The 64,177-nt window shown below is 39.4% G+C and overlaps 4 protein-coding genes across 6 annotated transcripts; 2 read left to right on the plus strand and 2 right to left on the minus strand.

Moving 5' to 3' along the window:
* Positions 1-17,721: 17,721 nt before the first annotated feature.
* acp7 (acid phosphatase 7, tartrate resistant (putative)) lies at positions 17,722-30,599 on the minus strand. Of its 2 annotated transcripts, XM_053335487.1 has the most exons (15): positions 30,552-30,589; positions 29,427-29,579; positions 29,105-29,241; positions 28,267-28,467; positions 27,986-28,168; positions 26,468-26,493; positions 25,358-25,455; positions 21,316-21,378; positions 20,348-20,462; positions 19,992-20,105; positions 19,196-19,262; positions 18,694-18,761; positions 18,535-18,606; positions 18,045-18,182; positions 17,722-17,946 (listed from the first exon to the last, which is right to left on the minus strand). In XM_053335487.1, the coding sequence occupies exons 3-15, from the start codon at positions 29,211-29,213 to the stop codon at positions 17,881-17,883; spliced, it is 1,320 nt and encodes a 439-aa protein (XP_053191462.1). In that variant the 5' UTR covers positions 29,214-29,241; positions 29,427-29,579; positions 30,552-30,589; the 3' UTR covers positions 17,722-17,880. The 2 variants fall into 2 exon arrangements, with proteins under 2 accessions (XP_053191462.1, XP_053191463.1); XM_053335488.1 differs by lacking the exon at positions 29,427-29,579 and having other exon boundaries at positions 30,552-30,599.
* Positions 29,511-34,201, plus strand: LOC128375206 (KATNB1-like protein 1). Its single transcript, XM_053335496.1, has 10 exons — positions 29,511-30,190; positions 31,378-31,490; positions 31,575-31,612; positions 31,708-31,984; positions 32,100-32,215; positions 32,298-32,348; positions 32,431-32,520; positions 32,650-32,754; positions 33,048-33,141; positions 33,846-34,201. Exons 2-10 carry the CDS (start codon positions 31,383-31,385, stop codon positions 33,876-33,878), a joined length of 912 nt encoding a protein of 303 aa, XP_053191471.1. The 5' UTR covers positions 29,511-30,190; positions 31,378-31,382; the 3' UTR covers positions 33,879-34,201.
* Positions 34,202-34,413: 212 nt separating this feature from the next.
* zgc:194887 (uncharacterized protein LOC571819 homolog) lies at positions 34,414-38,023 on the plus strand. 2 transcript variants are annotated; one of them, XM_053335793.1, is made up of 3 exons: positions 34,414-34,668; positions 34,808-34,968; positions 35,910-38,023. In XM_053335793.1, exons 2-3 carry the CDS (start codon positions 34,824-34,826, stop codon positions 36,602-36,604), a joined length of 840 nt encoding a protein of 279 aa, XP_053191768.1. In that variant the 5' UTR covers positions 34,414-34,668; positions 34,808-34,823; the 3' UTR covers positions 36,605-38,023. The 2 variants fall into 2 exon arrangements, with proteins under 2 accessions (XP_053191768.1, XP_053191767.1); XM_053335792.1 differs by having other exon boundaries at positions 34,811-34,968; positions 35,910-38,020.
* Positions 38,024-38,132: 109 nt separating this feature from the next.
* Positions 38,133-40,544, minus strand: LOC128375441 (muscarinic acetylcholine receptor M5-like). The gene has a single exon (XM_053335791.1). It carries the CDS (start codon positions 39,717-39,719, stop codon positions 38,142-38,144), a length of 1,578 nt encoding a protein of 525 aa, XP_053191766.1. The 5' UTR covers positions 39,720-40,544; the 3' UTR covers positions 38,133-38,141.
* Between the last annotated feature and the right edge of the window lie 23,633 nt (positions 40,545-64,177).

Here is a 64,177-nt window from a genome sequence, read left to right on the forward strand (position 1 = left end):
TGTCATGTTTTTCATAAGCTTCGGAGCTGCCGTAGTCTCTCCTACATGCTCAGCTGGTTGCAATCTGCAACGTCACTTCTAGACGCTATTAAATCCAACACATTGATTCTCAACAACCAGCAACTACTCAACAACTATTTAATGATAACCCCGTTAACACTTCTGCAGAAGAACACTTTGAACTCCACACAGAGGTTTCAGTAAGTGCCTGGATTAAAATAATGAAAAAAGGCAGGTTGCAACTTTTCATCAAACATTTTCACTTCCTTAGGCAAATTCCAAAAGAGTGACTTGTCCAATTAAAAGATAGAAGCTGTTTCCACTGAGACGTACTGTTGTGAAATGCTGCATCCTGGCTGGGAACACTGTCCAATGTTCTTTCAAAAAGTCAACCCACTGACTCTTGACTGCACACAACACATCTTAAAAGAATGATTACTGGTATCAGTGTCAGAACTCGAAGTTTGCTAAGTTCATTTATATTTACTTATATGGTTGTCTATTCATTTGATTTGGTTACACAACTGTATTAATTAACCTTGGACAACAACAAAGTCTTGTTTGTTCTTTGCTTAACAAAAAGCAGATTGTTCTATTTTGTATGCAGTTGGTACCACCAGCCATACCAGACATTCCAGCCACCTCCATTGACAAATCCTGCATGGCTCAAGGTCTAAGCATTTAGCATACACGCTCTGTTATGTAATTGAGGTCTGCTTTTTCTGGATTTTCACAGTGGCTTTCCCTGTCAGCAAGACGCAGTGAGAGGATAGCAGCTGCCATATAAGGGTAAGGCAACAGTGTCGTCGCATAATTTCCTAATTTCCCATAATCTTCAGAAAACACGCTCTGAGGCAGAAACGGTATGTACTTGGAAAAAATAATGACTCACACTTTTCAACTTTCTTTTATCCGAGGTGGTACATGTATCTGTATGCTATTTATCTCTTTTGCATTTGTTTGTCAGGACCTCAGTAGTTTTTGTCTGTGAGACAGCGAGGGCTGTGAGCCTGCAATTTGTTTATCTTAAGAGGTTCTTTCCAATGTGGTCATAGCTGATGTCATGAGATTTTTGCTCACTGAATGCATTGATTGATTGTTGTTCAAGCAGAGTCATATTCACTGTGGTAGCAGGAAACTGCTACTGAGCCACAGTGACATTTCAATGTAATGTCTAAAGATGATTAAGACAGGACGTTTCAGAAAGATAGTGGAAAGCTTTTAATCAGAAAATGACGTGTCTGTAATCAAAGCCTCACTTTATTTACGGTGGGCCAACTGTGCAGAGGGCCTCGAGATCAAGACTGTTATCATTTGGATTCATCTTCAGAGACACCCACACACTCACACACCTCCCACATTTTCTGTGGTGACTTATCATTAGATTTGTGAGACAAAACATCTGGGATAAAAACCATCATGACACTCCAACAGTCCGAAAACTCTTTTCCCGGATTCAGAAGAGAGAGAGATCTGTATCAAATTTGTGGCATTGAACAATGTGTGTTTGTGAGTGTGTGCGATCTTTCTGAGGTGTGCCAGGGTCATGAATCAGATTTGGTTTAGCTGTTGTCAACAATTCCCCCTCACAAGTATTTTTGAAAAGAGTTTTCTAAAGAATTAACTTGTGTTATCATCTAGTCAGGACAGACTTTTGGCATATCAAAGCAGGAAATGCATGCATGCATTACTTATTGAGATACAACATAGAACTGACCCACCATTAATTTGATTTGTTACACATGTTGTCTTCTGCCTACAAATCTACATGTCTGCCCAGAGATATGTACTGACAGCTAACTTTGACCCATAGTGTTTCTGACTTTACACCACAGGGGTGATAATGAGTCACTGCAGTGTCCAGATTGAAAGAAGTAGCGCTGCCATCATAATGGTAGAGCCAGACTAAATGCTGCTGAAATTTTCAGTGTAGGACTGTTAATATGTCTCTTTATTAAGTTGTAATATTTTTTTCAGGAGAGAAAGTAACCATATAGATTCCTAATATGTGGTCAGTTTATCCAAATGACACCTACTTTGAATGCTGCACTGACATTGTCAGAACAGCTGTTGCTGCAGATGGGTGAGGCAACAGCTGGTCATTTTAGCTCGTCTGACAGACTGGGCTGGGTTGCACCAGCTATATGAAAGCCGGCCATTTGGCATCATAGCACATAAAATAGATCGATATTTAAATATTAAATTCATAAATTAGGTTTATACTGGATTACTGTGTTGTAGAATGACATGCAATTATTTTAAAAAATGATACTATGTGGCAGAAAAAGTGTTGTTTTACCATTAGTGAGTTCCTAGGAATGTTATGATTTACGTACATCTGCTCCCTGTTTGTTTAGGAATACAAATATTTTGGGAAAATACAGCATGTTCATTGGTATTCTGTTCCTATGACGAGAATTGCAGCAGATTTGAAAACTGAGACTTGCTGTTTCCAGTTTAGTACAAAGACTGGAAACAGCAAGCGTGGCTCTTTCTAGCACTAACAAAATCCTCCTACAGTACCAGCAGATGTAAATCTCACTAATTAATTCAACTTCATTTGTTTAATCCGTACAACAAAACAAAGTGTTAAAAGAACAGAAAGAAAGTGTTGTGAGGGATTACACAGGGGTTATGTAACTTCCTGAAGTCTTGACATTTCACCGTTGTTAGGCAACTGTCTTTGAACACACAGACCCCAGAAATCTTCTCATCTAACTCTCAGCAAGAAAGTAACCACTTGTATTTCCCAAAATGTCGAACTATAGCCTTCCTTTAAATCAACTAACTTGAACACACAAGATTTTCAAATGGCAACAGTGACAATTATACACTGCAAGTTTAGTGGGGTAATATCTTGGGTTCCAGGTAGTCAGGGGAGCTGCACCTCTAGTGGAAAGTTATATTAAAGCAGTACAACATATATTTCTTGATTGTTTCTGGTGTTCTTTATTGTCATGAGCCACCGGCAGTACAAGCCAAGCTGCTATAGAGGAAGTTAATTTGCCTATTTGTTACTTAAGGTCTACACTCTCACTGCCCCAGTTAAGTTTAAGGCCATGTTATAAAATATAAAATGCCTGGTTCATATACACTTAACCAACTAGCTGGATTTGCTACAATGTGTAACTCTGGGTAATTATTATTCAGACAAGTCTTCTAAATATATAAAATAATAATATACTTTTGCTTGAACAGTTCCTTAATACAAATGTTCCCTCTACTTAAGTACAATTTAAATCAAATAATGCACTTCTACTTGAATACGTACCAGTTTCATCACTGAGTCTGCATGAGACTGTATGGAAGGACAACGAATGATCCCTTTTCATTTGTCAGAATATAAAATCATTGCTAATGCCAATCGCCAGACACAACACAGGCTTGCACACATCATTTTAGAGCGAAACAGGGACAAAGAACAAGAGAAACAGATATTTGGTGTGCTGTGTTTTAACCACAGAGATAAAGGCTACACGCAAAACTCTTTTACCAAGTTTCAACCCACACTTATTATACACTAATTACTGAAACATAACCAGGAGGAATATTTTTACAATGACTAGCTCATCATATCTTGTTTATAAACCAAATGATTGGATTGCAACATGATACAAAGGAAAAAGTATGGTACAAACTGATATAGCAGACTTTAAATTGTTTAGTGAAGTGTTGGCGGCTCTTCCTGCTGGAACTGGCCGTGTCTGTTCTTCGTCTGGGCGAGAGCTGCTGCCTTCCCATTTCCTTCTCTCCCTTTCTCCTTCTCCCTGCTGAGGTAAAAATGAGTCACTGAGTCAGCAGCTGGTCCCCGTCATCCACAATATCGCCGAGGATTCCACAGCAGACCAGCTGCCGAATCGCTACAATCTGACAACATTACTTCCCCCTAGCCATTTATGGACATATTCAATGCCTTTAAAAAGGCCTGTAATGATTAGATCTCTGATGATTAAATGTGTTCATGCAAGTTAATCAGTAATGTACATGGTGTGTTTTTTTGTTCAAACAAACCCTGTGTGTTTGAACCTGTAAAATAATTTTACTGCCTTCTTTCAAGAGTGTGTTTTCCCTATTGAAGCTGCTGAAGATGTACATTATTGAGATCAGTTGGAAACAGGCTCTAAATTCAGGCCAGGGGATTAAAATAACACTCTTAAGAAGCAGAAGCCTACATAACTCTTTGAGGACCTCCGTATGTTACAGCATCTTTACAGTGACTTCTTTCTCATCAGTTGTAATGTGTTATATTAAGCTATATTAATGTTGAAACAGGAGTCTACAGCATGCTAGCAGCCTCTTATGGGCACAGTGGTGTTTTAAGCTAAACAAACATGGTCACAACAACAATCACAGCACTTTTAACATTAACCATGTCCACTGCCTTAGTTGAGTGAGTCATCATGCCAACATTTACAACATAAGTGTAGCTTTGCAGGTTATTAACCAAAGCTTTGGACAAACTGAAATTAAGACATTTCAATAAAAACCCACAAACATCAACCTCATGGTGACACCAAAGTCATTAGTATACATCACATGAGGACAAAATTTCATGGCAATCCATCCAATATTGTTGAGATATTTCAGCCTGTACTAAAGCAAACTAAAGCAAACTGACTGATTGCCATGCCGAATACCACAGCATGACTGGCATTCACGAGGGAGCCGTACACTGGCTTGGAAAAGAGGAGGTGGACAACCTGTAACTGGTCAAGTTTGTTTGGCCATATTACCCTCATAGCTGGAACTATTTTTTACTGGATAGAACAAAAATGAATCATCAAAACAAAGGGAGGTCTCCACTTTTGTAAGGGCTGTTGATTACGGTTGAGTGGATTCCATTATTGAATGTTTAAACTGAGGTGTTTAGTTTTCCCATTCCACTGGCTGGAAGGACAGGCAGGTCTCTGTCTTGGTCCATCTCATCTTCCTTCCCATTTTCCTGTGAAGGGAGTCGTCGTGCTGTGTGCTGCTTATTTAAGGAGTCGCTATGGAATCTCCTGTCCCTTCTATTTTGACCATGCAGGCATGGAGGCGAAGATGAGAGCTGGACCTGTCACCACCCACTGACAGTTATGTCTCAGACAGGCCTCTCTACTTGATGTTTATGCATGGGGCTCAGTGGAAAATACAGCTTGATTTCAATGGATCTCTGTCCATTTTTCACCTGTTTTGTTTTCCAGGAAGAGTACCATTAGACTCCACTTCATCTTAGGCAGTTTACCGCTCCACCTCATCTGTCAAATTTTTCAATTTTTTTTAACAAATGTAAAGTCAGTGGAAAGAAACAAATGTGTGTTTTGCTTCCTGGAGATACAATCTCTAAATTGCTTATTAATTGTTGCTTGGGGCCTCTTCTCTAGTTTTAAAAGGTCTGCATTTATTGACTTTGGCAAGCTGAAGATGTTTTTGCATCAGAGCACAGGGCACCATTGTTTTTCAGCTCAATACTGGACCATTATGTCTGAAGCAAAGATACTCATTGATCCAAAACATTAACTTAGAGGATGACTGGACACAGTTTAATGCAACAAATGATTTACTTTTTCAGAGCAATTAGTCTCTAATGACCAAAAGATTTGCAGAAATTACCAATAGTGAGTGAATCACTAATTGAAGTAAAAGCATACTCTTTGAAATAGGTAGCTATTGTTACCATTGAAAACATTCAAATTACTTTAGCTTTTATGATAGTGACTGGTGAGCTAGTGAGTTTTAATCCTTAAGATTTTGTAAACTAAGTCAAACCCTGTTTTGGATTGTAATTTTGGCCAGTGTCTTTTCAGCAATAGCTATTCAATATATGTAATTATCTTTCTATATGGTTCTTTAAATTTTTAAGTCACCTATTTTATTGCAAATTATTCATATGAAACACAATATATTTGTCACCACAGTTAGCACTGAATACCAAAAATGCTTTGACCTAACAAGACATGGCCATTTTCAGCATCTTTTGGCAGCCATGTGAGATGTGAGTGGCAGGTGATAGTCCCTATAAAATGCTCTAATTAACACATTATGTCTTGTTTCTTTAATCTGTACAAAGCCAAATTGACAATTTGCTGTTTTACAGGAGGTGTCAATTTCTTGAATGGGATTTGCCAGGCAAAGTGCTCTTCTCATCTAACTCTCCTCCAGAAAGGAAATAAGTATCTTCCCCAAAATGTGGGACTATTGCTTTAATCAGCTGCTAAAAGTGATACTGATAGCTTACAATATGATTGAGAGAGAAAACATAATTCACTGATAATAAAGTTAGCAGACTCATGCAAGACTTATACTAAAGACCCCTTTTTGGGTTGCATTGGATATTGCATAAGCCTTGGAGAATTTGTGTTGGGTGTTACTTAATAATTCACCAGGGATAGCGATGTTAAACAACAATTTGACGTCAGCATGGATTTAATAATTATGGCGTCAGGGTTGATTTCAGAAGCTCTGCCATGCTCCGAGTGCATGCTGATTGCTCTCAACTGTAACTGCTCATCCATTAACACATAATGATCACTTAAGTGTAATTTTTGACTGTGGTTATTTGACTTTGTAGAGAACAGTTACTGATAATCAAGATAATATCTACAATAATATTATTATTGTTGGATGTTGACTAGTGTAACACAGAATGTCCTTATGTGGGTTATTGCATGTTTAAGGGGACTTTTCTGGTCTTTTGGGATACTCAGAGACTGGAGACCCCTCCCTGTGTGAGCTGCTATGTAGTGCTTGGCTCCGAGACCTATATGACACCATGCCTCTTTAAACTGGCCAGACTAACATTCCCTTCATTTGAGTTCAAAGGCTGCTTATTCTTTTTATTTTTAAAAAATATTTATATTCTATTCTGCATAGAACTGGTGAGAAAGTGAAGAAATTAGTTCAAAACTCACAAGGAAACAGGAAATGCTTTATACGACGTCCTCAAGAGAAAATGTGTCTCAAGAAAAGTTTTCTGAGTTCATTTCATTTAAACCTTGTCTAACCCTAAGTCTTTTCTGTCCAGAGAAAAACCTCACACCCTGTTTAAAATATCCCACAGTGGCAAGTCCAGCGAGATCGTAAATAAAGGAGCCGACAAAGGCTGAGCAGTGAAGCCACTTTTGCGTAATCACGCTCAAGAAGTGCTCAATATGAATTGGGACAAACACAAATAAGACCTCAGGGCTGCAGAACAAGCCTCAACATCTGCAGCTCTGCTCCTCTCTTCCCTTCTTCTCAGAAAATATGGCTATTGGAAGTCCCATAGCCGAAAACACCTTCACCCCATCATCTGGTCCTCTTTAACACCCGGCAGTGGACCCGCCCGTTTGGGCTCTGTCTTTGTGTAATACTTCAGCTGGACTTGGCAACTTGTAGATTTTTTTTCTTTATTGTTGGAACAATTTGAAGGAATTTCAATGAGTCCTTTTTTGACTGCCACCTCATGAAAGAGTCAATTCTTCACTTTCCAAAGGCAACAATCTGCACGTGTTGATTCTCATTAAAGCTGACAGCGTTGAGCCTTTATCATAATGATTTAGGAGCTTCCTTGGTTCAATATTGATTGGGGGTATTGGCTATCAATATGTAGAGAGTAGAAGGGCAAACAGTGATTTCATTTGGAAAAATGCTTTCTACTTCCTCAGCCATCTGTTTGTCATTTTTGCCTTGGAGTATGATCCCACAGCTGACCATTGGGGATTGTGTCCAAGCTGGCAGTGGGTCAAATGGCAAGCCAGTGTCCATGGAGGACAGTGGGAGTGAAAGAAGGACATGAGGAGGCAGGGAAGGGGCCTTTGAGTCAGGCAGCACAAAGGAGTGAATCACACCTCTCTGCAGAGTCGGGTGACTGACTGGTGTTTGGATCTGTCACAGCCGGAAATGGCTGGAATCTAAGCCATGACTGGAAAGACACTCCACATCTGCATGCTTGACAGGCGTGTGTGCTGATGAGCCCACACACTCATTAAGTCAAAAGTCACATATGTACATGCACACAAATAGGCAGACACATGCACATCAAAGGCCAATGTCTGGTTTATGATCTTTTTAAATTGTGCAGGAAAATTTGACAAATCAAATTTTAGATGTTGCTTCAAAATGCAATCAATAAATGTCTGGGATAGCTAAGGGTCAGTTGTCATTACGACTTAAATAATACTTTTCTATAGGCTCAAATATGTTTGTGAGTTTTCCTCAGCTTGGTTATATAAGTGTTTTCATGAAGGTTAAAAGTGCAAAAACCTTCTCAGCCTATGGCAGTTTACATATCACAGAGGAGACATATTGTGGACACACAGAGCACAGACAGGAAGTACTGTACTAAATCAAACACAAGAGGAATATGGCACCTTAATGCTAAACCCATAGCCGACCCCAATGCCAGTTTCAGGTTGGGAAAGAACAGCTAAAATTAGACACTGAGGGGATATGAGAGGACTGTGCTAGATGAAAAGATGAGCTGCTGACACTGTTTATCTCTCCCTCTACTTCCTGTAGACCTAGAAAAACCTGCTTTTAGATATATTGTGTTTCAGTTTAGCTGCGTAATGCTGTCTGTAGTAGTTTTTTCTTGCTTGCTGCCCATGGTTATGTCTAGTCCATCATGTGCATCCCACATGATGTATCTTTGTTGCTTAAAGACAGCTGCAGAATCAACCTGTTTCTCTCTTCACAACAACCAGATGCTCAGAAGTCAAGACGAAGATCATATTATTAAACTTCTCATATAAAGGCATTCTTACTGAGGCGGGGGTCATACTGTTGCAGACTGTTGAGTCTGGGACAAACGCTGATTGACCTTTGAGATAAAGCGAAACAGATTTCCACAAGCATAGGGAAACAGTTTCATCACAATAACCGTTGTGACTTTCTTTTGAAGGCGATTGCAGATTGCACTAACCACAGCAGCCAGCATCCCCTCTCCAAAAGTATTTAATCTTGTTCTCTTATAGGCTGGAATGTGGAGGATAGCCATGGTTATTCAGTCTGGGAAGTCTTAAATCACCAACAGAAGCTCACTCTCTTTTCTGCAGACTCACGTTTTCTCCCTCCCGCCCTAAATGTTGGTGTTTGGCCATACACATCTGTCAGTGACTGTTTTTGATCTTAAGAGAGAATCAACTGACGCTCTCTAAAGTAAAAGGCTTCACTTGTAGTGATGAACCCATCAAGAATTATCACTCTCGTCTGCTGTGGCCTTTACCTTTGCAAACCCTTTGTCTCTCAGCTTATTGTTTTTGTTTACTCTCTGCTTCCATCAGCATCGTTTCCAGATGTAGCAGAAGGATGTTTTCAACGAAAAAAAAGCTGACTGTAGGCTTCCATAGTGCAAGAAACTTTCCTTCCCAGAAAAATAGCAGAGTTTGTTGTTTATTGGGCCCAAAAACATCTTTTTACATTCAAATGAAAAAGCCATATACTGTAGTGACCATAGTTATTATAGAGTGTGCAAAAGAGGAAATCAGGTGACATTACTATAGGCTGACCAAGTCTGTAGAGGTCAGGTCAGGGTAACGAAAACACCAGACTTGAACATGGATTATTACAAACTGATTTTAACCCAAACCATGATATTTGCCTAAACCTAACCATGTCATTTTTGTGCCTATGCCTAACTTAACCTTAAGTGTATATTTCAAGTGGCCGAATGATCATTTACTACAGGTTTAATTGTTTTATTTTCTCCCTGCAGTTTATGTAATATGTCCGCAGGAAGCAGTTACTGTTTTCACTGAAATTACATCAGACCAGCTGCCTGAGAATCAGTGATTAATGAGAAACAGCTAATTATTGGAAAATATATTGTATTTTAGCATTTTATGTTGAATCTTTTTCTGGAATTTCATTATTTTGGCACAAAGCACTCTAGAAAGCTGAGCATGGTAATAATTTTATTTGGTGAATCATTTTTTTGGTAACTTCTTCACATCTGGAAGTAGATGTGAAAAGGTTTTTATTGACTTAGTTGAATATTTTGTTTTAAAATCAAATTAAAGTCAATCTTATGTCTGTCCTGAGATTTGAAATATGCTCAAGACAAACACTGTTTATATTCAACAGAGATTTTGAAGAATACTACTTTGCTGATTAGTTACTTTTGTGATTATTTAATTTTTCCTTGTAGGGTCAGTATATACGTACATAAAGTCTACTGAATATGGTAGGGTACTTTTATGTAGAAATACATCAAATCAAATATTATATTGCATAACCATACACAGTGACACTATATATAAAGTGCGGAGTACAGATGAGAGGAGAGGATGTTGAGTGCTTTTAATAGTTGGATCATCTTCTTTGCTTTGGCCTGGTTGAAGTTAGAGGGCTCAAAATGTAGCAGCAGACCAAGTCTCTATCAGATAAAGACCTGAAGACTTTTCACGCACATGTGGTCCCCTCTGCAGAGTTAAAGCTGGGGAATGGTGGGAATGACGATAAGATTTACTCATAGAATCTTGCATCCAGAACTTTGAGATTATCAAACTACTCCAATCATTTTTTTAGGAATATCAGAAATTCATTTCATGATAGCAGTGTTGTCATTCATTTATTTTAAGAAATAAACCGCTCTTTTGCATCTTGAGATCACTTGAACAAAACGTCCAGAAGTCACTTATTTGTAACTGTGCCACATTCCCCTCTACTGTTTTCTCCACACATGCTCATCTTCTGCTGGTCAGCACATGTCAAGCACGTGTAAACAGCTCATGGGTTCTGGTGAATTGATCAAATCAGCAAAGTTTACTCCAAAACATGTGTGATTATATTTAGGATGCCATCCAAACTCATCACTACCTTACAAAAACACAAGCCTACTTTTAAGTCTGCACTGTTCTCCTTCCACACGCTCCTGTTAAATTGAGATGACATTGGAGAAAACAGCAGAACACGTTTGAGGTGGCAGGAAAAACAGCAAGCTGCCTCAGCACTGTATGTCCTGAATTCTATTGGTTTAGGTTTAGTGGGAGAATAAATATTGAAGTCAGATTTAGAATTAATCGTGTGCTCCTCGTTTCTCTGGGGCTTACATAAAGAGACGTCGACCACAACATCCCTCCCTTTCTCTGTGCAGCTGTAGGACTCTCTCCCTCTCAGCCACAGCACACCAGCCTCAATAGACATCTCGTATGACTGCTGTCAGCATGGTCATTAAGTCTTTCAGTCTGGGTCTGTTTAAACAAGCTGCTCCGGCGGCCAGTGGCCACACAAAACCAATTCCCAGCCACGGGATGGTTTGCCCAAATTCATGCCTTGGTCCATTTAATGGGTGGTCAAACATACTTATTGTAAGGTAGAACAAACACTCCAAGTCATGTTTTTGTTAGCTTTCCTGGCTGCTTGTGACGAAAGGGTAGAAAAACTACAACCACCTGCTTCTGTTATCAAAGAAAATGTTAATGCTGTCAGAATGCATCTTATATGTGTTTTTGTGTATCCACTCAGATATTACATAGGCATAGAGGTGTTTAGTAAAATGCTAATCAACATGCTAATGTTTACCATTTTTACCATCTTAGTTTTGTGTGTTAACATTTCACCATTTGCTAATTACAACAAAACAATAAACACAGCTAAGAGTGATGGGAAAGTAATTTGTTTATTTGGTCTTAAACTGGTAGTGAAAATGTTGACCAGTCCAGACAACATCAAAGTTGGTCAAATACATTGTCTGGGAACCTTGCATATCTGTACATAATGTTGTCTATCTATCCTTCAAATGTTGAGATATTTCACAGAATATGTGAAAAATTCTGACCTAATGGTGGCGCTAGAGGAAATTCAGGAGTTAACCATGGTCATTACGATTCACCCTCTGGGGACCATAAATATCTGTAAAGCATTTCATGGCAATCCATCAAATTTTTGTTGCGATTTTATAATCTGGACCAAATTGCTGAAACTGACACTGACACTCCTGGAGCCTTGCCACTAGCATGGCTAAAACATTTTTATTAACAAATGGTTGCATATTTCTAAGTTGAACTGAAAGGGAGTACCTATACTATTCTATTTTTGAGCAGAGAACAGTGCAATGTCTTGTTCTTTGGTTACATTTTAACCCACCCATGGCAAGTGTCACAAAAAGTGTCTATATATTCATCCAGATGGTCTACATATAGACGAAAGGTATCCTCATGGATCTAGACAGGGGACATACCTCTCTGTCTGAGTCCAATTGTAGCATTTCACAAAGCCAAGGACATTAATGTCCTCTAATGACAAAACCGCCTGCTATTGCTGGACAGATTCTCTGAATACTTTTTTATTTTTTACTTTTTTTAAGGTACATTGGAGATCTACATTGCCCATTCATTTGGATCTCTGAGCTCTCCGTAAACATTGAAAACCGACATACCGTCAGTGAGACAGTGTAGTATGATCGCTCTTTCAAAAACAACACTGGATACTGTCTCCCCAAGATGATTACCTTTACAGCCTGAAATGTGGCTTTGAGGACAGAGACAGCTTTCAATGCTGCCCCTCATCTCTCTTTATTTCACCTATTGCTCAGTTACAACCTTCCCTCCTCCCACACACACAAACCTAAGTTCTTGAACCCCTTTTGACCATTGTGTGAGCCAAAACCAGGGGCCACATAGGTCTCTACTGAGTGTTTGAGGCCATCTGAGTGTTCACTTTCGCCCTTAAAGCCAAGGGAGGTCTGACCCATTGAAACATGAACCTAAGGTGAGATGACTCTAATTCCTGAACTACTTCAGGTGAATAGTAAAAAAAGCAGTTTTGATTGCTTTCCCTGACATTGCAGAGTGCTGAAAGATCCATCACTGCTTGCTCTACCAGTGCTTTGGATAGAAAATGGAACTGCTAAAGCACGATCAACTCCCCATGGGAAATAAGGTGTTGATATATCATCTTATGTCTAGAGACAGGTTATGCCCTTGTCATAACATTCTTACAGAGCTAAATGATTTCCTTTGGGCATAGCTGGGACAGCTTACTACTGGTTGAGTGTCATGTCAAATAGTAGCAGCAGGCATGTGTTTAAAATGCTGAAGAGGGCTTGCGGTTCAACCCCCTTATTTGTTTCCCAATGTGAGGCGTGTGAAGTATGGTCTCTACACGTGCCTGGAAGGTTGAGAACACTCAAAGAGTCCTCAGGCTGTCTTTCAGACATTTTAAGGAGGTAAGAGTTTCAATTTTGAGTGCAAAATCCATTATAGCTGTTGATCACCTCATTCCTATCTGAATGGTTTTAAAACCAGAGCTTTAAAGGAGTTATTGTGTTACCATTCCTGTAAAACACAGTGACCTTTCCTTTGCTAGAGCTCAGATCTCAAATGCTGATAGAGTGATGGCTTTGTACCCAGAACTACAAAGGTGGGCTATTCAGTCAACATAGCCTGGGCTCTACAGCAATGCAGAGCTGACAACGGACAAGGATCAACAAGATGCTTACATTCTCAGCAAGAGTTCTAACAATGAAAGGCCTTACTGATATTTGGAGCCAAGTGTGAGAACATAACAGTAACCAAAGTTAAAGGCGGCAGACAGACTGCCTGGCATGTGCAACATTTAGGACACAGGATAGGCATAATGAGCCTGGCATTGTTCTCAAAAGCATGCTGTGAGAGCAGTTGGTCAGCAGTGCCAGCCTGTGAGGGAAGACAGCTCTGCTGTACAATTTGTCTTAACCAGGCAGGCATGACGGAGCTTCTCAGGCAGGCATATGCAGTAGTTAAATGAGTTGGATCGTTGTGTGCTGGCTTAGGTGACTTATGGACAGGGGTAAATGTCTTCAGCAGTGATTGCTATGCAGTAGCAACGCAGAACTCAAAAATAGGTTAGTAGTGATCGTAGAACAGGTTGTTGTTGTCACAGATGATAAAGAAGCCCACAAGATAGACAGATAAATCACTTTGGAAACCATCAGTAATTACCAAGAACTGGACATATTGTGTGTTGGAGACAACATCAGGCTGAGCAAGATGTCAGGCTGCTGAATGAAATTTTACAACTAAACAGACGTGACCATGGACTTCTTGAACTGAGTGACATTCCCAAGTGCTGCCTGCCAAAAGCAGCCAATTTGGTATTGTACCCGTGTTTTCGCTCAGCTCTCAAGACCCCTCAACTGAGGCTCAAAGTTAATGAGATGAATCTTTGCTCCCCTGGCACAAACCAGCACTTCCTGCAGACTGAGTAGTCTCAGTAGCATTCAAGAACAACCTTGCCTGTATGCAGAACAACATGACCCGTGTATCCTGAGGTTCTTCTGCTCAGTGGGGAAGATTGATGACTTTAAAATGAGAAGATAGGAGGAGAATTGCAGAAAGATGATGATGGGTTGTGCACTAAATAGAGTTCTTCTTGCTAAGCTTAAGAGTAGTTAACCTAATGTCTTCCTGATAAATTGCAGCATTACTAATCAGGATGAATCACTGCCACTGATGCTTGCAAACTCATTTTTTAGTTGCCTATTCTATGGTCAGAACTGCATGGAAACAATTCCATCTGTAAATAATCACACACAGTACTTTGTATTTATGGGGTGAAGGTTCAGTCATACTATTATACTGAGCCTTTGCATCATTCCCAGATGAAGCCAAAACTGTAGCATTCAGTGTACTGACACTCACACATGGTAACTTTATCTTTGAACAGCATCTGCTATATTGAGTCTTTCTTATGGTAACAACTTACAGTGTGTCAATGTGTCTGAGGTAATCAATCAAAACTGTGCACATTTTGAAAGTGGGCATGTCTCTTCTTGTTATATTGATGTGATTTACACCGCTGTGTGCTGTGTGGAGACAGGACATGTGCTGGACAATGCTGTTTCAGTCCCTATGGTGGTTTATCAGTGAAGATTCCTAGACTTCACATTCAGTATTATTTTGACCCAGGCAGTCTGCCCCCCCCCCCCCCCCCCCCATATCTCCAAAAATAATATACAGCTCAAACACCTCATCAAACACCCAGTCTGATATATTTTTCGGTTTATGTTTTTCTTATGAAGAAAATGTGTTTTGTATTTCACGCATTTTGTATATAAAAAAACAAAACTCTGTTTCAGTGTGGCGCACTGGTGTTTACCTCAGATTTACTGTGGCAATATAGTGAGTTCACAGCGCACATGCTGTGTTCCTGTTGATGCCGTGATCTGAAGCCCTGTTAGTCATTGTGGTGTTGATGTTGAGAGTGGAATTATGGCAAGAATGTGCAATGATGTGTCTGGGCAGACTGTGCTTGTTTGTCTTGGTGGTGGTCTGAGGCTGCTTAATAGTGGCGCTTTGGTACTGGAAGAACATTGAGAGCTTCTGGATTGATGATATATTCCCAAGATCCTGCATCTGAGAGCCTTGGATTCATTACACATGTCCTCAGTCTCCACAGTTCAACCATGTGATCATGTGCTGCCCTTTGATCACTCGTGGAGAGAAATACCACACAGAAGCCCACTTCTGTCTCCTCAAGGAGTTTGTTGTTGCGCGCAAGAGCTACTAGACACTCGGAACACAGACTTGAAAATGGATAAATAATGTTGGTAAGCCGCAGACTTAAACTGCAGATAATTCTGAGGTCTTATAGAGAGCGTTCATGGTTGTTTTGTGTAGAGAAAGACATCTGCTTCCCAGTCTCGCATACAGTCTCATTACATTTAGGGTTTAAATGTAATGAGCTTGAGAAAGGGGGCATTACCGTAGATGTTTCATTACAAATTAGCTGGTGGTGTTGAAGTTACTGATGGGAGAAGGCTATGTGGTCATGTCAAGATCTATGGAAGATTAGTAGTCTAATCTGACAAGATGCCATTAACTGGCAGTGAATTCCAATGTTAAACTAACCATATGAAGACTAACAAAGTGAATTTCAGTCAAATGTAGCAGAAAGCACTGTATTTTCTTGACCTCTTAAACCACAGCCACTTCACTGATCAGTAAGTAAGTGAGAAGCAGGATATTTTAAAGGATTGTTATCTTTATGCTTAATGTCTAAAACTGTTAAGACAGAATTTCTCAAAGGACAGCTCACTTCTGACCTGCCTAAGGCCATGGTGGTAGGAAATAAATTGGCTAACATGAAACAGACAAGGAAGTGCTAAAAAGTTCTTGCCCTCTGAAAGGCAAGAATCAATTTCTGTCAACAAAGGGCCTTTAACCACAGTACCACAATCCTGCTGTGCCTCTATCATAGGCGGTAATAAGCATATCATATTTCAGCAACAGACATGCGATCTGGAGTGACATGTTATTTTCTCCTTGCTCCTTTTTTTCCTGGATTGTGATCAATGTTTTCTTCTGCATTTTAGGAAATCACATGAAGCAAATGACAAGGAACGTGTGCGCCACGTGACGTGCTCATTATTTCAGGGGAGAACTCGCTATCCATTTTTGTATATAGATGACAAACTGGAAAAAAACAACTTTTATTGGACTATAAATGCAGTTGCTAACAATTATAAACAAATACAATGATTGAATCAAGCCCGCACTCTGGAAGCACATATTATATGTCCTCTCCAGCACCCCTGCTGGTCTATGCAGTCTGTACTCGGCGCCTCTTCCTTGTGTGTCTCTCACTCAGTGGGTGACAACAATATATTGAGTACAGCATGAGCAGGTCAAAGGGTAGGAACTCAGTGGTGTGAGGCCTTCTTTATAGAGATACTTTTACAGTCATGGAGCTGTGTGTAAGTGGCAGTTAGCAGTGGGTAGGCACACCAAGACCATGTGAGTATGAGGTGTGATCACTGTATGCTTGTGTCTCTTTCCTCTGCCAGACACCACTGCACTGTGGGGTGTCGACATCAGAGAAAAGTTCAACAAATCTGTGGTTGGATTTGCAGACATGTTATTGACGCCTGGCTACTTTTGTATTTTCAACCAAAACCCTCCTCTTCTTGACTTTTCTGACTTGAGTACTGTTGTGTCTTCTTAGTGTTTTTCTGGTTGGGTTTTTTTGGCATTTCTATTAGTGATTAACATGTATTATCTCATAGTATTGTATGTACTTTAGATACAAATGTCTGCCAAATGTCATGCTATATGTGTAGTGTTTGTATATATAGACTATGTTGGATCAACAGAATTATGCAGAGATGATTACACTCTGGCAATAACAGACAGCTTGTCAACCTAAAACACAGATGCACACAGAGCCGTACTGGTTGTTGCCAACATTAATCAGTGGCGGCGTGCTGCTATTAGGACTTAATACCACCGTTGTGGTGAGAGTCATGGCGTGAGCAACACTCCTCTGGGAAAAGCATCTTCTCTCACTCTGCATGTGCCCAAGCCACAAGCATCCCTGAGTTACATAATAACCCTTTGTGTAGGCGGAGACTTCTATGTGTCTTTTTGTGTCAGGTCTGGGCGGCAACACAGATGGACAAATTAAATGTGTTTCCAATATCCTGATAGGATTAGCCAAGGTAGACTCTGTCATCTTGATAGGATGATAGAAGAGAGACCTGATCTGTCTAAGTGTATTTCCAGATTTTAACATAAAAATATGCTCAGAAAGGACTGTGGCTGAGTGTACCAGACTCATGCTGTCTGGCTATTATCAATACATTACTTAGTTAGCACAGAAGGGAGCAACATCTACCTAAATTGAAGGTTAAATTGCAGTGATGAACAATAATTTATTGGAGGAAGAACTTTGCATCCATATAAAAATCAGGATTTATTAAAACATAAAACAGATTTTATTGCCATTTTTGCAAATCACATTTACATTATGTACATCTACAGTAAGTGGTCCTCAAGTAATGATAAAACACTGTGGACCAAGAAAGAAATGAAAAGATTCAAACCTGCTTAATTTGAATAGCTGATTGACCAGGAGTGAAAACTCCTCGTAATTTCTGTTATGATTTGGTGTGACAAAATGTGCTTGTTTCAATTTTTAAAGTGCATTTCCTCAGCAGAATTTTCTTCAGAACCAGGCAGACAGGCCATGCTTTTCCTTCACCACCCATATGCTGTCAATCACCTTGCCGTACTGGAACACACAGAAGAAAAGTCTTTGTTATTACCTTAAAATCCCTCCTTTCACCTTTGGTGTGTAGTGCTTGTGTTCGTGTTCTCTTGTGTGCTCACCTGGTCATCAGAGACCTGCTCCAAGTAAAGATGGGTGGCATTGACCACTTGCATGCGGGCGTAGCCGTAGTCAGTGCTGCGGAAAGCGCTCCAGTCTTTGGGGTTTGGATTGAAATTGTCATGCTTCTCTCTGCAGCCCTGCAAAAGAATCAACAGTGATTTAACCGAATCTCTCTCTCTCTCTCTCTCTACAAAGCCCTCTGTGACATTTACTGTGGCTGTGCCTTGGTGTGAATCTGTCTGCATTTTGATATGCCAATGACTAATCCTTCTGTGGTCAAATTATGAAGCATGCCCTGCGCTCCTCACCACCACATCAGAAAACACTCGACCAGTTGAACAGCTGTTGCTAAATTCATGTGGCCGAACAACTGCTGCACAGAAAGGACTGTGTACAATGCACCACATTGTTTTTGATGGTGCAGTCAATTCATACATTGATTCATCTGGATAATTGTTAACAGTGATACAGTGACATGAAATTACTCACAGCAGAGCCTGTAATAATGTGCACTGGAGCTTTGGGGTTCACATAAGGTTGCTCTTTGCTTCCATTGTACACCTAAAAAGAAAAACACAGGAAGTCTCTTTCGCTGATGCAAAACTAAAAGAAAGTAAGAATGTTGTAAATTAAGAATGTCAGACTGACTTTGTCACCGTAGACTGGCCAAAGCCTCTCATACGTGTGCTCATGTGCCCACAACTCCACATCTACGCCTGTGAAAGATATTTGATGATAGTCAGCAACCTCTCTTGTGTGCAAATATAGAAAAAATAACTCTCAAAAGAGCTCAATTAAACATATTTTGCTGTCTAATCTTCTGCTTCTCAGATCCACTGCCCATTTAATTTTGAGATTTCTCAGCGATCAACAAAAGCTTGAGATCAGAGCAACCAAAACTTTCAAGTTCCACCACAAGTTAAATAATGAAATGCAACAAACAAAAGTCTGAGAAATGTAGTACAGGAAAAACATTTGGAAACGGGTTGTTGGGATGTCAGCCAGACCAAATGCCTGCTTTTTTAATAAAGGATGTTTGGATTGCTCTGCTCTCTGCAACTGTTAGGACATTAGGCTGTCTGAGCGTGCAAATTTGTGATCCTAAACACCCATTAGTGGTACACAGCTGGTTGTGTAATAGAGACCATACCATAGCGGTAGAATAGATCCTCTAGACCAGGAGCTGGTGGTTTGATGTCTTTTCGTCCCAGCCGAACCTGAGATATAACAGAGAGAAGCAATGGCAGCATGAACTGGCATCCACATCCAAAACACTACCTGATACCTCATACACTACCTGATACAGCTCCATCATGCCCATGCCAGCCTCTCTCAAAACAGTACCAAGTGCTGACAGAGGTAAGTCTAAGTGGAAACTATTAGGTCCAAATTACAGTGATTATGACAGCATACCGTACTCGACGTACTTTTGGGTTTCACTGTGGACTGGCCAGCCTGCAACACGTGTGACACGTCTGCTACCAGAGGCATTTAAAGTGTCGGGGAACACAGCAGAAAATATATCCTACAAATACCTTTTATATAATCCAGTAAAGCCTTTAACGATACAATTGCATAACTAAGAAAACACTGCAGAAAAGCCTAGGCTGCTTTGTGGGTGGATTCTCTTGTTTGTCTAAATCAAATAAAATCAAGTCAGGTACATAGTCGAATTAACAAAAAGTGAATAATTATGCTTAGCTATAACATGTCTGCCATCAGGAATGCTGTTTAGTTATTATAAAATAAGTTTCCCCAATTGAGAACCAAGCAGGAGTGCAAGTGGCATTAGTCACAGTTTAAAGCATTTCTTAACTTCTTGTGCTATGTACATACTCATTCTACAGAATCTATAAAACTACATTTCTGCATGATTTTGATACAAGATCACAAGTAATCTTTACACCATTTCTCTGTGTACATTAAGTGGTCTGTGGTTTACATACATATGAGTCAAACTTGGTGCAGTCATCCTGGTCGTCATCAGAGCAGTACATGGGTCTGTGTCCCATGGTGATGATCCATGGACGCACTGCTCTGTTCTCGGGCTTGTTGGCCTCCTAAGTAAGTAGGGAAACAACACGCAATGTAAATTTGTATTAGATTTAGACAAGTAATGCAAAATGTATTTTTTTGGAACAGAGATGAGAAACCAGCAACATTTAAGTTACTTTGATTTAACAGATAGTACAGTATATAATATATTAAAATGGAGGAAAACAGTGCTACAAGGAGACAGAGAGGAGTGCAAAAGAGGACACTTAGCCATCATCAACAGATGGTAAGTGGTATGGTAATTAACCTCCAGGTCCTTCTTCAACCACTCATACTGCTTGAAGATAAGGTCCTTGCCAAATTCAAGATAGAAATAAACCTCAGTGGAGAGGGAGATGATGTGCGCTGAACCAAGATTCCAGCTGTGGACACACAACATTAAAGTGATACACATGACCATGAACCAGTAGAGGAAGCATGCTGAGAGTTGGATGATAAGCAAGAACAGGCCTCACTTTAACTACCAGATAGTGTGAAAAACACTCAGCATGGGAGGTAAGGTTGTATTTTTTACTTGATGTGAGAAGACAGAACAATTCTACTTTGGGTCTTCTCATAGGACCTTATTGCACTGTATGTATAGGGTTAATGGAAAAGCATGTGCACTGTACATGTGCACTTTTTGTTAAAAACTGAACACTTTCCAGTGTTGATCATGGGATTTCAGCTTGATTCTCTGGTGTTTCCCTCTGCCTCCCTTTGTTCCTAACCATGCACATGACCGAAGGGCTCTCTGCCAGTGGGCTTGTCTGCATCTGGGTGCAGGAACTGAAGAGTGGGCAGCTGGTCTGTGGTCTAGCAAGGTATTATCTTACTGTCTGAGAGAAAGAGGTCTGTAGTTTGCTATGAGTCATATGTATAGTTCCTTTGTATAGTCCCCGAGATAGGAGAGGCAAATTAAACTAAGAGGGGAGCTCTGCACTCCCCTGCTACCAATTCCCCTGAGCTGCCTCTTACAGCTCATTAATGGTTACTCAAATACAGTAGGAGGTTTGGCAAACTTTCACATGATACTCCACATGGGGCCCATGTTGGAAAAAATGATTCCCCTCTCTGTGCGGCTTGCAGCCAATTTTGATGTGTATCATTCTTTTACTGACCAAAACTGCTTGTGGTTCCTTCACCTGCTTAAAAATGTTACACTCCATCTTAACCAAAGCAACAACTCAAATATTCTGTTATTCCATAGTACTGAGATATTTCCATCTCCCTTACCTGTACCACAGGCTCTCAGTCTGGCCTGGCATGCTGAAGCGATTTCTATAGTTGGAGAAGTTGCTGTGAACAAAAGAGATGAGGACAAAGTAATTAAGATGGGCGGATCATACAATCTACATTTCTTGAATATATTTAACAAACAGCAATTTACACCACAGACTTCTCCTCTCTACTTTGTGGCAAGCCTGAAGAAAAGCTTAATTGCAATCTATCACAATACACTGAAGATTATTCTCAGCTTTTCTATAAAGAAAATGAACCACCAATTCCTACAATAACTCTCATTTTGGAGCAATTCTATTGTCATGGGTCTTTTAGCTTTCATTTAAACTTGGCAGAAAACTCAGGGAGGTATATCACCAGATAAAGATGACCATCAAACTGTGGTGGCAACATCTGCTTCAAACTTTGAAAAAAACAAAACACCAGCCTTTTCAGAAACAGCGTACACTGTGCTGAACCCATGCTATCACTGGCTGCTTCTACAAATTAAAAGGAGGAAAACATGGACATGGCTTTCATGACCTCACTCATATGTTTTTGAAGGGATGTTTTAAACTTCAGGATCTGTGTTTACTGCATTTGCCGACATTGCGGTCAGTTACTGGAGCCAGATAATCAAAATCTGGACAAAGTGGGGGAGCTCTGGGTGGAGCTGAGATGGTATGAGCCAGTGGAAGCCACCACAGTTGAGTTTCATACACTGACACACTTGTCAGTCAAGAAAACAAGCCTCTAAATATACCCTTTTGAAACCATGACATAAAAGAAATTTTTAGATCCAGTCGTCATTAGAGGTATCACTTCCACAGCGGTTTTAGCGTTAGGTCCATTTGGTTCCTGCTTGATCCACATGAGAAGGATACTTGCAGTGATCAGTCCACCCCTACACTTATCTATCAATGTGACCACGATGGCTACTACTAATTTCTCAACTCTTTTCACTGCACCAGACATGTCCTTTAAAATGAGATGAATGAAAGCCAAACCACAGGAGCAGCATATAAAAGAGCACTATTGTCCACATTAAACCAGTAATGTCCAAAAATTACAATGGGTGCACAACGCAAAAAGGGAAAAACTCTTGCATGGAAAACTCTCCCTGATGCCAATCCGCCAGTCTCTTTTCAAGGTTTTTATTTTCAGGATGAAAGCCGGAGCCAGTCTTTTCCACGGGCCATTTACTAAGCAAGGTGATGGGAATGATTGTTTTCCTATCTTATGTAAGGAGGAGAAAAAAGGGCAATATTCTGGACAGGCTAGGACTCTGGGTTAATGTAGGGTTAGGGGTAACTGGAGAACGGTGGGGTCAGAGGTCGGAGGACAAAGGAGGATCACAGAAAGCTTCACTAATGCTAAATAAGTCTACAGCTAATGAAACCTATAGTTTGTGTGGACACTGAGGTCAGGAATAAGTGGCCGAGGCCAGTTTGATAATCCAGCATAAATCTGTTTGTGAGCTGTGATCTTTCAGCACTGCCTTTGAAACACCACTCTCTCTCTCACACTATTATTACTCTACATCGTCATTATAACTGTAGGAAAAATATTTTAAAAGATGAAAACATCATTCACAACAATGCATCAATTGTAATTATTTATATTATAACCAAATGGAACCATACAACTTATTTGAGCTAAAATAGAGTAAGATGGTAAGAATTGCTCCTGTGATGATCTGCATTTCTCAGTGGCACAGGTTTTGACTATGGCCTTGAAACAGTCATATGATGGGTGTGTACTCCCATCTTGTGGCTAGGAAGGGTACCAGTAAACATTTAGAGGAAGCCACTGTCTGGTCAGTAGAAATAAATAACAGGCAGACATAATACATTTAAGTAAAATAATATACACTTTCTCTAGGAATCTAATGATATAACTGGTCATACTCAGACGCAAAATGGATATAAAGTCAACTGTAGGCTTTAGTTTCTTATTTCATGGCTCAGCTGTGGAAAATCTGATTGAGTACAAACATGATAAGCTTATAATTGTCTCATTAATCGGCACAATGGCAATCTGACACAGCATGTGAGTCATTCTCTGCAACCCATAGCAAGCTTATTTCCATGTGTGTTCGCTTTTCCATTAAAATGAGATCAAGATAGAAATCTGGTGGATGTCAAATTCAATGTGAATGATCTGACATTTAAACTGATCCAACACCATTTTCCCTGCTAATTTAATTTTTCTTTTCATCGTCTGATGAGTCGTAGAAATGCCTGCTTAATCCAAGAAGCTGCAGGGGTTGTCAGCATACCACTAACTCCCATCACAAGACATTGTTTCAAACAGTGAGTTATTTCCCTTTTCCTCCTACGGCCTGATTGACCATACATTGTGCTTGGTAAACAAAGACAGTCTTGATGGAGGTCTTAGCATCTTCTGTGGACCCCCTGTTCTCATCCTGCTGGAATGCTGACTGAAAACTTTTGTGGTCTGCTCTGTTTCAATTGCCTTTTAGCCGTTAGGTTTTGAGGTTGGAAAGAGGGAGGAACAGGAGAAGTATAGTGAGCGAGAGCACAACAGAGAGCAAGGAAGAAAAGCAGAGGTCGGCTGCTGGGAGTTTTTGGATTCTTCACAACACCACGGAACAAAACACACATTGAGGTATAGGAAAGGGAGATGGATTTCTGGTTATGTAATGCAGTGAGCTGGTTCTTGATATCAGGTTCTTATGTCAAGATGCAGCGCCAAGAAAAAGAGACTACTGTTAGCAGCTCCATAATAAAGACCAGGCAGTACAGACAGTCACATTACACATGGTGAGGCCAGGCGAGGACTGTCTCTAAGGGCAAGTAAATATTATAGTCCAGCATCAGGCACCTTGAAACCTTTTAAATCGCATAGATGTACACTAACATCGGCAGATGTGCTTGGAATTTAGGACACGTTAGCTGCTGATCCTCAGGATAAAGTGTGCTGAAGATTGGCTCTTTCTACTCTGTACATCATCTTTAATCATTTTAAACAAAACCATTGAACTGATCTTGCACATTTTTTCCAAAATGGAAAGAATGACTGAAAAAAAACTCAGACTAACAAGGTGGCATATCACAGTTATCTGAGGGCTAGATAATAGGCCAGAGGTAATGGACTGTGTTGCAATTTAGATCGGAATCAGGCTGATTCATTCTTTGCAACAGCTGCAAGCTAACTCAGATTCACTCAAATAATGGTCTAACCAGGCAGCATTTTAGAGACATAATTAAAAAGCTAGCAGGGACAATATGGATACAGCAAAATATAGACACTGAACTCACTGCATGTACAGTAGCACTGACTGTGAGAAAATTGTGAAAAATGTCTACCATCAATTCCCAAAGTGATTTTGTAAATTAGTCTTAAAATTGCTTGCAACACTCCAAAACCAAAAGATGTTCAGTTCACAATGATATAAGACAAAGAAGAGCAGCCAGTTGTAAGCAGCAAATGTTTGACTTAATTGACTTGATTATTCTATAATAAAATGTGCTGATCATTTTTAATCAACAATGTGATTAAATGTACTAATTGCTTAAACTCTAAATTTGAATTAAATGACACAGTTATGTTGCTGAAATGACTGATCTGTCTCTCAGCCCACAAAAGTTCCCAGACACATTCAGCACATTCAGTGATGATGAGTCAAAATGCTGAGTTCCCACCACCACAAGCCGTCTCTGGGAACTAAAAAAACAGATAGTGAGCTTATGATTCCCAGTCAGATAAATGTTTGTTTTGGAGAGCGTTGACTTGTTTAGATGCTAGTGGTTCCTGACGCTGCTCCAGCCTTTAAAGACCAAAATAGCTCCCATCTGTTCAAATGGTACAGTGAAGAGTTTTCAGCAGACCAAAGTGTTCTCTATGGCGGAAAAACTATTTCTTGGGGCTTCACACAAGCACACATTTCACATTTACAGTAGCCAGTTCTAAATACAATTTGTCAGGGGGCCGTCAGGCAAGTCTTTCAACATGTACTGCTGTTTTTGCCCAAAACCCATTAATTATACTGCTGTGGGAGAGGGAGAAGAAAGACATTAATTTGAGTTCCACCTACTATGCAGCTTCATGGTTGCCTGGACAGGTCATGTAGGGCACATAGGCTGCTATGGACTGGATCTGCCGCATAAACTCATCTCCAATCCTGGCATTATCCTGGAACAGTGTCATTCAGCCGTTAAACATGACGCAAAAAGATTTTCCCGTTACAAGACTGTTTCAGTTTTCTCCATTCATCCACATTCAGCCAAATTCGTTTTAAGAAACTGCGTAAGTCGATTTTCCAGACAGCTTCGGCAACATACCAGCATACCAAACAAACCTCATTGAAACCAGCAGTGTTTTCTTTTTTCTTAGATATCCTAATACTGGCTTCAGAGCTTTTAAAAACATACTGTGGTTCGTTGCTGGGCTGATGGCTTTTACCTGCCATAGCCATTAGCAACCTTTTAGACAAAATTCTCTGTCTCTGCTTTTATATTAATAATATCAGTGAAGCCGCAGAATGTACTTGCACATCCTGCGTCCCAGGATGTACAAGCAAAAATTCCCTTTCTCTGTTTTTCTATTTATAATATCAGTGCAGCCGCAGGATGTACTTGCACATTCCAGCTGAAGACACGGCTTGGATGTATTATGGTTATTAATTTTTGCAGAAGTCTGCTGATTGCATTTAGCATTCCCTCCATATTTGAAAAGATACATTAATAATTTCAGGAAAAATGATATTAGCATCCAAGACAAGTTATGTCTACTAAATATGGAAAATGACAGCTGGGAGCTTTTCAAATGAGCAAATATGTTATTGGGATTTAAGATTTGGGGTTATGAATGGTGCTACTTTATTCATGAAATAGTTGGGTGACATGACCCTAGCGCTCATCTTTCACCAGAGGCTTATGGCATTTCACAGTAATGCTACTTATAAACTGTGTGTCTAAACCACAGCTGAGGGCCTTTTTATGCACTGATAATAAACAGTGGTGTGGTTTAGGAAAGGTGGGCACTGGAGAAAGGTGAAGTGGCTTATCTCATCTGTCATTGTGGCATTAGTGGAATATCAGAGCGACTTTAAAAGTATAAGGTATTGAAAGAAATTTGCGGTCAGCGATCTCAGCTGGGCACAGGTTCAATCAGAATTCATGATATTAGAAGGACAGAAGAGTACCTCATGCATATCATAGGCAAAGTCCCCTGTAAAACAAAAAAATCACATAGGTTAGAATATATTAGCTGAAGTGTTTTAGGAGTTTTACTTGAAAATGACAACAATATGTATATATTTGGTCAACTGCAGAACAATTATTCCCCCAGATGCTGTGTTAACCTGAAAGTTTCCCTTAATTGCATCCTTGTTTTGTCATCAAACATGGACAGACTGAAAGGAATAGCTATATTATATTTGCTCTCCTGCAGAGAGTTCAATAAAATCTATACAACACTTATATCTTACACTCACTCAGTCCAGTACACTCAGCCTTGCGCTGTTCAAACGTAAATATATCTGCCTACCTCTAAACTAAACCTAATCTCTAGAGTCTAAACCTACCTCACAGCACACTAATTAACACATTAAATCTTGTTTGTAAGCCTTATTAGAATTGAGGTGAAAGAACTTTTAATGACAATTAGCATTTTTACAGAGATTTACGTACATGCTGGAACTGAATATTTTGTGAACTTTAGAAGTGCTTTACCTTTGGATAGAGTCAGGCTTTCCTCCTGTTTCCAGTTAGGCTAAACTAATCATATGCTGGCTCTAGATTCACCATATTTAGTCATGAGACGCAACCATCTTGTGATCTAACCCACAATAAAGTAATTAAGCATATCTTCCAAGATATCAAACTTTTCCTTCAATAGATCTTATGGACTGCTGTTAACCACAAACAAATGATCTCACTGTTTAAAGTATATTATATTCTGATTCTCTGTAAACTTGTAAAGTGGCAGTAAAATTGTGTCTCAGGCCTTCACAGAAAAAAAAACACTTTTCAGGCACTCAATAGGCAGAGCAAGAAGAGGTGTTATATTAAGTCTTTATCTTTATTTAGTTAGGCATATTCGTTAAAACCACCTGAGAGGGTTTTTGTTTCACTATTTCCGCCCTGATGAAGACCCTGTGAAGTGGAAACTGGTCAGCGTTTTAGCCAATATGTCCAACTATTGAGTGCTTAAGATTGTTTTCTTTTCTGTAGTCTTTTTTTTTTTCTTTTCCAAGGAGCACCACACAGTTTCCTGGACTTGCACATGAAACTGAGCTCTTGGCCTCTTCATTTCTCCTTATAACAGAAACATAACACTGTGCTTTTCCTTCCTGTTGTAACTTAAAGAGTCCAAAAGCTACAAAGCCAGAGAATCACCTTTTTGGGCAAACAAATGTTGGCACAATGCATTATGTTTGTAAGGGAAACTTTCTACTCCCTGGCATCCAACCCATATTGTTCAAAAGTAAAAATTACTAATGATAAATAGGTATTATTAGGCTGTTTACCATCATGCTATCTGTTGGCTCTTTGGTAGTAAACTTGATTTCAGCTATAATAACTGGAATCTGTTGTAAGTTGTGCCAAACACCTGTGGATGACTAATGCTATGAGCAGCATCTGATTTGACTTTGAGCCCCTTTAATCGTTAATACAGCATCAGCGCAATGTTGTAATATTTCTATCAGTGTGGAGCTTACCTATGTGTAGGATGGCATCATACATGTTGAGCTGCGTTTCCTTTTGCAGTCGAGCCAGAGATTGGGGGTTCTCATTGCCCAGGTCACCGTACACAGCAAACCTGGGACTGAAACTAGTGCTGTCATTCAAGGCAGTGAAGGTGAACAGGTCACTCCAGCCCACATCACTGCCACAGTGGTACACTGAAATAAAATATGTTGTTGTTATGTTATTTTGGTATGATGAGACATTCTGACAGGACAAAAAAAAAGAAAGTCAGCAGCATTAAAGTCATGCCCACCATAAGTAGCAGCAGGTTTGAGGCCTTTGACAATGACTCTGTGGATGTACAGCTTCCTCTTCTCTTCTCCAGAGTCCACAAATAGAGTAGCGTCACCTTTGGCCGTAAACTCAAAAAGGCGACCCCCAAGCAAGCCGTACTCCACTTTGCTCTCCGTCTTATTGAAAGTGGTCCAGGTCACCTCCATAGAACCTGGCTCTCCTGTGAAGAAAAGCTCAATTACTGAAAATGTGATGCAAATTGATTTGACAGAACGACTGGATTCACTTACCGATGCATTTATAATAGCCAAGAGATGTTTATGAAAATGCTGACCTTGCTCAAAAGTGGCGCCTTTGATCTTGCCTTTGGCGAGATATAACCGTCAGAAAGCTGAGTTAAGCTGATGATTGGCCAGGTGCTCATTTCATCGGTACATCTACTCATTAAATGATTACCACATGTTTCACCTTCATAAGGAATGACCACAGATTTATGCTGCACCAGCTGTGTGAACCAAGGTTAACATCGGCTACTGTATGTGTGTGGAAGCTCAGACAATTATCTGGTGCCTTTACTCTAAATGATTTATGCATAGGAGATTTATGCACAACTTCAGCAGGAAATTTTGCTTTATCAACCATCAAATTAGCTACTCATTACTTTTTTGATAACTGAAAGTGAAAATATACTTCTGAGAATTGCAATGTTTTAAGTTGTTGTATCAAATTAGTATTTTGCACAAAACATATATAAATATACAATCCACATGTCGTGGATATAGGTATGAATGACTAAAGGAAAATAGTGCCCTTAAATGAAAACACATGAGGCTGGTGGAGACAGTTCAAACACTTACCTGGATAGGAGAGGTGCACCTGCTCTGGCTGGATCCAAATGGGAGGAACACCGAGCACCAACAGGGGTGCAAGGCTCAACAAGGCATAGGCAGCATAAACAGGCACCATTTTAACACTTGACTGCAGGGATGCAAGCCTGGTGAAAGTAGTGCACACACAGCCAGAGAAATGAAACTGTTTTGTTACTGCAATCACATGATCTCCAAAGCTTGTGTGCAAAACATCATATGACACTAGCTATCAATAAAAATCAAAGTGGATTAGTGTACTATTTTTAAATCATATCATATATCTGTACAGCCTTCCAATAAAACACCTTACCTCAGTGCCACTTTGCATTGTGCCCCACACGCACGCACGCACACACACACACACACACACACACACACACACAGACAGAGAGAGAGAGAGAGAGAGAGAGAGAGACAGCGTCTCTGATGAGGAACTCCAAATCAGTCAACCTGAATGATGAAACTGCAGAATCAAAACAGCAGAGTCAGCAAGAACAGTACAGAAAGAGATGATGTGTCAATAAAAGCAGCTGATGTTGTTTTTCATTGACCTTTCAGCAAAACACCATGCCAAAGTAAACACAGGTACAACAGAGGTGAGCCCACAAGCTACAGTTTGCCTCAAATCAATGTCAAGTGTTACAGCAGTCAGCTGACACGCTCCTCTGATCAGGATAAAGGGCATCATCAGGGTCATGGGCTAGGTTTGAACTTAAGTTTCATTTGAGCCAAAACACCATAACAGCTGATCCCATTTATCAGACAGCTGTCTTTCCAGTTGATGATGCATGTACTAACAGTTTTTCATGAGTTAGATCAGATGAGTGGCTGGGAGCATGACTGAACTAGTCTGGACATCTGCGTTGATGAGTTGTTTGGTTTTGAATTTAGTATTCTTGCTTGTCTCAATATAGTCGTTAGGGGGCGCCAATTAAAGCAGCTGCGTAATGAATAGGATGCTTTATTCTCTTATAACTGGGTGGTATCATCGGTTGCTGGCTAGCTGGCAGTCGACTAAACTAATCAAAGGGAAGGTCTAACTCTATTATCTCTGTTTAAGGGAAGGAAAACAAGGTGAGTAAGTTACTACAGATATTTTTGGTACGTCATTTGTTTCGCTTTAAGTGTTGTAATCTAGTTATAAGTTGGCGCACTTTTACAATACTTTCGTAGACCGCGGGTTGTTACATTAAACCGTATTAAACCGTATTGACCAAGTTATTTTATATTAGCTAGTTACTGTGGCTGCCATTAGTTAATAACATATACGGTAGGTAGGTTAGCTCTAACGCTACACACAATAGAGCCGTTCATGTTGTGTTTGAACTACCCTGACAGTTTAACGATGATGAATGAGACTCTCATAAAGCACAGACACTCTCTGACCTCAATATGTTAGCTCAATGTTGAATTTGTAACTTAAAAAAACACTCACAACACAACTCAGCTGTTTGGCTCGAGTAGAGGTTCCTGATTACGTCAAAGGCGACGACAATGTCCAGGTGAATTATGGGAAATGGTGTTTTATTAAGTTGAGGTCGGAGCACACATCTGGAGCATGAAACTGAATGATTGAACATATTGTATCCAACTAAAGACAAACAATGATGTAAACATGCTCTGACTAGATGTATAGAGATAAAGAATTCTCTCTTATTTCCTTTTTATGTTTGTAATGCTGTAGCACTTTGATATTCTCTGAGCATGAAGAGTGCAATACAAATTAAATGCATTTATTTATTTTTGTAGGCAACTTTTGATATTCCACTACATTTATTTGATGGATATAGTCACTCAAAAAATTCAGTTCAAGATTTCACATAAAATCATGTATTACATTTATAAAAGATGCACTTGTTAAAGATTTAACTAATGTTTACCCAACCTTTTTGGCTTGCTACCACTTACAAAAAGCTTCATCTAAGTGGTGATCCAAATCACATTTCAGATGATTTCTTTGCATTTCCACTAACAAGTGACTTCCCCTCTTAACCCCTTAGATGGTTTCATTTAAATAACAGTTTGAAGTCCAAAGAGGCATTTCTCCCGGTACCCTTTGAAGGCAGTCCCATCACAAAATTGGGAAACACTGGACTAAACTACCTAATTGTATATAGTAGTTATTAAAAATGTAAATTGCTTGTGTACCCTTTTAAGTACCTTTTCTGATAATACTTCTGTAAGAAAACTATACTTCCTTTACCACTCCCAATTAAAAAGGGCTTTGAAAAAGGCAATTAAAAAGGCTTCTGTTTCTCTAGGTTTAATGGACTCCAACAGTGAAGACGGAGAGTACCAACATTTCGAACATGCCTTCCAGCATGACGCAGTCCAGTACAGAGTGAGCTATCCTCATGGGAGAAACACAATACAGGTGAGCTGTGTCGCGCATTGTAATACATAGAGATTTTTCTGTATTCTGGACCGGCACTGCTATTTATGATTATTTTATTTACAGGGGGACTATGATAAAAAAGAAGAGTTCAACAAAAAGAGGTATGTAATTCATGTTTTATGTTCACATGGCAGCAAGTGCATTGTGTCATTTGGCTTTCTACAGAATTTTTGAACAATTACTCCCTCCCACCCAGGTTTCCAGTGAGTCGCTCAGGCAACAACCCCGGCAGAGTGAAGCGGGTAGTGTCTTGTAAAAGGAAGACCCATCATCTAACGGTGGTTCGAAAGAAGCAGCTCGGGTCTGGGAAAAATTATGATGCAGCAAACAAGGAGAATGAGATGAACTGCCTGCAGGACGTGAAACAGGAGATATTTGACGTAGACCTTTGGGAGTTCCCACTAAATGTCAACAATAATGACAGGACAGGGAGAACTGGCTCTGAACAACCCGACTACTCTACACTCACTGAGGTCAGAAATAATATAGTGTATACCATGTCTCTGTCCCTTGTGTTGTGGTTGTTAAAGGAATTACTTTGTTACTAATATGCAGATAAAACTCACTGAACCATACTGTGTTTTTCAGCTCACAAGGGATCATAACACAATGACTAATGTGCTCTTCGGAAGACATCTGAGACTCAAAGTAGCCTTAACATTATGGCACAGAAATATTGGAGAGCTGTTGACATACTTCCTGAGGTACAAAGTGTGCAGTTGGTATGTACATGTGATATGCACTACAGTATGGTCACTCATTTATTACCTCACTGTCTTTACACAGAATCCAAGACACTGGTGTGTTTGTTGATTTTCTCCCCCTCATATGCAAAAGGTAAGTGTTTCATTTTGCAAGATCCTGAGTAACACTGACTACAACTTAAGAAACTGTTACTTTAATATAATTTTCTCTGCAGCATTGATGAGGATTCTCCCGTGATTACCATCGGCTGTTGTGTTGACCTCATTCCTTTAGTGAGGAAAGTACTCAGCAATCCATATGAAGAGTGAGTGTTGCTGTTTTTGGTCGGACGTGCAACTGAATTCAAATTAATATGCACAGAGAAGAAAGAGCAGTTTGTAGTAGGATGCTTACAGAAATGTAAATAATTCAAGGTTGTCTTTTGATCTCACAGCTATGTCATTGTTGGCTTAAAGTGGATAAATTCGGTTTTGAAAAACTGGTGGGAGGAACTTATAGCAAGTGGCTGTAATGGATCAACAAAGCTTCCACTGGATAAGTAAGTGATGATGTGTTTTATAAGCTGCAAGATACTTTTAACAAATAAATGCTGTATATCCAAGAAAAGTTATGTTAAACAATTTAGGACACAATGAGCAAAAGATTTTTAAAGAATCAAAAAGATATAATCTTACACAATCTTACATAATATTACACAGTGAACCCTGCACATATACACATATAGCCAAAATTTGCCACAATTTTCAAAGTCATGCACAATCAATGTGTTGATCATGATATATAGCTGTTGAGGTATACATCTTTTATTTAACATTGTTTCAATTATTGCAGAAATTTCCAAGTCTTTAATCAGCAGTTATTGGAATTATGGCATCAGGAGCCTTTATTGAAATCACTTCCTGGACCTGCTGGAAGCATGGCAAAGGTCAGTGTTGCATTTATAAAAAGAAGATTACTACTGTACTGTCAGTGAACATGTTTACATGCACAAAATATTCTGAAAAGGACAATATTGCTATTAAGCTGTTTACATGGCTAATGAAAATGAGTGATGGACTTATTTGACCGTGCGAAAACAGCCTCACGCTAAAATTTGCTCAACAGCCTTCTTGCAATATTTGTGCATAATATCCAAACACCTCCTGATATCCAAGTCTTTCAAAATAGTTTAAAGAGTGTTTCTCCTTCTGAGCAGAAATGTGGGCTTTTATTCACAGCATGCCTCTTTACCCCAGACTTACAAACTGTTGGCTAGTCGGTTTGTATACTGAACACAGAACTGACCATAGATAGGCAAGAGGCCATGTATCACAAATAGCAATAAAACCCCAGTTGAGATGCATATTCCAAATGGGCTGTATATATGTCCAAAGAGTCAGTGCTCCTAAAGCTCAAATAATATCAATGTATCCCACATGTCTTCATTGGAAAATGCTACATTTGGAATTAGGCCTAATTTGGAATATCCAAACTAAATATTCTGTTCACATGACTTGTATCAAATTCACAATATTGTCATATTCAGATAAATTGTGGAATATTAGTGTGCATGTAAACACAGTCATTGTTTGCCTTAAATTTAATTATACAAAAACAAATTGTCTTAAATGAATCATATTTTCCCCTCAGGTCATTGACTCTTTCCTGTCTCAACTCACCTGACAGCAATGAAGAACCAGATTACATCTTTCTCTTTTAGTAACCCCCTCATGTACTGTAGCAGTAAAATGTTGGTGAAACTTATTGTATATATTTATTGGCTTTCAGAGCAATTGAAACAGATGAAGTACTGACTGTGTGCAATATAAATTAGATATCATTGTCTTCATTGACCAAGTAGGATTTTGTTATCACCAGCTGAAAGAGGTGTATTACTGTTTAGTTTCACATTTCACAGACACTCTGTCTATACTTTTGAACACTGCATTTGTGATGAATACAGTTTATATTTCAGATTGAGTTCTTGTGATTTTTTGATTTTTTATTTTTGCAACCAACACAAGTGAAACTATACATATTATTCTTACTTAACACTGTACTACTGAGTTAAGCTGTCAGCTCACCAGCAGCAGATTTAACTTGAACCACTATGGCTGAATCTCAGCTGGACTTCAGCCTCATTCAGTTGAAGTGATTAAAGTCAGGGGCTCATATCTCCCCATTTACACATAGGTTTATCTCACTTGACACAGATAAGTGGAGGGTTGGTGTCTGCCATTGTTATGTGAACCTGAGGCTGAAGTCCAGCTGTGACTGGGCAGGAGACACTGTGTGAATGGACATGCAATTCAGTGAACTCTGAATCTGAACTAAGCACTCAGCAGCGTTGTTTGTATCTGAGTGTTTTTCATTCAGTCAGTGTGGAGTAAAACAATAGAAACGTGAGAGAAGATTTGGGTACAGAAAACATATTTTCACCCTCTGTCACCTCATACAGGTGACTGTACTGAAGGTAAGTTCATTCATTTTATTTTTCAAGCCATCTTCAGTTATTTTTTCTCTTAACAGTATTGTTGTGTGTTTTTAGTTAAGTTTTCTGAATTTAAAAAAAGGATTGCTGTATCATTTGCTAAACACTGATGGTTTATCAGCAGGGGAAGGTCAAGAATGAAGTGTTTGAAATGCAGACTGCTAGTAGGGCTCCTCCTGCTGCTTAGGCTGGCTGGAGTTGACATGGAGCATCTCCAAGCGGAGAACCTGAATCTCCTTCCCCCAGATGAGCACAACTTGGTCCTGAATCGTGGAATGAAAGGTATAACTATATCAAGTCTTTCACTTTTCTCAATTACTTGTTATGTTTGCATTTGTTGGGGACTCTAAATGCTTCTTGTGGAGAATAACTGTGGCTGATGATGATAAAGTGTTCTTGTACTTATTTGAGTGTGACAGCCCAGTGATTGCTTTAACATGCTGTATGGATTCTCCTGTGGGTGTGGGTCAAATTCCACTCTGTACACCCAAATTGCTTAGTAACTCATTACTGATAAGTGTTGTCAGAAAAAAAGTTGTAAAAGACTTTGTAGCAATTGATCAAGGCATTACGATGATTACTTGGGAGACATTCAAAATGCTGTTCCCATCAATGTACTGTAATGAGTAAATCCTGATAAGCAAACACATGGCAGATTTGACCTTTGTCTGCAAATCTGCATCATCACTATTTTAATGGTGGTTTATAATTACTTATTTGTTATTGTTACTTTAAAATGAATTATGCTTTAGCTGTAAACATAATTGTGTAAAAAAAATGTATTAGCTGCACTTCCCATGATGCAACAAGAGAGCACCTATGTATTAAACTCTACCACTTTTGTAAATGCCCACATCTTTTGAAGGTCCAGTGTGTGAATTTAGTGGCATCTAGTGGAACAGACTTGGCAGAAATGGAATATAATATTCATAAGTATGTTTTAATGAATGTATAATCCCAAGAAAAGAAACATCATTGTGTCTTTGTTACCTTTTAACATACTGTATGTATTTATTTAAACAACAGCTACAACAACAACAAAAAAACAGTTAAATGGTCTCATTGTACTTTTTCTATATTATCGTTTTTAAAGTCATAGTATTAATTTGGAGGTGTTAAACATGACTGAGGTGCCATCAAATGAATAGGACAGGCTGAAGAAGTGAGTGCAATATCCTTTCACCAATTCATGGTTATGACTGATATGTTAATTTTCCCAACAGTGCTGCCCAGAGACTGCCATGAAATGCTGATGACCTCTTCAGGCCAGGCCAGAGATGGCGTGTACCTGATCCAACCAGGTGACTCCCCTATAGTGGCTTACTGTGCCATGCAGGAGGGCGGATGGACAGTTGTGCAGCATATTACCGTCAACAGCAGTGTGAATTTCGACCGTACCTGGGTTGAATACAAGCATGGGTTTGGGGGTGTCACTGATGATCACTGGCTTGGGAATGAATACCTCCATCAGCTCACCCGTGGCCCTGGGCGCTACAAACTGGGAATAAAACTAGTAGATCGAGATGCCATCACCAAGATGGGGGAGTATGACCCTTTTCTGGTGGAGGATGAAGCCTCAGCATACAGGCTGAGGCTGGGGTTGTTCCAGGGCACTGCCATTGATGCCCTAACCCTGGACACAGAGAACTATCTACATGACAACCAAAAATTCACAACTAAAGACAGAGACAATGACAACTACTTCCAGAATTGCGCCAAGCTGGAGTTCCAGGGGGTGGCAGGAGGTGGCTGGTGGTATGATGCCTGCGCTGGCGCCAATCTGAACCGCAGGAATGTCATCTACTGGCAAAAGGACTGCAACAAGGAGCGACTGTGCAAGTATGCATGGATGATGGTGAGACCTTCAGACACCGTGAAACTGGTTCCCAGTAGAGACTGCAAAAAGGATGAGCTATGAGGACAGCATCTTTGAGGACCTGTGATACTATGTGACATAGGGCTACTATTCAGGGCCAAGAATTTAAGATTTTTTTAGGTTATCGATCCAGCAAATACTACAGTGCATGATGTCAAATATATACTCCTCATAGTCTTTGTGCTTTACATTCAATTCACCACATTTTATTCAGAAATCCATGGACATGATCACAAAATACTGAAGATAACAAACAAAAAAATCACAAACTTGAAACAGTGTAAAAATGTGGTACACACTAGCTCTAGCTTTGTTTCAGTCAGTATACTTGAAGCAAAAGGTCTCTTTCATTTCCCAGATTGCAAGTGCAGATTTCAGGTTTATCACAGTTACAAAGTGTTTCATGACATTATAGCTTATGACACATGGAAAATATCTCCCATCCAATGCTCACAGAATTTCAAAACAAACATTTCACAAACAATCAATCAACTTTGCCACGGTACATTACAAGTTTGCAGAAATACAGTGAAGATATGACGGCATATTGATTTAGCTACAGCAATTCAGAGAAAACAAATACTGTATTTCAATGCTCAAAGAAAAAGAGAATGTCCTGAGTATGGAAAGTTATAAACAGATTATAATAAACAATGTGTGCTTGTAAATAATCCACGGCATTCCCCTTGTAAACACAGACATTGTTTAGCAAGTTTATCATATTGTGTAAGTAAAATGACTACCATGTCCTTCAGTTTGTATTTGAACCCTTAAAAAGGAGGTTTTATTGTGGTTGATTTATTAATGCCAGTAATATAATTAATGTATCATAACTTTTTACTGTGACATTTAGCAGCACAGAAATGGCAGGACAAAATGTATGTGAAAATACTTAAACTGAATTTATGTCTATTAATCTGACAAATGGCAATGGCACATGTGAAAAGGCTTTGATTATCATTAAGTTACAATCTTGACAAGATTCTGACATCAGGACGACACTTACTGTATTAGCCCTTTTAAAATGAAATAGCAGTTCCGAAATGTGCATCCACAACACAAACACAATAAAACCTATCTGTACATGTTATGACTATTTGTGAGTAAGAGCATCGACCTCAGAGGGACACTGGCATGTTGTCATACTTTTAAGCTAATATACAGCGTAAATTGTTAGATTGGAACAACTTTATCATGATCTCCAGATATCAAAATGTGCATCTTGAATACAAACACAGTACAATATGAAATAATCTGTATATTAATCTATGGCATTTTGTACATTAGAGTATCAACTCTGGGGAAAATGCTAGCATTTCTTATGTTTTAGAGTATAGTGTGACTAATTATATTGGGACAATTTTTTGATGCTCCTCCTTTTCTGTAGTTTGAGCAGTCATTAATATACAATAAAGCAGACCTACTGATTCATGAGGGCTCTATTTAAATTGTACCAACTGCTTGATATATTGTTTTTCAGTATCACCTACTATGTAGAATTCAAGTTCATAAAGCCACAGCTATCAATACAAACATATACAGCCATCGTCATACACCATTAAAAAAAAAAGAAGAAGGTTCATGTAAGTTTGGAGTTGACAATTGGGTTTTGTCCATACCAATATAGTTTCTCCTCAATTCTTTTCTTCTTCCATTGGCAGAGCAAGAGCATGCGGAAGGTCTTTTGAAAAGTCTTGTTACAAAGGGCGTAGCACATGGGATTGACAGTGCTGTTGACGTAGCACAGCCAGTAGCCTAGGTGCCAGAGTGAAAGGGGAATGCAGTCAGAGCAGAACGTGGAAATAAGCACCATGATGTTATAAGGCGTCCATGTAAGGATGAAGGCAAACAAGATAGCACTGAGAGTCTGAGCTGCCTTTCTCTCCTTGATCAGCACCATCCTCTTCCTCTTGGTGATCTGGTTCTTTAGTGTGACATCTATGGGCTTAGACGTCGAGGATGTGGATGGGACACTCATGGACTCAGCCGAGGAGAACGTTGAAGATGCCATTTTGGTGTCTCCATTTTTGCTCTGGTGCTCCACATGAGCATCTTTAGCCACAGGCTTGAATTTGTAGGAGACACACTTGCTCTTCTGAGAGTTACTTTTGGGTGGTGCCTGAAAGAAGCTGTCATCTTCATAGCTGCTGAGCTGCTCACTCTCACTTCCAACTCCACCCTTGCTGGTCTCACATGCCTGATTCCTGAAGGAGGGCTGAAAGGCCTCCGGAGACACGGGCCTGTCCTCATCTTCTGAGGAGGCATAACTGTTGAAGGTGGTCAACTGACCAGCTTTGGACCATTCATCATTGGTGGTGGCTGCTGATTTGGCAGCATTGCTCCTGCTTGAGGATGACCAAGAGGGTTGTTTCCTGTCATGTGAAGTTGACCTTAGTTTGCAGCTAAAACAGGATCTAATAATGGTCTTCTGAGGTTGAATGACCCCTGAGTCTGTGGGATAATGAATCCCCTGAAGCTCCGCCAGATCTTTGGTCCTCTTCTCTGTCTCCTTGTAAATTCGACAGTATAGGATTGTCATGACTGACACAGGGATATAAAAGGCTGCGATCGCTGTCCCAAAGGTGATCACAGGCTCAGAGAAAAACTGGATCTGGCAGTGTCTCTCAGGGACTGTTCTTTTTCCAACAAAGTATTGCCAGCAGAGGATAGGTGGTGCCCACAGAATAAGAGATACAAGCCATGCCATACCTATCATGATCCCAGCTCGTTTGGGAGTCCGTTTGGCCCTGTAAGTCAGAGGCCTGGTGATGGAGAAATATCTATCAAAACTGATCACCAACAAATTCATGACTGAGGCATTACTAGCTACATAATCCACTGCCAACCAAAGATCACAAGCAAGGTTTCCTAAAGCCCAGTAGCCCATCAGTATATAAGAGGTATACAGATTCATGGAGAAAACACCAATGATGAGGTCCGCAGCTGCCAGACTCAGCAAGTAGTAATTGTTCACTGTCTTCAATTGGCTGTTGACTTTGAAGGAGAGCATTACCAGAACATTCCCCACAATGGTGATGAGGCTGACTATAGCTGACACAGTTGCAATGGTGATTACCTCCCAGAGACTGTGGGTGGCCAGAAGGATGTCCGTTGTACTGGTATTAACAGTGGAGTTTAGTGTGATTTCTCCTTCCATTGTCTTGAGTTTACTGGCATCCAACCAAGACAAGAATGTTTGGATTTGTCATTTTCATGAAGATCTCCTGGAAGGAAAAGAAAGAAAAGGTCCGATTAGTTATCCCTGCAAAAAAAAAGTTCTATTTGTCAACCACTAGATGGTGTTATTTCAAAATGTTCAGGGTCAAAAATTCATGCATGGCTTGGCACCCTTGTGGCTTGAAACTCTTGTTAAGGATGATAATACACAAGCCTAATTCTTAATAATTTACACACAAAAAAAACAATTAATGTGAAATATCAGTGTGTCATTCAACCCTCATAGATAACAACATTCTGTTATCTATGAGGGTGAAAAATACATTAGTTGTCAATGGCATCAATAAACAAAAAGCAATTGTCTTCACGCAGTACACGCAATCAAGATTGTGTGAGTGAGTATCCCATATGAAGCCTTTTTGGCAGTCTGCAAACATCTGTGGCACATTAAAAAAACCCAGGCCATTACACAATTGTATTCCTTGCTCTTAATCTGTGCTGTTATACTTATAGTGTGTAAAGTCAGTGTATGGTTCAGTAAAACTCAAAATTATGTCCAATCATTCTAGCTTCTAATAAAATTTCAACCATCCAACAGAGAAAATGATGTAGATGGTTATTTTTGTCCTTATTTGAACCATCTGCTTCTACCTGCTGTACATGGGTTTACCCAGCCCCCAATGAAACAGCATGTTATATTTGCTTAGTAGCCTTACAGCTTTTGATCTTCTTGTCTTAAAAAAAAATGTCTGTAAAGTATAATTGTTGATAAGTACTTGACACCTTGTCTCTTGTTTTAATGACATTCACAAATAGCCTTTATCCTAAATCCTATTACAAATGTCAGAAATCTGTTAATGCAGGATTATTTGAAATGTATGCATGTTGATTAATCCATCCATTAAGGAACACAGTTAACACAGACAGAAAAGTGTATTCACAGTCACATTCACACCTATACAATTTATACCAACTCACACCGTCTACACCTAGTCACCTGACCTGCATAATTTTGGACTTGGACTGGGCCAGAAATGAATGAACTGAACGATGGATGAATTAAATGAGAATTCATGAAAGGTTATTATGGTCACTATACAACATTATACTATATAATGCATGTAAGTAGTTATTGAAATACATTCTCTATGGACAAGCATAACCTGTGTGACCATTTCAATATCTTGATCACAAACCAGGTGTATAGTAGCAATCACAAGGGCTAATAAAATTAAATAGTAATGACAGACTGGTAAAAAGTTTTTTTTGTCTATCAATGTGAATCAAATATGACAAGATAATTTGGTTGAAATAACATTAGAAGAAACCAAGATATACAGTAACTCTAATGCACTATCATGGAGCCAAATAGAATGCACTTAACAGTATGTTAATGCACCTTTCTAGTCTTCTGACCACTCAAGGCACTTTTTACACTACCTGTCACATTCACTCATTCACACACTGCTCATCAGGAAGAACTAACCATTCAAACACTGCTGGTGCAGGCATCTGGAGCAATTGGGGTTAAATATCTTGCCCAAGGACACTTCGACATGCAGACTGGATGTACCGGGAATCAAACCACTGATCTTTCTAACAGTGGACAACCCACTCTGCCCCTATAGTATTATGGAGTTCCAACTCACTGTTTTGCAGTGCACCATCACAGAATTTCATGTTAACCTCATCTGTGTGATAAAAAGGTGAGACAACGGTATGATGGGAAGATCCTTCTTAAGAAAGCCCCCCAGAACAGAAGTTGTGCCTGATCCAAAATGTATTTTTCTATAATCATCGCTCAGTGTTCAAGTACCACACCTTTGCTATTAACTACAATTCTATGTTTATTGCCATGGATATAGTCTGCTATATATATATGTAAACCTAGATTTACATGTAAATACCCCGTGCACCAGTGGAGGGCAGCACAGGCCCTCTGCATAGGGAAGTTCAAGTTACAAGTAGGTATTGACTGTAAGACACTACAATCAATAGTGGGTGAGGGTCCACCCATGCCATCCTGGGTTTATGCGTTCTAGATGGAAATGTCTATGACTTGCCTTTCATGACCTACAAATGTGCCATTTGGTTTTGCTCTTACCTTGAAGGTTGGCATATACAAACAATTATGTTCTGTGTTCTGTCAAGAGTTCAGGCAAAACTGAGAGAAAAGCAGCCTTTCACCAATGCAGACTATGCAATATGTAGGCATAAGGCTAGTTTCTGTGTCATACTGTTCCAGCTGAGATAATATGTTCTCATCCCCTTCTTCCAGGTTTCCAGAGAGGACACTCCTCTCTCTCAGATAATACCTCAGCCAGCAGAGCACTATATTGCACCTGAACTGTTAGCTGTGCCACTTGGTCTGCTTTCAGTGCCATAACCCGGCCCAGTACCTCTGTCCTGCATATGACCTTCCAAGCTATCAAATTCTATTTTTGCAATTCTCCAGAATCAATTCTTACTATTGAAAATTGCTGGTATGATAGCAGTGGCATAAATCCACCATCAGGGAGGTACATACTCTCTGATGTTATCATTTCAGACTGAATTCAGGGGCAGATCACCGTCACAGAGAAAATCCTCCATGTGGGTAATAGCTATTGAACCTTCAGGCCGTCAGCCAGAGCTGGCAAATGGATGTGGATGTGGTGCCACACATGTGCATGTTCCCCACTTAGTCCGTCTTATTCCTCAAAAAAGATTTCTACAACCAAAGAAAATTGTTGGAGTCTGCTTCTTTCTTTCACATGGTCTCTCTTAATTGCTCTCTCACCTGGAGAGCACCTCCTTTGCGAAATGCATCACAGTTCTTGGCAACAATGCAATGCTTTCGACGAAATCACTACTGAGAAATAACTTCCTCATGCACTGGCATCCTTTCAACTCTGCAAGATAAGCAGGGCAAGCTGAGGCCCACACAAATAACATTCCAGTCACTGCGGGGGTCCTCCTGCAGCTTGGATTGTCTCTCATCTTCTTACAAAATGGCATTTCATATCACATTACTCAAATCCTCACATCATTAAGCCGTTTAATGTAGATGGTACCTGAATTAGTCTGCAGAATTGAATGAATTAAAATGACACCTTGATTTCTAAAGCAATGTTTTGCAAAGTGGTATTACTCTAGGAATGGCAATGTCAATCTGCCAGTTGGTCAGTTCACCACTTTGGTCAAGACTGAGATATCTCTATCTATTTGATTAATTGCTGTGAAATTACATACAGACATTCATAGTCTCCAGAGGACAAATCCTTAAAATGTTTAAGTTTTACCTACTGCACCACCTGCAGATTAACATTTAGGTTTCTTTGTGAAATGTCTCAAAACTATTTGAATGGATCACCCTGAAATTTGGTCCACATGTGTCCCTAGGGTAAAATGTAACTTTTCATTCAATGCTATCCACAGGTAAACATTTTATTTCATCCAATATTTTGGTTTATGATCAAATTACTTTTCCAACTACCTCAACTACAGTAATGAACAGTTGAGCATGCTAACATACTAAAATAATGGTGAACATGGTACAACATTATACCTGCTAAACATCATGTTCGCATTGTCATTAGGTGAGTAGATTAGCATGCATGACATCAGCATTTAGTTCAAAGCAAAGCACCACTGTGTCAGCTTCACAGAATTGCTGTCGGCTCTAAGTCTAAGAGATTGAGAACGTTCTTCCTACATCAAAGCCTTTATTCTATTTTCTAGTGTATTCCCTTCTTCTTTTGTTGTCTTTTATGACTTATTTTATACTGCAGACACACTTTCCTTGAAGCTCAGGTCATATAAAAGAGTTTTATAAAAAAACATAGATGGGCTGAACCCTCACTGATTATTATACCACAAAAAGAATAAATGATGACGTATTGCATTCAAATGGATAAAAAAAGGATATTCTTGACTCACCGATGATCGTTGTGATGCTAAGCTTGCACACACGTTAATAAAGAAAACACGCACACACACACACACACACACACACACACACACACACAAGGAATAGACTTGTTCTACCTCTTGACCTCAAGAGGTAGAACAAGTCAAGCCTGCTAATAGCTTCTAAATCGAAGCAGGAAGCGCTTTAATGGTACACTCAGAACTCAGAGTGTGGAGTAAATATGAACACTATAAATAGTGAACATAGTCTGTTGTGACCTGTTTTTGGACTTTTTATGGATGCAGTTGGTATCAAATGTGACATAGAGGGAGGAAGAGCTTCTGACTGTCTGTGCATCTCTCATTTCTTTTAAATCAAGGCTGAAGTCTTTTCAGTTTGCTGCTGCCTTTTAATAAATCAAATTTGAGGCTTTTGATTAATATCTTACACTGCACTGTCATTTTTATTTTACTTTACTTTAGTATTTTTTTATCATTATTTATTTAGTATATTTATCCTGTCTTAGTAGTCTTATTCTATTTTAAATTATTTATATTTCCAATTTAACAGTTTTTAATTATATTTGAATTATGGTCAGTGTTTTTTTGTTTTTCTTGATGCCTTTATGTAAAGCACTTGGAACTGCCTTGTTGAAATGCAGATCTTTTAGTATAATAATGCCTGTATTTGTGACTTGGTGATTCAATATATGAGAATATAGCCAATGGTCATTATTATGAATCAGTGCCAAACAGTGGCTTGCTCTAAATTTGCCAAGAAAACCAAATCGTTTTTAATACATATACAGTACCAGTCAAAAGTTTGGACACACTTCCTCATTGATGTGAATGGGAAAGTGTGTCCAAACTTTTGACTGGTACTGTACATCATAAGAGTATCAGACTGCCTCCTGAAATAGCGTTAGCTCTGTATACATAAGTTATGGTAATTGATCCAGTGATTAGCAGTGCCCAGTGTGCAAAGGAGGACAGTCTAGTAGCACAAATTCATCCTGAACCTCTGTACTGGGTACAGAGGTGGACATGTTGAAGGGTGGATTCCTGCAGGTCCTGTGGCACCTGGCCATCAGTACTCCTGTGCTGTAGCTTCATGCACTGGTCCCCACTGGGCCTCCCAGTCATACATAACCTTTGGTTGCAGCACAACTGGCCAGCGCGGCAGAAATGAGAACGGGAGAGGTATGTGGCATTTGTGAAAGAAAGGACAGAAGATGAGAGACTAATAGAAGAAGAAGGGGGGAGAAAAAGAGAGGCAAGTCAAAGCAAATGAGGCAAAGGACACCGTGTATCTGCATGGGGAGTATTTATGATGAGCAAATCCGCCTAGAGGTCTTTGGCACAATGGTTTGTGCATCCTGTAGACAGTCCACTGACCCATGGTTAAGATCTCTGCACATGTACGTAGCCTTCTGGAAGAGCACCTAAGAAATGCTTGAATCATTCTGCATGGCCTATTGGTCATTGAAGAAGATTGTAAGCAGATTGCTAATGTTCCTTTGAAGGAGGTGCTTTAAAACCGCTCCAAAACATGAAATCTGAAATATTCATCAGTGTGTCTATGTTGGTGGCCAAGGTTGGAATACAACCATATAAATCAAAGTGGAACATATTACGGCAGAGTCAAGTATAGATAAAACAACTTAAAAATGTGTATTTCTTACGTATGTCTCCTTTTTTTTGGTTATTCAATCCATAACATTTGATTTAAAACAAGAACAAACTTAAACTACATCTCTGCTCTGATGAGAAATTATGAATATGAGCATTAGAGGAATGTTATCAGCTTAAGGACACCACAATGGTTTTGGCAACTGCTAAATGCCATAAATGGTAATATCTAATGCCCCGAGGAGTTCCACTTCATGAGAACATGTCATTAATGCCCTATTTTAGATAATGATATAGCTTGGCTCATTTGTGTTCTTGTGTGAAGGGTTTTTTAGATATGAGCATGTGTCTGTGTCTGCCTCTAGATTGTCTGATTCCAGCATGTAACATTCCCAGTTTTCTCTATTCTGTCACATTCATAAACAAAAACAAAGATATTAGTTTGAATATTCTAATAACTGTTCAAATATTAATTTTCAACAGATGGTAGAAGTTAAGCATATATGGGTGGTTGAGGGAACACAAAAAATGCCCATATCTGTGTACTCAAATTATTCTCTTTTCCTCCCCAATGCTCAACATCGACCTTTATTAGAGGTAGATGCTAATTAGAGGAAAGTAAGCCCAGGTCTGACAAAAGAATGTGATTTGAATTGCTTAATAAAGGGATCTTGTGGTAAACTAGTCTAAAATCTGGTCACGACTTTTTGCAAACCCACCAAACCATTACTGTTCTGTGGCAACAACTTCCAGGATTTTTAAGCACATGGGCACCTTTCTGCAATTGTTATAACACCTCAAAAGATCTGTGGGGACTGGATGAACTCGTTAAAATCATGCTTCACTGCTTAATCCTTCCCTGTTTTGTCATTTCCACTTAATCGAAGAGAGAGGAGGGGGGTGGTGGTGAGAGCCTAGCGCTACAGCCTTTGAAGAAAAATATAGTTTTGTGAGTGTGTGTGTGTGTATATATGTCTGTGTTGCACGATCTTAGCACCATGCAGTAGAAACAAGAATGCCACTGTAAGATTTTGCATGATATTATCACAAATTTAATATACAATTCTAAAAGGAGATAGAAATAGTAGCGGGGAGACAGTGTGTGGAGACAATATGATTGTGCCATAATATTTCGTCTACTACTGACAGGTAAGGAGTGGTCATAGAAATATGTGGAAGATGGATGAACGTAATCACAGCAGATGTGAATCTGAGATTAAGTCTTACAAGAGACATAGAATGGTGTCAAAAATAGAAATGTGAGCATTTGAGGAGGCAAGAGGTTTACTGACTCACAACCAAAGAAAATGCTCATCTATTCAAGTTATCCGACAATAATTAATGAGCTTTAAAATGTACCTGACATGTGACCAAATTGTTCCAATAGAACTGATGCACACACTTCTTTTCTGGGAGCACTGCCTCCGTTGCTTTCATTTAGGTAAAAGGCAACATTAAAAATACATGCTGAGACCTCTCAGACATGCACTTGTGCACTCATGATGCTATATCCTCTCAAATCCAGGTCATGCTTGTGTATAAATACAAAAGTGCATATTTGTTCACTTATGATTGTCTAGAGACTGTGAAATAAGTCATTAATGTATAAAAATAAAAAATAAAGACATACATACTTACTGCTGACTTTCATCAGTTCTCACAGCCTTCTGTTTAAGGGCAGATCGTGTCGCCTGGTTAGAACAAAGTTCATAGTTAATCCCTTTGTTTTGCCTGGGAAGCCTTCAGGTCAAGTGTTGCACTGAGGACAGGATCATAACACAGTTGGAGAGAGGATTGAAGTGGATGAGAAATCCTGCTGACTTGACCCTTGCATGCCAGAGGGGTCCGAAGGAAAAGTGTGATCACAGAGGCAAAGGAGGAGACAGAGGAGTAAGAGGACAAAGAACAGGAGGAGGGTGGACACCAGGACGCTTCGGTCATCCCTGCTCAAGGGGCGCAGAGTACAGCATCACGCTACCCTCAGCCATCCAAAAGAGCCATGGTGTGTCCAGATGGGAAAAAGTATCCTCAAGTTGCACAGCATCCTTCCTCTGTCATTTATAAATGAGAAGAATCAGCTCAGGAGGTAAAGAAAGAAGACAGGAGAGAACTTTTCCTCCCAGTCTGAGCTGAGACTGTGAACTGTGCTGCCTCTCAGTCAAGTTGAAGCAGAATGTCACTGAGAGGCTGCCTGACGCCTGAGCCAAGTCACTGCTACTGCCGCGTTGCATCTACTCTGGCTGACAGACACAGATGTAGCTGACGCTAGCTAGCTGGGAGGAGAAATTCCCATAGGGGTGAACGGTTCATCATGTTTCGGGACAGTGAGCATGCAGCTCAGACCACAGAGTGTGAGAGGGAGGAAGGAGGGGGCAGGAAAGGAGGTGGCTGGGTGGCTTCTAGGGTTTCGTTTTGGAGGGTGTGGGGGAGGGAGGGAAAGTGTGGGAGGGAGTGTCTGTGTGTGGAGGTGGTCAGACCAATCAAGCCATGTCTTGTTTATGTGTAGTTGTATGAGTGTATCACACAAACCATTAATTACCACCAATGGCATGTTTTTTGTCTGTGTTTTACAGAAAGGCAGGAGAAGACCCTGGTTATCACAGTCCCCGGCTCTCTCAGTGTTTGAAAAGCATTGAGGCTAAGGCAGTGTGGCGAGCAGCAAACTCATCTGCAGAACATAAAACACCTCTGCTGCCTTTGTGCCCACATGGGAGAGCACTGACATGGCTGGGCCAGATAAGCAGACTACTGAAGTGACAGATGTTTTTCTCTGGGACCTTTCTCTCTCTCTCTCTATTTGTGTGTGTGTGTGTGTGTGTGTGTGTGTGTGTGTGTGTGTGTGTGTGTGTGTGTGTGTGTGTGTGTGTGTGTGCGTGCGTGTGTGTGTGTTGCTCTATAGCGTGCATGGCATTGTGCTGATTGGGGTATTATTTGCTTAGTATTAAGCATCTGTCCTGGATGGGTGACCTTATATATTTTAATCCGGATGATAGGTGCTGATCTGTTCCATGAGCTCCCCTCAAATCACCACACTGATTCACTAATAAACTCAGTTGCATTTATAGTGCACATATAGTTGAACTGTAGATTAGAGGTATTTTCCATCATTTAATTTATGGCACTGGCTCACATTCACAAGATCAAAGGATTATCACATTGCCTGTAGCAATGTTGTGATAATTTTATATATTAATTATATTATATTTATTATTTGATGAGAATTTTTTTTCATTTCAATCACATTTAAGATTTTTTTTCAGCATTTCTCTAATCATTATACTTTGCTTGTAAAGTATTGGATATTTTTACATCTGAAACTATTCAGGTAAAACAGTTTGAGAAAAGAAATCACTCTTTTTGGACTTTTCATATAAACCTGTGACAAGTGGTCACATACTGTAGAGCAGCTGCTTCTAGCAAAAAGCTTGGGAACCACTAGTCTCACTTACTGCAAACTGCCTGAAATACAGCTATCTTGATTTGGTGGCCACACAATGATATTAAAGGATAGGTTCACAAATGTTCAAGTCTGTCGTAAAACAATAATTAGGTGCCCATTTGAACACTGAAAGAGGTTTTGCTTGCTGTAATTATTCCTCCTGTTTATCATGACGTTAAAAGATCCTTTCTAAATGTGCTTTCAATGTAAGTGATGGGGACAAAATTCACAGTCCACATTCTGTGCAAAAATGCATTTAAAAATTAATCTGATGATTATATGATGCTTCAGCCATCTGACTTAATCAAATCAAGTGGATATCTTCCAGAGTTAGTGTTTTTAGTATAAAATTCCCTCTTTATGTTTCTCCTGACAGTGGTTCTCTGTTGAGCTGTAATGACATGTATTTCATCTCAATGATTTGGATGGCTGAGGCTTCATATTAGCTATATTTTTTTGGGTGGAAGGAGGACTGTGGATTTTACTCCCATCACTTATATTGTCAGGAGGAATGATGAACAGGAAATACTTTTTCAATCTTCATTTGGCCACCTGAATATTGTTTAACAGATTTGAAAATGTATGAGCCTATCCTTTGAGATGCCATAGTCCAGTGAGTTGTTATTATTTCTCTGTTAGCACACATACATGTAGAATAATGAAATGCATTTCACCGTTTATAGCGGAGGAAGCTGCTTAGTGGATAATAGATAAATGATGCTCCCTCCTATATTTCATATTGACATTTGTCATAATGCAGCTCTCACCCTGAAATGATTTTGCTACTAGGTCAGAGCAATATGCCAATGACATGATTGATGCGTTTCATGAAAATCCTGCCACGTCTATTCGACAAAGCACAGTATATCCCCACTCACACCCCTCCACCTTCCACCCGGCCCGACAGTCTAATCTAATGCCATTTCCAGGCAGCTGGCCAAAGGACAGACACCTGGCTCATCATTACAGTTGAATCGCTGACCTGCACAAAGTTTACAGCAGAGTCATATTTTTTATGTGATACATTCACACATTAACACGCACACACACAAAAGCACAGTTGCACACACCCGCAGGCATGTAAACGTCATGCTTGTACCGTTTCTGAAGTTCCTTCATATTGATTATTTGTGCGTCATTGATTAAACCACAAAAGTCTATTAAGAATAATGACAGAGTTAATGTACAACTGAAATCTGATAATGGATCAATAGTGGAAATGAAGCATATGACCTTTAACACTGCAAAATTATGGTTTTCCAATGCACCGCACTAAACCTGCAAGTGCTTTCTCCTGATATCTTTCTGATTTTGATCATCCCTGTCTCATTCGCTCAGGAAAACAACATTTGCCAGGCTCCTAACAATGGCTAATGATAGTAGATGTCAGGAATGCACTGAAGCCCGCTCTCATTCAGACATCCTCCTCTCCTCTCATCTGCATCCTAAAGGCATGGCTGTTTCTCCACAGGTCATAGTCTGATCGCTACGTGCCAGTGAGAGAGACAAGATGGGGGAGGATATCAACACAGCTAGAGATGGATTGCATCTGTCCATGGTCCACAGGGGCTTGCTTATCTCCTGACCCAATTGTGCACCCATATGCTGGCAAAAAGGTCTGCCTCTACATGGTGCAATTCTAATATATTTTCTTTTATCTTTATTTTTTCCCTCTGAAAGTGCTCTGTGTTTGGAAAGAAAGTCTAAAGGTATATGACCTTAATTTAGCTGAGCACTCCTCTAACACTTTGATTTGTTATTAGACAAATTAGAGATTAGCTTCCACCACAGCAGATGATAGTGATCTAGCAAAATAACCTGAAACAATCAATGGCTCACTTCGGAGCCTCCTTTAATCTACTTGATCCCTATGTATTTCTCCACACAGCCTGAAAGAATCGACTCTTTTGGTGTCCCTCTCTCTTCTAGGCTTTGATGTGCAACAAATGTTTATCTGCCGCTGTGCTTGCCTTTATTTTTTTCTGTCTCCCTGCAGCCCCAAGCAGCAACTCCTTTTTGACACAATGATTTGCCAATACCTTGTACTGTTTCAGTGGATTTACGATAAGTCCCCCTGCTGTGGAGCTCACTTTTATCCCAGAGTATATAGTACAGACTGGTTTGTTTGAAGCTTTCATATGATAAGGTACACAGGGTTTTCCTGTTTCAATCATTTACCGCGCAAATACCCTTTTGATGATTATAGGATTTTTAAATAATAAAAAAAACGACCCGATATTAAATCAAAGCTGCTATGTTTAGGGTCATGAATACATAATTGCTTGCTGAAATTAGAATCTTGAAAGCCTGAGCAGTATCCATATCACTGAGAAACAGTAAATGAGTGAGCCAAAAGCTCTTTATGTTCCAATCAGCTGGGCCTGGGAGGCACGTGAGCTCTCCCTCTCTATACAACTCAATACAACTTTAATGTTGCCTTGACAAAGAGGATTGGGTGGTAGGCAGCTCTGATTGAGCCGCTATTGTAGACCTGTGGTTTGCACTCCTTTAAGGACATCCAACACCAACTCTTCAGACATTCCTGCGTCAACAACAATGACCTTGTCTGGACAAAGCCCAAGCTGAGCTGAGCATGTGTGAGTGTATGTGGTTCATGTTGCTTTATATGCGTGCAAGTTGGGAGAATAATAATATGGATGATAAATTCAGGGACGAGATAAGGTTAAATTTCATACACCACGGGTAAAAATACACCATCACATGGGAATATTTATAAAAACAACAACCAGAGTTAATTCATGGCAATGACATCACTGAGTTGCCGATGTCCTTGTTTGTTGCAAGGGTGTAATATGTGTGTGTACCAATGTGCATATTGACACAGATCTTGTTGAGGACGACGTGTACAAGATATCCAGACTCTCTATCAGGACCTCCAGTCACCATCCATCTTAATTATTGGTCACCAAAAATGGTGTGAAGGCTTCAAATGAGCTCGGCCAATGCCACAGAGAATCTTATCAGCAGCAGCCAAATTTCCACTGTGTGAAGAGGAAAAACCTTTTCAATGAGGCTAGCCCCAGCCTGACCCCAGAGAGAAAAAGAGAGAAAAGAGACTGAAAATAATTGATAAAGGGTGTTCTGACATCTGATCTCTCTCTCTCTTTCTCTCCCTCTCTTTCTTTGACTCTATCTCTCTGTCTGGGCAGTGCCCTGCTCTCATGTTGGGCTGGCTTTGCAGGGCTGTCTGTGTCTTTTTAATTACAGTAATTTAGGACTACCCGCTGAATGCTTCCATCTGCCTCTGTCTGAGGTGAGAGATAGAAAAATCCTTCAAAACAGCAGTATTGAAGTCCATAGGGAACTTTATTAAATGATAATGTTCCACTCATATGGGTGTTCTATGACCACATGAAATGTCAAGTGCCATTTTAATTTTCAAAGACAATTGCATTTTTATCTTCATTTGGCCCAAAAAGAGCATGGTGATTTGTAGATATACATGCAATAGAGGGCACTGTTTTGGGTTTTGCATTTGAACATTGTTCACTGACAAGCAGGTTAAGTCTTTGAAATGTTAAATACCATTTTCACTTTTAAATTTTAGAAAATGTTAATTGTAACTGAAACTTATTTTCTAATTTAAATTAACATTGCAGTGTTGTCCACAGTTTACCTTGGCACTACTTTGAAAATTAAATGTCAAATGTCTTTCCATTGTCATTGTAATATGGTCAGAGAATGCCCATAATACTATTGTGAAATTACATTTTCATTTTCAAGTTTACATTATGATTTTAATAAAATCTCTATGGTCTTGTGAAATAAATCCATGTGAATAATCATCCTCCATGGACAAGGACAACTACTTTTCAAGCTGATATCCAAAACAGGAGTCTGTTTAATAATTAAAGATGTTTGTACTCACAGTTCAGCTCAGTAATTCTAAGATTACAAAGCGTGTTACTCTTACCCCTGGTGAGATGATTTCTCATGTCCATCCTCAGGACATTGTTCTAATCTGCTTTATTCTCACGTTACATTAACTTTAGTACGAAGGCTGATTTTTATCATGCAATATCCCAAATGATATATTTCAGCAAAACACGCAACAGTGAATGAATCCACTATTTCTCAATGTGGACGTCTGAAAGCCACCAGCCACAGTTTCTGCTAATGTAGCTTGACTGTTCTCCTGCAAGGCAAAGTTTTGCAATCATGTTCTCTGCTTGGTCAATGGTGAAGAAAAGACATTTACACCATTTTGAAGGAAAAAAAAATGTAAATGATCATAACAATTTTGTAAAGATGTATTGAACCATGTAGGTGTACCTGCATTCATAATATAGGAATAGTTCCCTAACCTGATGCAAACACATTTTTAAGACTCTTTTTTTCCACTCCAGGCTTCCTGATTTCCCTCTTTAATGTTTCTTGTTCTCAAGAGTATTTATGGCAGTGAAAAATTACATGCTCCACCGATTCCTCCATTTGACAGTGCTCGCATAATCCTGAGGGATGTTTGTTTCACGCATCACACTGCTAGCTTACTCAATTCTTGATTGGTTAACAGCACATGCCAATATTCTCTGATGCATGCAAGGGGAGGGATCTAGGCTGTGTGCCAGAGAATGAGAACATAATTTATCTTAAGACAATGATAGAAAAAAATTAATTCAGCATTTTTCATTTTTTATTTATTTAATTATTTTTTAATTATTTATTTTCTTACCACTTGCCTGACCAGGCAAATGAGCCATTGGGCTTGATATACTAGTCTGGCATAGCATTTTGCTTACCCTGGGCAATTAGGCAAGTCTTATTGTTGAGCTGTGATATCTATAGCATTACAATACCTCGAATTTCTGTCTGCTGTAACTGTATCTACCTGTACATTTCTCTGTATTACATTGTATGTAACTGCATGAAATACAATAGATTCATTGCATAGTTATTTTGAATATACTGTATACCAATAATTCCAATATATCATTGCCTACAATACTGCAGATGACATGCACTAATCATATGAAGCATATTACCAAGCTCTATTAATTAGAGTAAGATTATTGCACTAGGTTTTTTAGATTTTAATTATTCATGTTTTTGCCATGCTGGTAGCTCTAGGGATGATTATGGTCATTATGGTCTCATAATAAGGTCTGAGGACTTAAAGTAACTTTTGTTGATTGACAGCTGTGATTTACAGTTTGATCACCTGCTACTCTCCCAGGCTCTGACATACAGTAGTGAGTCCAACTATTGTCACAATGTTTCTGTAAGTTAAATGTTACTTAATTGTGATACCTGCCCTAAGCACAATTCATGTTGTTGTTATTTAAGTAGTTCTAGTTAGCCAAAATGGGCATCACTCTGCATTCCCAGTAAGCAAGCATTAGCTTTGGTCTGAGGTTGCAGGGCATGTTCCCAGAGAGTGAAGGATAACACCCTGCATTCCTTATTTAGAAGGTCCTGGCTCCAAATGGAAAAGATGGCAACAACCATAAGCAGAACTCTGGGCTTCAAATCAGCTCCAATCAAAACCAATAGATTTCACACCTCGCTCTGTCCAGTTTTATGTATGGGTTTGATTCCTAATCTAATTTATTCATCTATCTCTTTGGATGTCTTTATGTTGTTTGTTTTATGATTCAAGTGACTGCTGTACTGCAATTTTCCACAATGACTAATAACGTGGCCTACTCCATATCTATTCATCAAACCTCTAAAGTGTTCTAGTTTCTGTCAAAGTAACCCTGATGGAATAGATTTTTTTTAACTGTTTGGACGTTTATTGCATCTCTATATCTTTGACTGCATGAAGACTAATCTGCTGTTTCCCATACATTCACTAAACACTGTCTGTCCACAACTTCATCTGTATTTTGCAAACCCAACTACAACATTCTTAGTTAACCCACAACTTTTTGTGAATTACAGTATGAATTTTTACTAAACCATAATCAAACCCTTGTCTACTTCAAAAAGAGGATGCACTCAATACAAGCAAAAGGGGCCCACCACTGTCTTTGGTTAAAATGATATAAATTATTGCTTCAAAGTTGAACACATCCTCTGAAAAAAGAGGGCAGACATCACATCAAAGCGCCTGTACTATAGAGTACATTGTTACTTGTTACTGATTCAAAGACTCCTCTTCAGCTGATGTAGAAGAGAGAAAACTTTTCACTTAACAGTCTGCTTTCTCATAAATAAAACTTTTTTTTAATATGAACATTCATCCTTAGAAATTGTGGATGTGGCCCAAAATACATTATTAGATACTGCTACCAAAAACAGCATGACCCAGTTTTGTATGTGGGTTTGAACAAGTCTTCTGCCTCTAGCAATGAGAACGCCTGCTGACCCTGCAGGCATAGTTCAGAATGAAGAGACTTAAAAATCACTCCGATGCAGTCATTCACAGGAAAAATCAGCTTATATAATTTGATCCCATGGAATTAGAGATTTTAGTGGAAGAGGTTAACAAAAATATTGAGTTATATCACACACAAAAATTACCAGGAAAACCGCCATATGGGAGAGTATTTGTGACAAAGTTAGTAAAACCAAAAATATTCCACTCCAAAAATATTAACACAAAATTACTTTCGAGTTTGGTAAATCACAATGCGTGTGCTAAATAACATATTTGCATTTTCTCCTCCCTGTATTTAGCACATTGGGGTTTGCCTTTAGTAAATCAGGCCCATAGTGTTATATCATGTGAAAGGAAGATTATTTAGCTTTACAGATGAGTGCTGTTGCTGCATTAACTTGCAATGACTTTTGTTTCAGCACCAGAGCTTGGACATTAAAAAGAGATGCTCTTACCTGGTCACCAGAAGTGACAGACTTCTGTGCCTGCTGTATACGCAATGATGAGTCAGATGAAGGGTGGTGGGCAGGCAGGAAGTGCTTGACAAACAAATGTTTCACTGACACCTAAATGAGAAAGTGTAAGTAAATGTAACAGTCAAAAGAAGTCAGGAAGTATGCGCCATAGCTTTACTTAAAATGCCATAACCAAAGATGCAGTAGAGGCTTGATGTGTGTAGGTGCTATCTTTTCAAGGGTATTTATGTTTGTAGTATTGTGCTTCCCTTTATCATAAGATCTACCCACATTTGCTCATTGTTTAGGATGCTTCTACTTCTCTCTACTGTTCTGTCATCTGAATGAGGGATTGTTTGTTTTATATACTTAGTTTTCACAGCTTTCACCATGGTACGTCATCACTGTCGTGCCCCTCGTTTGAGTCCACCCACCACCCACTGGCAGCACAGTGGGACTGTCCTCTTCACAAAAACAAACCCTCACTAAAACAGTGCTGCTATGACTACACATCACTTACTGTCACACACATACTGAAGAGCCCAACATGTGAATGACCAAACAAAACCACCAACCAAACGTACTTTGTCCAGAATTCAGATGATACAGAATCAGTTGGATACAATTAAGTTTATTAACACTGAATACAAAATGAAATACAGCAAAATACTGTATGCTACACATAACTGAAGAGTTGCATACTTCATAAAACAATAATAAAGAGCGACAACTTTCAGATATGAATTACTGAGTTCATCGTGAAATAGCTTTTTCTCCAATATCCTGAGTTGCTTACCCTCCCAAAAGCTGCAAAACACAATCCAAAAGAGACATATCATTGAGTTCCTTTTGAGCAACTATCAGAGGAAAGAACTGGATTACTAGTTAAAGTATGTAAGATCAAGTCTGCCTCATTATCTTGATTTAATGTGATTGGGAAGTGTTTAAATGTGGGTGTGGTAAACAAAAAGTCAGCTGATATGGAGCCGCTCCCCAGGAGCTAATGCAATTCTCTATTCATCATTTGTCATTTTTAATCAATGATAATGACTGGTGTCTATATGCAACCCTGTGGAGGCAACAGAACAACAATCTTGAGAGAGGGTCCTCTCACTGTTATTTCCACCATAATGTCACATCTCATGATATAGGAGGATAAAACTCTTCAGCTTTGATAAAATACACTTAACAGTGTAAATGAAACCTGCACAATGTTGATTTCAGATGCTCTTCAGTATGCACTTTAATGGTTTTTCCAGTGTTTGTATACCATCCATTAGTGTTGTACGTCATAGCAAATATCCCATAATAAGAACTCAAGGCAGTTGAGTGCATCAGATGTTTGAAGCCATTTAAAATGGAATACCTTTGTCAGCAAATACATCTCTGTAAAGTTTTACTTCAAATCGCTGCAGTGGATTTGAGCCAGGATTGCTTTTTGCTGAGAGTACATCATTCAGGAAGTTCTAATTGTTTCAACTTGACTGCCAGATCATCTTAATAAAAGCCCATTTATATTATATTTATATTCTATATTCTATTTTTCACTCCAAGGAAATGGACATTCTTCCCAGATGCACATCGATCACTGGAGAAGAATGTCCATTTGTTAGGCTCATTGTGTTGATGCAACTCGCTGTACTAACTTTAAATATTGTTTATATTGATATTTTGTGCCAGATCCAAAGTGTTGCTTTCAGAGAAAGCTTACAGGCACTAACTGGCTCGTATTATTCCTGTTATTTGTCTTGTTGCTATTCTAATTTTTCCTACATCAAGCTTTTTCTTCTAACTCAATTCTGTCTTCCCTTTAATTTTCCCCTGTTTGTTTTCAAATGTACTGTAGAAAACAATCTATACTATATTGTAATTTGATATTCAATGTGTTTCAACACAGAACACAACTGTCTTCCCAAGACAACAAGACAAACCCCAATGACCCAAGCATGATATGCATTTACATTAAGTGACAAATACCTCTAGGTGCTGTGGGCCATACCTAACCAAACCCTTACCATAGCATATTGTAAGATGTTTTTTTTTGCTGCATTAATGGAAATGTTCCAGACAGATCCATGCTTGACTGATGTATTTTCCCCCAGAATCTATAGAGCCTAAAGGTGACCCAAACACTCCCTCGAGATTTCACATTTGGCCTCATGTGACCACTGGGGACCCCACCAAGGTTAAATACCCACCAGTCAGTTAGAATTGAAGAAACTTCTTAGTTGAGAGGAAGTTGAAATATCTTCAACCAGTCCAGCTGCCCTTGATTTAACCTCCCTTGAATTTATGGTTAGCTACTATTACATTTAAAAACCTAATCAAAGAAATAGTATGGTATTTTAAAAAAGCACTTGATACTGCACACTCTTTTTTTCTGTATTTGCTTCCTGTAAGTGATGTAAAATGAGCATAAAATGAAATTGTTATTAGCTTCATGTTTGAAAAAGGTAACAATGCTCAAACGTGAAGATAATCAACCATACATCAAAAAGAGTGAAAATATGCAAGTCGACTCAGCATGGAGCAGCTGAGGACAACGGTTAGGCTGGGACTGTACTTTAAAGAAACTGATCCTCCTGTATGTAATACGCCCACAGCTGTACATCATAATTCATCAGCAAACCTGTGTGGATGACACAACAGTAAGGGGAAGGAAAAGGCAAAAAGGTGAAATATAAACAAAATATTAGGCATATTATGTGTATTTCTGAATCATATACTGTGGATATTTATAATTTTATAATAAAATATGAATGCATTAGAGAAACCTGGGCATTCTAAAAATAACGTTTTGGGGTTTGAAATGTAGAAAAAAGTAAAAAAATTGAATGAGATGCAAGACTAGACATGATTCATTATGGAGGATTTCCTTTACTTACCCATATAAATTGATGTTGTGTTGATGGTAAGACAGAAATGGCCTGAGAGCACAAGACTGTGATGCTAAACCCTGTCATAAAGGTGAATATTGAGCTCCAACAGCACTTAATGGAATACCTGACCACACTGGTGCTGAATACCCAAATCACAAGACATAAGAGGGCTACTTGCTGTACTGCTACCCCTAGGGCACCAAGTCTGCAGGGCTCAGCAGATCACCTTTTGCAAAATCTAGATTTGTCTTGGCAAGATTTGACCTGTTTTAGGGCAAACGCCAGAGATCATACAACAACATGACAAAGGGTAAAATGTCAAAAACAGCATAGTGCATGAATCCACTGTGACTCATCTCAACGAGGACAAAATAATATGTTTTGTATTCTGTGTGGTGAGTGACTCATTCACTTTTTCCGCCTCTTCTTCTTCCTGTCACTTTTGTTCTCTATCTCTCTGTCTCCTTGTGTCTCTGTACACATTCCTTGGAAAGCATTTCATGCCTGAGCAAAGTTTATCTGCTTATCCTCAGCCAAACCTCATTGCCCTCCTCATGGCCTGATATTCACAAGCTTTGAATTTTTCTAGCGACACATCCACTAAGACTTATCAAAGTTCCCTGTGATGCAACTGAGGGCCCGTGTGTTGATGGTTACACACTTAAAGCGCCTGCAGTGTACAGTACAGTGCATAAAGTACAGTGAAGCTTTCCGCAACCCTAAAGCCCATGCACATGATATTTATACACTTCAACTTGTACACGTCTATCAAAACCACAAACATGACAGACTGAGAGACATATGTGCACTCTTAAACCCATAAAACAGCCCAGCATCCTCACTCACACTCTTGTCTGTACACATGCTGTCTGGCTCCTGACATTTGCTGTCTGACAGTGGTGGAGCCAAGCTGTCAGAGTGCATCTCATCTGCTTCCTGTCACACTCACACAGCAACAGTCCCCCTGTGACTCTATACAGCTAAATGGCAAAATGCCTGCAGAGGAACGACAGGAGTAAATCTTTAATGGCTCGGTCATTGGCAGTGAAAATCTTAGCTTCCAGTTTTATATGACCGGTATGGAATTCCAACAATTTAACCGACTGAATAATATATCATACTACAAAAGATGTCCAAGCCACCTTTCCATTCAGAAGTTCTCCCCTGCACTTCCATGTACAGATGTAATGAGTTTTTCTCTTTTTACACTGGCAAATACAAAGGGCCTGATTCACTGAAGGTTTGTGTGTTCAGTTGGAGGGAGAGTTTGATGGAGTGGAGGTCCAGAGAAAGTCGTGAAGTATTTTGGTTTCACTTTTGGCAGAAGTGAGACCAAAATACTTCAAGCTACCGTCCGCACGTGATGAACCAACCAACCAGCATTGCCATCCATGGAACTGTGCAGTTAGCTAAAAATAATTAAGTGAAGCATTATTATACTGTGAGTGATTTCTTACCTATGGTCTACACACCTGCTTAAAAATCTGTTGAGAGAGAGTATAGTGGCAAGTATCGGTATCCCAGACCTCGATAACCTCATCTCACCTATGCCTGAATACTCCACAAAGAATTTTATGATCTCTGTTCAGCCACCACCGACCAATGGACCCAAGAGCACAGCAACATACTGTAGTTGCCTTCGGGCACCAGATAACAGCAAAAGGAAGCCAGTGCAGTGGTGGAAAGGTCTTTTTTTTCCTTCTTTAATATTGTAGTGTTAGTACTGCAGTCAAAAGCATGTGAACAGAGGCATACTAAAGGCTACGTGGAAGCTTTTGATGTCAGCTTCTTTTGTGTGCAAGTCTCATGGCTTTTAATGAGGCAACCTGCCTCATTATTGGAGCTCTGTAAGGCCCTGACACAGCTACATGGTGGGACCGCCTCTACTCACTGTTCTGAGGCCACAAATTACAGCAGCTTAGCCCCTCACTGGGACTAGAGGCCAACCTAGTCGGCCTTTCTAATGGCACCCGAGGGACACAGAATTGTACATACACATATGTTTGGCCAAAGCCAGCTTAATAGGCAATTCCTTTGTCAGTCCCATTAGAGTGAAAGTTTGAGATGTGAGGCGTGAATTTGGGATCTTGTTCCTATCGATTGAGTGGAAATATTCAGTGAGTTGTGACACATAATGCAGTAGTTTCTACTTTCAACACAGCCTGGAACTTTTCTTTCATTTTGTTTGGCACTAATTTGCAGATACAGTTAACTGGAAAAAAAGGTTTCCCCAGTCATGCCAAGCCTGTGACTGCATTTTAATTTCAACTGGGGACAGCTTAAAAACAGCATGGCCCAACAGGGCTGGAAATATCATCAGCAGAATTTAATTAATATGGCTCACAGTCAGTTAAAGTCCGATTAACAATATTTCATTACCTGTTCTGCAATTTTCTTTAGGTCACTTTAAAATTGACCTTCTTGAATTTGGATGAATTCTGATATGTAAATATCAGTTTGTTCTTTAAACCTGATTATTTTCCAAAGCTCTTTACACTGACACCTTAATCACACTGACACCTGCTGCTTTATATTGTTCACCAAGAATGAATTAACTCAGAATTACATTTTTCAAACAAAAGCTTGTTATGAAAGTCAAACTTTCTCAATCCAGTGTACTTCTCCCTTATGTGCTTTTTCTTATTGTCTCTCATTTCCTTATTTCTTATGAACAATATGACATATACTTTTCAATGCTTCATTTAATGAGATGATGATAAATACACAACTAAATACATGAATACTTATATAAAAGATTAATTTAATGAGAGAAGAAAGGGATTAAATAATGTCCATGTTTGTGTTGAAGCAGATATTAGCCCTATTTGAGATACTACTCACTCCCATGCCCGGTTTCATTACACAGACATCTGAGGAATTTCCATGTGATCAGACCGTGAGCAAGTAGCTTGAAATGACCTTGGATACTGTCCTTCAGACTCTATATATTTAATGAGTGGTTTCCATGTTTTATCTATTATGTAAAAACAATATATATTGTAGCTGACCACTGAGCTTTTTCCAGAATATTAGTTTGACTTGAGACTTAAAGCAATTAGACAGAAACAGAGAAACCCATAGGTTGGCTTTTACTTAGAACGTTAAAACTAAATCTTGTGGTAATACAGTGCAACCAGGAAAATGACTCTATCATTGGTACATTCAAGGACATTTTAACACTGAGTCCAACATCATCTCATTAATGCCAGAAACTACCAAGTTATTATCCTTTTCTAAATAAGCAGTTTGTAGTTTGTATTTGTCTGGTTTTCTGACAGCAGCCTGTGTATACAGTAGATAGTATCTAGGTAACCGGGTGTTCCTTGATAAAAAGTCAAAGTTCCAGCAACATTTGTAGTATAGAACAACTTTAAAATACATTCGTTCTATACTTCAAATGTTTCTGGAGCTTTAACTTTTTAGACTTCTTTTTCCCTGCAACTTGGAAGTAGATGAAGTTGTTCCCAAAACCTCTACTCTGTTCCTTGAATGCACTAATAAGAGTTTTGTTTAAACTGTGCAGTGTGCGGACTGACCCTGGATGGATACCACTCTAACAACTGTATGCTTTGGATGTTTGCAGGAAGCATATAAATTATCAAGTGTACATAAATATGTAGATCCTGTGCCCATAATTCACATTAATCATTTATGTTAAATTATTTGTGTGGACGGGTACAGTTATTAACAGATGTTTTTGTCCAAAATGGTCACTGCTTAACATTTTTACTCCATCACTGCAATACAGTGTGTTAATTCAGACCACCTCCTCTTGTGAATAGTAGACGTGGAAGGGTGACAGGAAAGTCTTTTCACAGCTAGCAGGGATGTTGGCCTGTCCTTGACACAGTCCACAGTGGAGGCCTGTTCAAAGCTCCTCATGCACCAACAGACTCTTGAAACACTTTCAGGTTGTCCTGACTGAGACCTTTTTTGCATTTTATTTAATCAGTTATGAATATTGTTAGTTATTTTTATTCCATTATACCACTAAGATGCCATTTGGTGTCTGTTTTCATTTATTTGTGGAAAAATATAAAGTCCAGAATCTACATACTGTTAATGAGACTACCTCTGAACTCTCTCTCTCTCTCTCTCTCTCTCTCTCTCTCTCTCTCTCTCTCTCTCTCTCTGTGTGTGTCTGTGTCTGTGTGTCTGTGTGTGTGCATGCTAAGGGCATGCTGAGACTTACTGAACTCCCTTCTATACTTAGCACCAGCAATAGTCATCCTGCTTGTTCTTGATGAAAATTGCGCTACATTAAAAATGGTGTTTGTTGCCCAAAGCGGTAGGCAAGGTGCCGAATGCTAATTGGGTGAGATGTCTGTCAGAAGTCCTCAGTGGGCTGATACCTGCGGGCCATTTACCCAGCACTACCCCAACTCTCCAATAAGGTGTTTATTTTGGGCATAGAGCCAGTGCCCATCATGTGGTCTCCCATCCTCAGCGCAGACAATTTAGTATCCCACCACACACCAGCAATGAACTTGTTCTCACATACACAGGCTATCTTATGAATTCGGCATTAAATCACACAAACTCTGCTGTATTCGTGATTTGGGGCAAACCATGCTGTGTTTAGCCTTGAGATATGCTTTCCATATTGTGTCAGCTTTACCAGCTTGTGTCATATTCAGATTATTTGAGCATGCATCAGAAGCACTGTTAACCGATTTTTGAAATGAATATGTGTCAGCATGCCTGCAAGTATAAATCAGTAAGTACAGTATGTGGTGTCACATGTTCATCAGTTAGATCGGCCCATTTCAATACCCTTGAATAATTAATAGATACATACAACGTAAAGTGTACGCTTCATGAAGAGAGAGATGAGAGACGAGAGATGAGAGAGCCACACTTAATGGAAAATAAACACAGATGGCCTCCCCCACTGCTGAGAACTCCTGATGCATTGGCTGTCAGAAGTATGGTCTCATACAGCTGGGCCATTGAGTAAATATTAAAAGTGACATCTCCTCAAAAGTTTCAGGATATTCCTGAAAGATGAACCAAGGGTAATTCATAAAGTGCACTTTGATGGTTTGAAGTGCCGTACTTGTCTTTTTAGGAGTATCGAGCATGAATCTTTAATTTACATCCTAAATAATGTGCCATGGTTTATTAATGAGATTCTCTTTCCTGTGGTGCTGTGTGCTAATTGGTCGAAGCTCTAGTGTTGAGTGACAAGAGAATAAAGCCAAGGTAGCCACTTTGAATGACTTACACAGGTTGTGCTTCTGAAGGTCTTGCATGGTGTTGCAGGGTTACAACAAGTGTGGAAAGCTTTGTCAGACTTCTTTAGATGTAGTTGGAAGCAAACTTTCCATGACTACATTTACCCACTGACGTCAACACTTGCACAAATTCTCATACACATACACTTTCTCTCACACACAGAATCTCTGATCTCAGGGCAGGGTGGGTTGTGTTTCAGATGTGAGACATACTGTAGCTAGAGGATGGACGTGTGAACAAAAAACATATGTGATGGAGGTCAGAGCTGGCCCGCTTTTTGTTTGCAGCCATTTTGGATGAAAGGACTCTTATGCCCACCGTTGACTCCGTGCTGGTTGAGGACAGGGGAGGTCAATATCAGATACAGCAGTGTCAGTCCCTGAATAGCAGTTATTACAAGCTAAATCACTGCTGGTCATTTATCAACAGCAGAGATGTAGTGTACATCATGAGTCCCACCTCTAATAATGATTACAGCCTCATGGTTGCTGTTGTATTATAATCCTAATGTAACATTTGCAGTCAACAGAATTAAAGATTCACAAGGTGGATGAAACAACAGCAATTGTATAT

Source organism: Scomber japonicus, chromosome 16, assembly GCF_027409825.1.
Source record: "Scomber japonicus isolate fScoJap1 chromosome 16, fScoJap1.pri, whole genome shotgun sequence".
In the NCBI taxonomy this organism is placed as follows: domain Eukaryota; kingdom Metazoa; phylum Chordata; class Actinopteri; order Scombriformes; family Scombridae; genus Scomber; species Scomber japonicus.

Excerpts from the sequence above, each read along its gene's own strand:
- acp7 (XM_053335488.1), bottom strand. The coding sequence starts at position 29,213 with ATGGTGCCTGTTTATGCTGCCTATGCCTTGTTGAGCCTTGCACCCCTG. Across the intron at positions 26,494-27,985 it reads TGATGCCATCCTACACATAG|GGGACTTTGCCTATGATATG; the intron begins GTAAGCTCCACA and ends TTTGTTTTACAG. Across the intron at positions 21,379-25,357 it reads GGCAACCATGAAGCTGCATA|CAACTTCTCCAACTATAGAA; the intron begins GTAGGTGGAACT and ends TTTTGTTCACAG.
- LOC128375206 (XM_053335496.1), top strand. The coding sequence starts at position 31,383 with ATGGACTCCAACAGTGAAGACGGAGAGTACCAACATTTCGAACATGCC. Across the intron at positions 31,491-31,574 it reads ATGGGAGAAACACAATACAG|GGGGACTATGATAAAAAAGA; the intron begins GTGAGCTGTGTC and ends TTTTATTTACAG. Across the intron at positions 31,613-31,707 it reads GAAGAGTTCAACAAAAAGAG|GTTTCCAGTGAGTCGCTCAG; the intron begins GTATGTAATTCA and ends CCTCCCACCCAG.
- zgc:194887 (XM_053335793.1), top strand. The coding sequence starts at position 34,824 with ATGAAGTGTTTGAAATGCAGACTGCTAGTAGGGCTCCTCCTGCTGCTT. Across the intron at positions 34,969-35,909 it reads CCTGAATCGTGGAATGAAAG|TGCTGCCCAGAGACTGCCAT; the intron begins GTATAACTATAT and ends TTTTCCCAACAG.
- LOC128375441 (XM_053335791.1), bottom strand. The coding sequence starts at position 39,719 with ATGGAAGGAGAAATCACACTAAACTCCACTGTTAATACCAGTACAACG.